The sequence below is a fragment of the Oryx dammah genome, unplaced genomic scaffold, assembly GCF_014754425.2.
Source record: "Oryx dammah isolate SB20612 unplaced genomic scaffold, SCBI_Odam_1.1 HiC_scaffold_8, whole genome shotgun sequence".
In the NCBI taxonomy this organism is placed as follows: domain Eukaryota; kingdom Metazoa; phylum Chordata; class Mammalia; order Artiodactyla; family Bovidae; genus Oryx; species Oryx dammah.
The window spans coordinates 61,231,167-61,296,289 of NW_024070192.1; the positions used below are offsets into that span (position 1 = coordinate 61,231,167).

Sequence of the window (65,123 nt, forward strand, 5' to 3'; positions counted from 1 at the left end):
GTCGGGGAACTTCTTGGGTTGCATAAACGGCGTCAAGCACCCTTTCCAGGCACAAGAGGGAAGATTGGATTTTCTCTGGCAACGCTTCATTGGAAAGTGCCTCATCTCATGAGGAGGGGAGAATCTCCTCGGCTTTCTGGAGTTACGGCAGGAAATGGGGGGTATGTCTCAAGTTGTAATGGGGACCTCAGGCTCGTGTTGCCTCAGAAATGTCAGGGCTCCGTTCGAGTTGCAAAAGGCCACTAGGGATTCCTCTCCAGTCGGCCATGGGCATTCGTCCTCATCTGGAGCAGAAGCAGGAAACTCAGTGTTCCTCTCCAATGCTGACATAGATCTCAGGTTTCCTATGGACTTTCAACAGGGGAGTCAGGCCTCATCTCGTGGGGAGAGTTGGAACTCCACTTTCCTCTCGGGGTGTCAAGGGGGTGTCAGGCTTCCTGTCGAGTTGACATAAGGATCTCAGTCTATTTTGCGAGGTGCACAGGGCTGTCACACCTCCCTTCATGTTCTGAGTCAACACTCGGGGTTCCAGTCGAGTCAGGGCAGGGGAATCAGGCTCATCTGGAGTGGCTGGGGAAATCTGTGTCTTTTTGGATTGAGGCATCGCTCCTGGGGATGTGCTCGAGTTTCAAGGTGAGTATGGCCTCCTCTGGAGGTGCGACGGGAACCTCGGGATTCCTTTTCTGATGAAGCAGGGAAATCGATCCTCGTCTCAATTTGAGGAGTGGGAAAACGGGGCTCTCCTTGAGTTGTGGTGTGAAACTCGGTGTTCCTCTTGCGTGGCGACGGGTATCTCGGGGACATTCGGGAGTTGCAGAAAGGGTGTCCGGTACTCTTTTGCGTTTCAGGAGGGAACGTGGGATTCCTCTGTAGCACTGCTCTGGAAAAGGGCCTCATCTCGCGTTGAGTGGGAGAATCTCTTGGTTTGTGTAGAGTTGCGGCAGGATGCTTGAGGTTCCTCTCGAGTTGCGACGGAGACCTCAAGGACCCGCTCATCTTGCCTCGGAGAATTCGGGTCTCTTCGAGTTGGGAGGGGCACGACGGGTTTCTCTCATCGCTGTCAGCGAATAGGGCCATGGCCAGAGTTCAGTCGGGAAACTCAGTTTTCTTCTCTGCTGGGAACAGGAATCTCAGGCTTCCTCACAAGGTTCAAGTAAGGAGTCAGGCCTCATCTGGTGTTGAGGCACAGAACTCTGCTTTCCTCTCAAGTTGTCAAAAGGGGGTCATGCCTCCTGTCGCATTCAAGCGGGGAATTTGGGCTTTTTCAAGAGAATCAGCAGGGGTGTCAGGCCTCCCATCATGTTGTGAGGGGATACTCGGTGTTCTCCTTGAGCCAGCACAGGGAAATCAGGACTTATCTCGAGATGACGGGGAACTCGATGTCCTTTTTCCTTGCAGCAGTGTCCTCGGGTTTCCACTCGAGATTCAGTAGTTGAGACAAACCTCTTCTTGTGGTGTGGGGGAAGTTGGGATTCGTCTTGAGTTGAAGCAGGGAATGGGCCCTCATCTCCAGATGAAGTGGGAACCATGGGGCTCTCCTTGAGTTGTGGCAAAAATTTCGGGTTTCATCTTGAGGGTCGAGGGGCACCTCTGGGCCCCTTTGTGTTGCTTGAGGGAGTCAAGCCTCCTCGAGTTGAGGATGGGAAAACGGGGCTCTACTTGTGTGGTGGCCGGAAACGCAGTGTTCCTCTCGAGTGGAGATGGGTATGTCTGGGAACTTCTTGAGTCGCATAAAGGGCGTCAGCACCCTTTTGAAGCTTAAGAGGAAGGTGGCACTTCTCTCGTGACCTGGCAGCGGAACGGACCTCATCTTGCAAAGAGGGGAGAATCTCCTGGGTTTTCTCGAGTTGTGGCAGGAAACTTGGGGTTCATCTCGAGTTGCGATGGGGACCTCTGGTGTTCCCTCGTGTTGCCTCAGGAAAGTCCAGGCTCCGTTCGAGTAGCAAGGAGCCTCTCTGGCTCCTCTCCAGTCAGGGCAGGGGCATAGGGCCTCATCTAGAGTTGAGGCTGGAACTTCAGGGTTCCTCTCCAGTGCTGACATGGATCTCGGGTTCCTATGGAATTTCAACAGGGGAGTCAGGCCTTGTTTTGTGTGGAGACTTGGAACTCCAGTTTCCTCTTGGGGTGTCAAAGGGGTGTCAGGCTTCTTGTCGAGTTGACATAGGGAGATGGGGCCATTTCTCAATGTGCCACAGTGCTGTCACCCCTCCCTTCGTGTTTTCAGTTGATACTCAGGGTTCCAGTCGAGTCAGGGCAGGGAAATCAGGCTTATCTGGAGTTGATGGGGAAATCGACGTCTTTACAAATTGAGGCACTACTGCCGGGCACGCGCTCGAGTTTCAAGGTGAGACCAGGTCTACTTGAGGTGCGACGTGAACCTCGGGATTCCTTTCCCAATTAAGCAGAGGAATCAACCCTCTTCTCGAGTTAAGGAGCACTAAAAAGGGGCTCTCCTTGAATTGTGGCTTGAAACTCAGTGTTTCTCTCGTGTGGGGACAGGTATCTCAGGAAAATTCGGGAGTTGCAAAAAGCGTGTCCAGTACACTTTCACGTTTCAAGAAGAAACGTGGGATTCGTCTCCAGACATTCCTCTGGAAAAAGGACCCATCTAGCATTGAGGGGGAGAATCTCATGGTTTTTCTCGAGTTGCAGTGGGACACTTGAGGTTCCTCTCGATTGCTATGTGGACCTCAGGAACCCGCTCGTCTTGCCTCTGAGAAGTCAGGTCTCTTTTCCAGTGTCGAGGGGCACGTCGAAATTCCTTTCGGGTCATTGCCGGCCAGTAGGGCCGTGTCTAGAGTTTGGTCGACCGTTTCGGAAACTCAGTGTTCCTCTGCACCAGCGACAGGGATTTCAGGCTTCCTCTCAAGGTTCAACTAGGGAGTCAGGCCTCGTCTGGTGTTGAGCATGGAACTATACTTTCCTCTCGAGTTTTCTTTTTTTTTTTTTTTTCTTTCTCTCGAATTTTCAAACAGGCATCAGGCCTCCTGTTGCATTCAGGCGGGGAATTGGGGCTTTTTCAAAGGATCAGTGGAACGTCAGGCCTCCCGTCATGTTGTGAGGGGATACTCAGTGTTCCCCTGGAGCTGGTGCAGGGCAATCGGGACTTATCTCAAGCTGATGGGGAACTCGATGTCCTTTTTCATTGCAGCAGGATCCACAGGGTTCTACTCGAGATTCAATTGGTGAGACAGGCCTCTTCTTGTGGTGTGAGAGGAAGTTGGGATTCATCTTGAGTTGAAACAGGGAATGGGCCCTCATCTCCAGATGAGGTGAAAACCACGGGGTTCTCCTTGAGTTGTGGTGGGAAACTTGGGTTTCATCTCGAGGGTTGACGGGGCCCTCTGTGCCCCCTTGAGTTACCTAAAGGGAGTCAAGTCTCCTCAAGATGAGGAGGGGAAAACGGGGATCTTCTTGAGTGGTGGCAGGAAACTCGGTGTTCCTCTCGAGTGGAGATGGGTATGTTGGCGAACTTCTTGAGTTGCATAAAGGGCGTCAACCACCCTTTCGAGGCACAATAGGAAAGGCTCAATTTCTCTGGCGATGCCTCAGCAGAAAGGGCCTCATCTCGCATGGAGGGGAGAATCTCCTTGGCTTTTTGGAGTTGCAGCAGGAAACGCCGGGTACATCTCAAATTGTGACCGGGACCACAGAGGCCCACTCATTTTGCCTCAGGAAAGTCCAGGCTCCGTTCGAGTTTGAGGAGCCACTCGAGATTCCTCTCCAGTTGGGGTAGGGGCATGTGGCCTCATCTGGAGTGGAGGCCAGAACCTCAGGGTTCCTCTTCAGTGCTGACATGGATCTCGGGGTACCTATGGACTTTCAACAGGTGAGTCAGGCCTCATCTCGTGTGGAGACTTGAAACTCTGCTTTCCTCTCCGGGTGTCAAGGGTGTGTCAGGCTTTTTGTCGAGTTGACATAAAGATCTGGGGCTATTTCGAGAGGAACCACAGGGCTGTCACACCTCCCTTCGTGTTTTGAGTCGATATTCAGGGTTCCAGTCGAGTCAGCACAGGGGAATCAGGCTCATCTGGAGTGGCTGGGGAAATCGCGGTCTTTTCAAATTGAGGCACAACTCCTGGGGACGCGGCTCGAGTTTCAAGGTGAGTCTGGCATCCTCTGGATGTGCGACGGGAACCTCGGGATTCCTTTCCTGATGAAGCAGGGGAATTGACCCTCGTCTTGAGTTGAGGAGCAGGAAAACGGGGCTCTCCTTGAGTTGTAGCGGGAAACTCGGTGTTCCTCTTGGGTGGCGACGGGTATCTCGGGGAAAGTCGGGAGTTGCAGAAAGGGTGTCCAGTACTCTTTCACGTTTCAGGAGGTAATGTGGGATTCCTCTGTAGACACTGCTCTGGAAAAGGGCCTCATCTCGCGTTGAGGGGGAGAATCTCTTGGTTTTTGTTGAATTGTGGCAGGACGCTTGAGGTTCTTCTCGAGTTGCGACGGGGACCTCAAGGACCCACTCGTCTTGCCTCGGGGAATTCAGGTCTCTTTTCGAGTTGGAAGGGGCACGACAGGTTTCTCTCGAGTCACTGCCAGCGAATAAGGCTGTGGCCAGTGTTCAGTCAGGAAACTCAGTGTTCCTCTCTGCCAGCAACAGGAATCTCAGGCTTCCTCACAAGGTTCAACTAGGGAGTCAGGCCTCATCTGGTGTTGAGGCACGGAACTCTGCTTTTCTCTCGAGTTGTCAAATGGGGATCAGGCCTCCTGATGCGTTTTGGCAGTGAATTTGGGCTTTTTCAAGAGGATCAGCAGGGGCTTCAGGCTTCCCATCATGTTGTGAGGGGATACTTGGTGTTCCCCTGGAGCCAGGGCAAGGCAATTGGGACTTATCTCTAAATGACGGGGAACTCGATGTCCTTTTTCCTTGCAGCAGGTCCTCGGGGTTCCACTCGAGATTCAGTAGTTGAGACAAGCCTCTTCTTGTGGTGTGAGGGGAAGCTGGGATTCATCTTGAGTTGAAGCAGGGAATGGGCCCTCATCTCCAGATGAAGTGGGAGCCATGGGGCTCTTCTCGAGTTGTGGCATGAAACTTGGGTTTCATCTAGAGTGTTGACATGGAGCTCTGGGCCCCCTTGAGTTGCTTGATGGGAGTCAAGCCTCCTTGAGATGGGGAGGGTAATGGGGCTTTTCTTGAGTGGTAGCAGGAAACTCGGTGTTCCTCTCGAGTGGAGACGGGTATGTCAGGGAACTTCTTGAGTTGCATAAAGGGCTTCAAGTAGCCTTCGAGGTTGTATAGGGAGATATGGATTTCTCTTGTGACGCTGCAGCGGAAAAGAATGTCATCTTCCATGGAGGAGAGAATCTCCTAGGTTTTCTTGAGTTGTGGCAGGAAACATGGCGTACCTCTCGTGTTGCAACAGGGTCCTCAGTGGATGGCTTGTGTTGCGTCAGGAAAGTCCAGGCTCCATTCCAGTAGGGAAGGGCTTCTCGGGAATCCTCTGCAGTCAAGGCAGGGACATAGGTCGTCATCTGGAGCTGAGGCCAGAAAATCAGGTTTCCTCTCCAGTGATGACATGGATCTCAGGGTTCCTATGGAGTCTCAACAGGGAGGTCAGGCCCATCTCGTGTGGAGACATGGAACTCCGCTTTCCTCTCGACGTGTCAAAGGGGTGTCAGGTTTCCTGAAGAGTTGACATAGGGATCTCAAGATGAGGCGGTCTCAACTTGAAACTCGAGATTAACTCCAGGGGTCTTGCCACAATTCAAAAAGACCCCGATGTCCCACTGTGCTCCAGATAAACCTGATTCCCCTGCACTGACTCGACTGTGACCCCAAGTATAAACTCAAAACATGATGTTAGGTGTGAATGCCCTGTGGCCCCTCGAGAGAAAGCCACAGATCCCTATGTCAATTTGACAGGAAGCCTGACACTACATTTACAGCTCAAAGGGAAAGCAGACTTCCATGTCTACACATGAGATGAGGCCTGACTCCTCTGTTGAAACTCCATAGGAACCCCGAGATCCATGTCAGCACTGGAGAGGAACCCTGAGGTTCGGGCCTCAACTCCAAATGAGGTCCTAGGACCCAGCACCGACTGGAGAGGTATCCTGAAAGGCCCCTAGCAACTCGCATGGAGACTTGACTTTCCTGAGGCAACATGATAGGGTCCCTGAGGACCCCGTTGAAACTCGAGAGGAACCCCAAGTTTTCTGACACAACTCGAGAAAAACCAAGAGATTATCCCCTGAGCGTGAGATGAGGCATTTTCCACTGCGGTGGAAGGATTTCTCGAGAGAAATCCCACCTTCCCTCTTGAGCCTCGAAAGGGTCCTTGACACACCTGGTGCAACTCAAGAAGTTCCCCAACATACCCTTCTCCATTTGAGATACACCAAGTGTCCAGCCACAACTCAAGAAGAGCCCAGTTTTTCCCTCCTCATCTTGAGATGAGGGTCCATTTCCCTGCTTCATTGGAAAAGGAATCCCGGCGTTCCCATCACACCTCAAGTGGTGGCAGTCTCAACTTGAAACTCGAGAGATCCCCAGGGGTCGTGTAACAATTCAAAAAGACCCAGATATCCCAATCCACTCCAGATAAAACTAATTTCCCTGCACTGACTCTACTGTAACCCCGAGAATCGACTCAAAACACGATGGCAGGTGTGACAGCCCTGTGGTACCTCAAGAGATAGCCACAGTTCCCTATGTCAACTCGACAGGAAGCCTGACATTACTTTTCCATCTCGAGAGGAAAGCGGATTTGCAAGTCTCCACATGAGACGAGGCCTGCCTCCCCTGTTGAAACTCCATAGGAACCTCGAGATCCATGTCTGCACTGGAGAGGAAACCTGCTTTTCCAGCCTCACTTCTAGATGAGGACCTAGGACCTAGCACCGACTGGAGTGGTATCCTGACAGGCCCCTTGCAACTCACATGGAGAATTGACTTTCCTGAGGCAACAAAAACGTGTCCCTGAAGTCACTGTTGTAACTCGAGAGGAACCCCAAATTTCTTGCCGCAACACGAGAAAAACCAGGAGTTTCTCCCCGCAATGCTAGATGAGGTCCTTTCCTGCTGCAGTGTTTGGAGAGAATCCCACCTTCCCTCTTGAGCCTCGAAAAGGTCCTTGACACATTTGATGCAACTCAAGAATTTCCCCGACATACCCGTCTCCACTGGAGAGAAGCACTTAGTGTCCCACCACAACTCAAGAAGAGCCCCATTTTTCCCTCCTCATCTCGAGATAAGGGTCCATTTCCCTGCTTTGGCGGGAAAGGAATCCTGGCATTCCCATCGCTCCTCAAGAGGAGGCAGTCTCATCTTGAAACTCGAAAGGAACTCCAGGGGTCATGCCACAATTCAAAAAGAACCCAATGTCCAAATCTGCTCCACATAAACCTGATTCCCCTGCACTGACTCGACTGTCACCCAGAATATCGACTCAAAAGGTGATGGCATTTGTGATAGCCGTGTGGCACCTCAAGAAATAGCCATGAACCCTATGTCAACTCGACTGGAAGCCTGACACTACTTTTACAGCTCGAGAGGAAAGTGGACTTGCATGTCTCCACACAAGATGAGGCCTGACTCCTCTGTTGAAACTCCATAGGAACGCTGAGATGCAAGTTAGCACCGGAGATGAACACTGAGGTTCTGGCCTCAACTAGAGATGAGGACCTAGGACCTCGCACAGACTGGAGAGGTATCCCAAGAGGCCCCTCGTAACTTGCATGAGACTTCACTTTCCTGAGGAACACGGGCAGGTCCCTGAGGTCCCCGTAATAACTAGAGAGGAACCCCTAGTTTCCTGCCATAACTCGAGGAAAACCAGGAGATTTTCTCCTCAATGCAAGATGAGGCCCTTTTCCAATGCAGCATCTGGGGAAGAATCCCACCTTTCCTCTTGAGCCTCCAAAGGGTCCTTGACACCCTTGATGCAACGAAAAAAAATTCCCCAACACACCCGTCTCCATTCGAGAGGAAAACAAGGGGCCTGCAACAACTCAATAAGAGCCCCGTTTTTCACTCTTCCTCTCAAGATGAGGGTCCATTTCCCTTCTCCTTCAGTCAAGGAATACTGGCATTCCTGTCACACCTCAAGAGGAGGCGGTCTCAAATGGAAACTCAGAGGAACTCCAGGGGCCATGCCACAATTCCAAAAAACCCTGATGTCCCAATTCACTCCAGACAAACCTGATTCCCCTGCACTGTCTCACTGTCACCCCGAGTATTGACTCAAAATGCGATGGCGGGTGTGACAGCCCTGTGGCACCTCGAGAGAAAGCCACAGACCCCTATGTCAACTCAACAGGAAACCTGACACTACTTTGACAGCTCGAGAGGAAAATGGACTTTCATGTCTCCACATGAGACGAGGCCTGACTCCCCTGTTGAAACTCCAGAGGAACCCTGAGATGCATTTCAGCAATGGAGAGGAAACCTGAGGTTCCAGCCTCAACTCCAGATGAGGACCTAGGACCCGGCACTGACTGAAGAGGTATCCCAAGAGGTATCTCACAACTCGCCTGGAGACTTGACTTTCCTGAGGCAACACGAGCGGATCCCTGAAGTTCCCGTCTTTACCCGAGATGAACCGCAAGTTTCCAACTGCAACTCGAGAAAAACCAGGAGATTCTCCCTTCAACGTCAGATGAGGCCCTTTTCCACTGCGTCATCTCAAGAGAAATTCCTCCTTCCCTCTTGAGACTTGAAAGGGTCCTTGACACCCTTGATGCAACTCAAGAATTTCTCCAACATACCCATCTCCACTCGACAGGAACACCGAGGGTCCCGCTACAACTAAAGATAGGGCCCGCTTTCACTCCTCATCTCGAGATGAGGGTCCATTTCCCTAGTTTGTAGTTAAAGGATTCTGGGCATTCCCATCACACCTCAAGAGGAAGCGGTCTCAACTTTAATCTCAAGAGGATCTCCAGGGGTCGGTTGTGTCACAATTCAAAAAGACACCAAATGTCCCAATCCACTGCAGATAAACCTTATTCCCCTGTACTGACTCGACTGGTACCCCGAGTATCGACTCAAAACATGATGTCAGGTATGACCGCCCTGTGGCATCTCAAGAGAAAGCCACAGATCCCTATGGCAACTCGACAAGAATCCTGACACTACTTTTACAGCTCTAGAGGAAAGCGGACTTCCATGGATCCACAGGAGACTATGCCTGACTCCCCTGTTAAAACTTCATAGGAATCCTGAGACCCATATCAGCACTGGAGAGGAACCCTGAGGTTCTAGCCTCAACTCAAGATGATCACCTAGGCCCCTGCACCGACTGGAGAGGAATCCCTAGTTTCCCCTCACAACCCACATGGAGACTTGACTTTCCTGAGGTAAGACGAGTGGTTCACTGAGGTCCCTGTCTTAACTTGAGAGGAACTCCGAGTTTCCTGCCACAACTCGAGAAAAACCAGGAAATTCTCCCCTCAATGCGAGAAGAGGCCCTTTCCCCCTGCAGCATCTTAAGAGACATCCCACCTTCCTTCTTGAGCCACAAAAGGGTCTTTGAAACCCTTTCTGCAACTCAAGAATTTCCCCAACATACCCGTCTCCACTTGGGAGGAACACCGAGTGTCCCACCACAACTCAAGAAGAGCCCAGTTTTTCCCTCCTTATGTGGAGATGAGAGTCCATTTCCCTGCTTCGTCAGGAAAGGAATCCTGGCATTCCCATCACACCTCAAAAGGAGGCGGTCTCAACATGAAAGTCGACAAGAATTCCAGGGGTCGTGCCACAATTCAAAAAGCCTCCGATGTCCCAATCCACTCCAGATACAGCTGATTCCCCTACACTGACGTGCCTGTCTCCCTAAGTATCGACTCAAAACACGATGGCAGGTGTGTGTGGCACCTCGAGAGAAAGCCACAGATCCCTAGGGCAACTCGACTGCAGTCCGCTTCCTGCCTATTTTTGGATCACGCCCCCCCAATGGACTGAAAGGAAGACTGGAAGGTCACCTTCTCTTATTTAAAAGAGGACCCAACTTCCTGGTCCTCTTTTTCCATTGAGATTCTGGTTCCAGTGCCCCATCTCGGCTTCCGTGGGTGGCTGAGCCTATAATGGCTCCCTGCATTCTTCTCCTTTACTCTCATAAGCTTGGTTAATTTTCCCACTTCTGTGGTGGATGGGCACTGTCATTGCTTTCAACTTCCAGACAGATTTATGAAAAGGTCTGTACAATCTACTCATTTCCTCTCTTTTTTATAGTGTCTCTCTCTAGGCATGTCTTTCTTTTCCTTTCAAAATTCATTCTCTGTCTTCCTTTTTCTCTTTTGCTCTGTCTGTCTGGTGGATGGATGGATGCCTTTGAATGCACATGGATATTGTTAGCTTAGGGTTAGGTTTTAGGGATAGGTTAGAATGAGATAAAGTGTTTAGGTTGGAGTTGGTGTTGGGGGATGGGACAAGGGTGGTATGTTTTCTCTTGGAGACTTGAGTGCTGTTTGTTCTAAGTCTACTTTACATAGGAACCGCTTATCAGATACATGACTTGCATGTCATCTCTTATGTTCAGTTTACTATCTTTTTGATTTGTGAAAGCTTGATTCTATGGTGGCTCAGATGGTAAAGCATCTGCCCACAATGTGGGACCCTGGTTTGATCCCTGGAATGGGAAGATCCCCTGGAGAAGGAAATGGCAACCCACTCCAGTACTCTTGCCTAGAAAATTCCATGGATGGAGGAGCCTGGTGGGCTAGAGTCCATGGAGTCACAAAGAGTCAGACTCGACTGAGTGACTTAACTTTACTTGTGGTTGGCACACAGATTTGTAGTTTCAACACCACTAAAGGTTGTTTGTGGGTGCAGGAGGGCCGAGAGGAGCTACTCCACATTCAAGGTCAGGAGGGGCAGGCCTGAAGAGATCTCCCTCGTGCAAGGTAAGGAGCAGTGGCTGCGCTTTGCTGGAGCAGCCATGAATAGATACCACACGACCAAGAAAAGATAAACCCAGTTAAAGTGGTAGGTGCTGTGAGACGACATCAGAGGGCAGACACACTGAGACCATAATCACAGACAACTAGCCAAACTGATCACATGGACCACAGTCTTGTCTAACTCAATGAAACTAGGCCATGCCGTGAGGGGCCACCCAAGGCGGATGGGTCATGGTGGAGAGGGCTGACAGAATGTGGTCCACTGGAGAAGGGAATGGCAAACCACTTCAGTATTCTTGCCTTGAGAACCCCATGAACAGTATGAAAAGGCAAAATGAGAGGATACTGAAAGAGGAACTCCCAGGTCGGTAAGGGCCCAATATGCTACTGGAGATCAGTGGAGAAAAAACTCCAGAAAGACTGAAGAGATGGAGCCAAAGCAAACACAATACCCAGTTGTGGATGTGATTGGTGAAACAAACAAGGTCCGATGCTGTAAGAGCAATATTGCATAGGAACCTGGAATGTTAGCTTCATGAATCAAGGCAAATTTGATGTGGTCAAACAGGGGATGGCAAGAGTAAACATTGACATTCTAGGAATCAGCTAACTAAAATGGACTGGAATGGGTGAATTTAACTCAGATGACCATTATATCTACTACTGTGGGCAGGAAGCCCTTAGAAAAAATGGACTAGCCATTATGCTCAACAAAAGAATCTGAAATGCAGTACTTGGATGCCCTCTCAAAAACGACAGAATGATCTCTGTTCCTTTCCAAGGCAAACCATTCAATATCGGGTAATCCAAGCCTATGCCCCAACCTGTAATGCTGAAGAAGCTAACGTTGAACAGTTCTATGTAAACTTTCAAGACCTTTTCGAACTAACACCCAATAAAGCTGTACTTTTCATTCTAGGGGACTGGAATGCAAAACTAGGAAGTCAAGAAACACCTGGAGTAATAGGCAAATTTGGCCTTGGAATACGGCATGAAGCAGGGAAAATAATAGAATTTTGCCAAGAGAACGCACTGGTCATAGCAAACACCCTCTTCCAACAACACAAGAGAAGACTCTACACATGGACATCATCAGATGCTCAACACTGAAATCAGACTAAGTATATTCTTTGCAGCCAAAGGTGGAGAAGCTCCACACAGTGTGCAAAAACAAGACGGGGAGCTGACTGGCTCAGATCATGAACTTCTTATTGTTAAATTTAGACTTAAATGGAAGAATTTAGGAAAAACCACTAGACAATTCAGGTATGACCTAAGTTAAATCCCTGATGATTATACAGTGGAAGTGAGAAATAGATTTAACGGATTAGATCTGATAGAGTGCTTGTGGACGCAGGTTCATGACTGTACAGGAACAGGGATCAAGACCACCCTCATGAAAAAGAAATGCAAAAAAGCAAAATGGCTGTCTGAGAAGGCCTTACAAATAGCTGTGAAGAGAAGAGAAGAGAAAAGCAAAGGAGAAAAGGATAGATATAAGCATCTGAATGCATAGTTCCAAAGAATAGCAAGGAGAGATAAAAAAGCCTTCAGGAGCAAACAATGCAAAAAATAGAGGAAAACAACAGAGTGGAAAAGACTAGAGATCTCTTAAAGAACACTAGAGATTCCAAGGGATCATTTCATGCAAAGATGGGTTCGATAAAGACAGAAATGGTATGGACCTAAGAGAAGCAGAAGATATTAACAAGTGGCAAGAATTCACAGAAGAACTGTACCAGAAAGATCTTCACTACCCAGATAATCTCGATGGTGTGATCACTCACCTAGTATCAGACATCCTGGAATGTGAAGTCAAGTGGGCCTTAGCATCACTACGAAGAAACTAGTGGAGGTGATGGATTTCCAGTGGAGCTATTTCAAATCCTGAAGGATGATGCTGTGAAAGTGCTGCACTGATTATGCCAGCAAATTTGGAAAACTCAGCAGTGCCACAGGACTGGAAAAGGTCCATTTTCATTCCAAGGCCAAAGAATGTTCAAACTACTGCACAGTTGCACTCATCCCAGACGCTAGTAAAGTAATGCTCAGAATTCTCCAAGCGAGGCTTCAGCAATACATGAACCATGAACTTCCAGATATTCAAGCTGGTTTTAGAAAACAGAGAGGAACCAGCGATCAAATTGCCAACATCTGCTGAATCATTGAAAAAGCAAGAGAGTTCTAGAAAAACATCTATTTCGGCTTTACTGACTATGCCAAAGCCTTTAACTGTGTGGATCACAATAAAATGTTGGAAAATGTTCAAGATATGGGAATACTAGACCACCTGACCTGCCTCTTGAGAAACCTATATGCAGATCACGAAGCAAAAGGTATAACTTGATATGGGACAACAGACTGGTTCCAAATAGGGAAAGGAGTACGTCAAGGCTGTATATTGTCCCCCTACTTCTTTAACTTATATGAAGAGAACATCATGAGAAAGGCTGAGCTGGAAGAAGCACAAACTGGAATCAAGATTGCTTGGAGAAATATCAATTACCTCAGATATGCAGATGACAACACCCTTATGGTAGAAAGTGAAGAGGAACTAAAGAGACTCTTGATAAAAGTGAAAGAGGAGAGTGAAAACGTTGGCTTCAAACTCAACATTCAGAAAACTAAGATCATGGCAACTGTCCCATCACGTCATGGCAAATAGATGGGGAATTGTGGAAAGAGTGTCAGACATTATTTTGAGGGGGCTCCAAAATCACTGCAGATGGTGATTGCAGCCATGAAATTAAAAGATGCTTACTCCTTGGAAGGAAATTTATGACCATCCTAGATAGCATATTCAAAAGCAGAGACATTAATTACTTTGCCAACAAAGTTCCCTCTAGTCAAGGCTATGGTTTTCCCAGTTGTCATGTATGGATGTGAGAAGTGAACTGTGTAGAAAACTGAGTGCTGAAGAATTGATTCTTTGGAACTGTGGTGTTGGAGAAGACTCTTGAGAGTTCCTTGGACTGCAAGGAGATCCAACCAGCCCATTCTGAAGGAAGGCAGCCCTGGGATTTCCTTGGAAGGAATGATGCTAAAGCTGAAACTCCAGTAGTTTGGCCACCTCATGTGAAGAGTTGACTCATTGGAAAAGACTCTGATGCTAGGAGGGATTGGGGGCAGGAGGAGAAGGGGACGACAGAGGATGAGATGGCAGGATGGAATCATTGACTCGATGGACGTGAGTCTGAGTCAACTCCGGGAGTTGGTGATTGAGAGGGAGGACTGGTGTGCTGCAGTTCATGGGGTCGCAGAGAGTCGGACACGACTGAGTGAAAGAACTGAACTGAACTGAATATGTAAAGGAAGAGAGGAGGCCCATTGGGGTTATTTTGCACCCACTGGGAAAGTAAGTTAGATCGCTGCCTCACAAAACACCACCATAGTAATTAAGACACATACGAAGAACCAACAATTGAAAGGAAAAGTTGACACATTTTATAACAATATTTGATGAGTGAATACCTTACTTTATAATTGAGGTATTATGCATTTTTAAAGATTTGTTACTTTAAGGCATACAGCAACGTGATTGAGAGATTCAGTGTCTCAGGGGCGTCCTTGGCAAAATTCACTCCATTGGAGGGGCCCCTGGAACATGTCCTCTACTCAGAACAGGCAAGAATCCTGAAAACACAGAGCAACATGTGGTGGTGCTAGTGGGTATGTTTTCACTGAATCAATTATTCTACCATGACACACAGAAGAAGCCTAGATGCTAGGAGGGGATCTCCAAACCTATCTTCAAACAGAAGGCCTTGCTCCCTTGAATAGTGTTGCGTGAAACTACGGTTGTGAAGGGAAGAGGGGTGTCATGAAGATTTTGTCTGCAGAGTACAAAGTGCTGTGTAGAGATGTTGTGCAAGCTTGTCCCAGGACACGGAGCACAAGGACAGATGACCTGATTCTCAGAACTGCTTTTGGGGCATCGGACTGTCTCCACCCCTGACATATGGTGAGGCCCTCACAGGTGTCCTGCAGAGTATGGTCACATGACCTGAATCTGTCCCATCTGCGTGTTACATCCTCCCTGGATACCGTGATGGGCTCAGGACTTGGACAGTGACCAATCAGTGCCCAGGGCCAGAACTCAGGCTGCAATCAAGGGGAAGAAGAGCTCTGGTTCTGCTGTAAGGGGCGGGTCTGGTGAGGTCAGTCTACAGCAGTGAGAGGAGCATGAGTTCAGCCTGGGGTGATTGGTGACCTCTCTGCTCCCATCAGTGCAGAGGCACTGGCTTGAGAATGAGGGCACTGCAGAGCCCAGGTTTTTGAGAGCGCTGGTTCCTGCTGTGGTCCTGAAGCTCCATTTGAGACCGGAGGGAAGCCGTCTGTCGGTGAGTCCTTAGCAGGTTATCTGTGAGGTTGTGGAACCATGCTGGGTTTTCTGTACAGCGGGCTAAGTGGAGACCCTGCAAATCCAAGTGCTTATCTGTGAGGTTGTGGAACCATGCTGGGTTTTCTGTACAGTGGGCTAAGTGGAGACCCTGCAAATCCAAGTGTGTGGGTTTTGGCTGGCTTCAGGGAAGAAATGCCAGATTGCACTGGGTGACTCCAGTCTAATCTGGATTCAGGGGATATCTCTTGAAAGTGATGGGACAAGTCCTTTAGTCATGTCCGACTCTTTGCGGCACCATAGACTATAGGATCCATGAAATTGTGCAGGCAAGAATACTGGAGTGGGCAGCCTTTCCTTTCTCCAGGGGATCTTCCAAACCCAGCGGTTGGACCCAGGTCTCTGCATACAGGCAGATTCTTTACCGACTGAGCCACAAAGAGGCCCAAGAATATTGGACTGGGTAGCCTGACCCTTCTGCAGCAGATCAGGATTTCCTGACCCAGGAATCAAACTGGGCTCTCCCGCAATGCAGGAGGATACTTCACCAGCTGAGGTCTCAGGGAAGCCCAATATCTCTTACGACAACCTACCAATTGTAGGATTACCCTAAAGAGCCTTCACAGGTTTAAGGTAGCAACCTGCTAAGGTAGCAATCGATGTCCTTATTCTAGAGGACAAAACTGAGGCTCTAAGAAGGGGGTAACTCAGCTATAGAAAGGAAGTGTGTACCCAGAAAAACCCTGCGGTTCCTGCTATTAGAACTTGGGGGAACACATGATGAAGCTTGTCCGTGTGATAGTGGCTAAGTCACACAGCCCACACTGGGTGCTGCGGGGACCTGACTTGGTAACTGCCCTTTGGCAGCTCAGAGACTCACAAAATCAGTTTGCACTGAAGAAAGGAATGGCATCTCCCTTCATCCACACCACCACACCCTCCGGGCCCTCCCACATCTTGCTCCCTTTCTCTTGCTTTCTGAGGAAATTAGAGTCATGCTCATGTGACCACATTGGCTGTCCAATGTTCACAGGCTAACACTGGAGCTGCTAAAAGAAAGGCCAAGAGCCTTTGGCCCTGGGTATCTCTCTTTCCTTTGCACCATCGAGGCCCTCCTCCACACTTGCACACCACAGACCTTTTCTGAGATGCCCAGGGACCCTCCCTCAGTTTGCAACAAGTTGTATCCACTGCTGTCCTTTCAATGCCTCCCTTGAAACTCAGCTCATGTGCTCCTTTGCCTGCATGGTGGCCCACCTGGCTGCCATGGGAGGGTCAGAGCTGACTGTGAATCCAAAGCTCACATCTGGCAGCTGGGAATCTGTGTATAAAGGACCTGATTATTCCCACTGTAAAGGCTGAAGTAGGCTCCAGGTGTCCAGAACTAGGGCTTGGGCCAAACTGATTCCACAGGCGTTTGGATGCCAGGGGAGGCTTCTGGCTCTAGTGGGGATGGGGTGAGTTTCTTGAGGTTCTGAAGTAACACTGTGTGCAGGTTCATGGTGCATAGAGAGGAGAAGGTGGAGTCTACCCTGGAGGTGGTCACAGCTCATGGCTGAGCCAGCTGCCTTCCTGATGGTGGGATGTGGGGCAGAGGAAGAGACCCAGGTCTCCTCCCTCGTGTGGTACCCGGGGCATGTTGACACCAGACTAAACGCTTACACGGTGATGACCATTGCTGCTGTCTGCAAAGGATTTACACTGGCATGTGTCTTCATCTGAGAGCTTAGACCGTCTCGAAACTATACTGGCCATGGGCATGGCCTGTCCACCCTCAAATGTTTCTTCTGTTCCTTACTGAACATTCATTTCCAAGAGGGATTTTGGGCCATAGGATGTTGAGTTTTCTCTGGCTTTGTCCAATGACGAAAGCTTTTTGGTCATTGGTGTTGTTCATTTTCCAGCTCTCTCTTTTGGCTTCTTCTGTGAATTTGTTTGTGGAAAAGGAAGAGCTCCACATCTCCCTTCTGGCTGAGATGTCACATTTACAACAGCAATGCCTACCTGGAGATTCGGACCACATTTGCCGAATGGGCTCCGTTATGCAGATGACATCCTGAAACTACCTACACTGTCCTTTCCGTTACCCAAAGGCTACTTCGAATGAAATAAAAACAAGAATTCTCAAGTTTAGTCTTACAATATGTGGAGAGTCAGAAAAATCCCCCGGAGAATGGAAAAGTTATCCACTCCAGGATTCTGGCGTAGATAACTCCATGGACTGTAAAAACCATGCGACTGCAGAGAGTCTAACAAGATTAAGTGCCTACAATGTTCTATTTCTGTCAGAAAAAAAAAATCTGTTTTTCTATCATTTCAGTGATTGACATTGATTGCGGACACCCAAAGAATGGGAAGAAATGGAGAAAGAAGAAGACTAAATGTTGTCAGGTGGGGGAGGGAGGAATGGGGAGTGCTGACATGAATCCAGGCTTTGCTGGGAAGTGGGGGGATAGAATGAGAATGTGCAATTATAGACATTGGTGATGGTTACACAGCATTGTGAAGGTCTTAATATTCCCAAATTGCATCAAATAAAGTAACAAAAACTTAACAAAAAAATAGATAAAGCCATTTAAAAAATCACAAGAAAGCTACACACAAACCAGATGCAAATAAGCTCAGGGGAAGGGCACTCAATCTGCCCTGGGTGGGGAGCGAGTTGATGGCATCCATGGGAAGCAGGCAGGGATGGAGGCTGCAGAGCCAACCGTTCCCCTAGACGAGGTGTTTCCAGAAAGGGCTCTGGGTCTCTGTCCAGAGCAGGGGCCCATTCTCCCTGCAGGGGTGGGTCAGTCATCGTGGGCATATGGGTCTTGGGCAGGAGCCAGGCAGGCTCTCCCTGCAGAGGTTTTCCTGCCAAAGCCCGAGTAGGTACAGGTGCACGTGGAGGTGGATGTTCTCACTGATGGGGTGGGACATCGGTTCCTGTGGCTGTGGGCCCTGCAGGCACAGAGGTCCAAAATGTCCAGTGTGCTGGCCAGTACCCAGCTGGCCCGGTGTCTTTGGGAAGGGAAGTCTCAGGTCTCGATCTCCCCTCAGTGGATCCCTGGGTCCTGAACCTGTAGCACCCACTGCTGTAGGGACAGGACTTGGAAGTGGAGTCTTGTAGTAATGAGAGGCCAGTGCTAGAGCTGTGTGAGAAGAGAAGGTTACCCATTGCCAGCATTTTGATGTGTGTATACGGGGACAGAAAGCTTCACAGAGAATTGCAAAGAATACCCAGCATAAGATGCACTCTGACTGCAGTGTGAAAGATGGGTGGTGTGAGGCCAGCCTTTGTTCCAGGCCCAGACCCAGCTCTGGGGGACTCCTCCCTGTGTAGCTCAGCACCCCCTCCCCACACACTCACATGCACAGCCCCAGCCTCCTCACCTCTGCACTCTGCCGTGCTGGGCTCCAGGCCCTCCTGCTGCCTCAGCGAGAGGATTTCTCGGGGCTCAGGGTCAGAGCCAGCTGTGCTGAGCAACATGGCAGCCTGAGACTAGGCCCTGGGGTGTGTCCTGGGTGGTGTGTGTGGAGCAGGCCTTCCCCGCTTCCTCTTCATTCCCAGTTGGGCTGATCCCTCCATGGGCATGCTCATCTGCACCCTGCACTGGGCCTCACGGGCAGGGGGGTGGTGACCCAATGCCTTCCTCGGGGAGGTGAATGGGGTTCCCCCCTCATCGGCCACATCAACTGGGAAGCTCTGAAATGACATTGATCGTCAGCCAGCCCTGCCTGGAGTTTACTGAGCTGGTCCTGACCAGTATGGCTTCTGCTTCTGTCCACTCGAAATTCTGCTGCCACAGAAACATGTGTCTGCTCAGGTACACACCTTGGACGAAGGAGACGCCCCTGAGGGCGTGGGGTCTTCCTGGGCAGCCGGTGCTGCCTGGACTCTCCTGATCCCACCCAGCCTGCTCTCCCCTGGGGTGTGGACACACCCAGCCCACAGTCTTCTGAGCCACATCCATAGGGGCTTGCTTGAGGAAGAGATACCCCAGGAAAACCCCATTCACACACACAGGGAAATGACTCAGTGTTACCCGGGTGGGATGGGAAAGGGGACCTGGCCCGGGATGGAGCTCCCGTGTTACCTTTCTGTTCCTTCTGGCAAAGGGCTAGAGGCCTCTCTGGGGGGTCCTGAGGCAGCACCAACTGCGTTCCTACACACTCTGCTGGTGAGCTCTCCTGAGGCCCCGGCCTCTGGGGAGGGAAAAACAGCAAATCATCCTGGCTGCCTGTGAATTGGCTGGGGGCTCCTCTCCACTTTGAGGCCTGGAGATCCGGTTTCCATGTTCTGTTGGGTTCTATTGCCAGGAAGTGACATCATTTCCTGGGTTCATTGCCTAGGTCCCTTAAAGAAAGCTCCCCAAGTGAACCTCTGGGTTTCTGTCTGTTCACCCATCCCCTTAGGTCATGTGCAGGCACAGTGACACACACACCACTCACCTCACAGCTTTGGCAGGCCTGGGTGCAGCCGGGGCCTGAGCTCTGAGGGCACAGCTCTTTCAGACAGGCTCCTTCTTCTCGTCTGTGATGTGGCCCTTGCCTTCAAAGTGGGGCTGGTATCATATGGAGCTTGTGCCCTGGGACTTCCCAAAGGCAAGAGTAAATTCATTGCTGACCTAGGACAGAAAGGCACAGAAACAAGCCTGGATGGAATCTGGGATCAAGGAAAAGGTCAGGAAAAGTGTCAGAAAGCCTGACACTACTTTTACAGCTCAAGAGGAAAGCAGACTTCCATGTCTCCACAGGAGACGAGGCCTGGTTCCCCTATTGAAACTCCATAGGAACCCTGAGATCCATGTCAGCACTGGAGAGGGAACCTGAGGTTCTGGCCTCAACTCAAGATGAGGACCTAAGCTTCTGCACTGACTGGAGAGGAATCCTGAGAGGCATCTCACAACTCACATGGAGACTGGACTTTCCTGAGGCAACACGAGCGGGTCCCTGAAGTCCCCCTCGTAACTTGAGAGGAACCTCAAGTTTCCTGCCACAATTCGAGAAAAATGAGGAGATTCTCCCCTCAACACAAGATCAGGCCCTTTTCCGCTGTGGCGTCTCAAGAGAAATTCCACCTTCTCTTTTGAGCCTCAAAAGTGTCCTTGACAACCTTGATGCAACTCAAGAATTTCTCCAACATACCTGTCTCCAATTGAGAGGAACAATGAGTGTCCCCCCCACAACTCAAGAAAAGCCCCATTTTTCCTTCCTCATCTCGAGATCAGAGTCCATTTCCCTGTTTTGTTGGGAAAGGAATCCTGGTGCTCCCATCTCACTTCAAGAGGAGTCGGTCTCACCTTGAAACTCGAGAGTAACTCCAGGGGTCGTGCCACAATTACTAAAAACACCTATGTTCCAGTCCGATACAGATACACCCTATTCCCCTGCACTGACTCTACTGTCACCCTGAGTATCAACTCAAAACATGATGGCAGGTGTGACAGCCCTGTGACACCTCGAGAGAAAGCCACAGATCCCTATGTCAACTCGACAGGAAGCCTGAAACTACTTTTACAACTCGAGAGAAAAGCGGACTTGCATGTCTCCACATGGGATGAGGCCTGACTTCCGTGTTGAAACTCCACAGGAACCCTGAGATCCATGTCTGCACTGGAGAGGAACCCTGAGGTTCTGGCCTCAACTTCAGATGAGGTCCTAGGCCCTGGCACCAACTGGAGAGGAATCCCGAGAGGCCCCTCGAAACTCGCATGGAGACTTGAATTTCCTGAGGCAACACGAGCGGGTCCCTGAGGGCCTCATCGTACCTCGAGAGGAACCCCATGTTTCCTGTTGCAACTCCAGGAAAACCAGGAGATCTCCCCTCAATGCAAGATGAGGCCCTTTTCCGCTGTGGCCTCTTGAGTGAAATCCCACCTTCCCTCTTGAGCCTCAAAAGGGTCCTTGACACCCTTGATGCAACTCAAGAAGTTCCCTGACATACCCATCTCCACTCGAGAGGAACAACGAGTGTCCCGCCACAACTCAAGAAGAGACCTGTTTTTCCCTCTTTATCTCAAGATGTGGGTCCATTTCCCTACTTTGTCAGGAATGGAATCCAGGCGTTCCTGTCGCACCTCTAGTGGAGGCGGTCTCAAATTGAATCTCGAGAGCAACTCTAGGGGTCGTGCCACAATTCCAAAAGACCCCAATGTCCCAATCCACTCCAGATACACCTGATTCCCCTGCACTGACTCGATGTCACCCCAAGTATTGAAACAAAACAAGATGGCAGTTGTGAAAGCCCTGAGGCACCTGGTGAGAAAGGCACAGATCCCTATGTCAACATGACAGGAAGCCTGACACTACTTTCACAGCTCGAGAGGAAAGCGAACTTGCATGACTCCACACTAGGTGAGGCCTGACTCCCCTGTTGAAACTCCATAGGAATCCTGAGATCCATGTCAGCACTGGAGAGGAAACCTGAGGTTCTGGCCTCAACTCCAGATGAGGACCTAGGCACCGGAACTGACTGGAGAGGAACCCAGAGAGGCCTCTCGCAACTCACATGGAGATTTGACTTTCCTGAGGCAAAACAAGCGGTTCCTGAGGTTCCCCGTTGTAATTTGAGAGGAACCCCAAGTTTCCTGCTGCAACTCCAGAAAAATCAGGAGATTTTCCCCTCAACGCTGGATGAGACTCTTTTTCCACTGCAGCATCTCGAGAGAAATCCCACCTTCCCTCTTGAGCCTCTAAAGGTCCATGACACCCTTGATGTAACTCAAGATGTTCCCGACATTCCCATCTCCACTCGAGAGGAACAATGAGTGTCCCACCATAACTCAAAAAGAGATCCGTTTTCCCCTCATCATCTCGAGATGAGGGTCCATTTCCCTGCTTTGTCGGGAAAGGAATCCCGGCGTTCCCATTGCACCTCAAGAGGAGGTGGTTTCAATTTGAAACTAGAGAGGAACTCCAGGGGTAGTGCCACAATTCCAAAAGACTCTGATGTCCCAATCTACTCCACATATACCTGATTCCCCTGCACTGACTAGACTGTCACCACGAGTATTGACTCAAAACACGATGGGAGATGTGATGCTGGGAGCCAGCATGGAAAATCCCTCTAATGGCAAAGGTCATAAGGAAGAGGCCTGATGGGGAAAGGCAAGATCAGGCCTCGAGGGACCCCCCTTCTCAAGCATCTACCCCAAAACCAGAATCTGTCTGTTTTATTATTTCATGACTTTCACCAACTCCTCTGACATTAACAGGGTGCTATCCCTGACCACCTTTCTCTGGAGAAAATCAACTTAGGGCTCTAGCTAATAAGTCTCCTTGACATGAGAGGAATATTTCAAATCAATCCCCTCTGTTAGTATTGTAGCTTGCTTGGCACGGGTATCCAGACTCTTGCAGCTACGCATATGATTGTTCACATCCTCCCAACTGTGAGAGGCATGAGAAGCCTAAAAAGAAGCCTTTCAAAGAGTTAAAAGTTATTAGAATAGTGCTGGTGTAGGATTTCATTATTGGGCCAAAGCTTGTTGCTAAGTTCTCATATCTCTTATCCACTGTGAACCTGGGAGTGCATTCGTTAACATAGTTAGAATGTAAGAAAAATAAGTGTAACCTTGAAATTAACCACATCAGAACTTTGAGCTAATTGGTTATTTCTTTGTTGTAACTCACTGCACCTTTGTTCCATGAGAAATGTAACTCTGTTTAGCATTTTCTGAGGCTGACATAGATTAGAAATATAAAGAAAAATCATTTCAAGGGAAAATAAGTTTTTCTGGTTGAGCAGCCTTTATCAAAAGAGGCTCATAAAATGTTCGCAGGCCTCCAAGGGCAGAAGATAATGTACACAACATTGTTTATGGGAAAGGTATACAGAAAAAATTCTGGTTTTGATAAAGACAAAACAGATGTAATGTTTGTGCTGACTCTGTATGACTTTGCATCTTTCATTTCCCTCTATGTACAAGTCAAGGTATAAAAGCTTCCCTGAAATATAAAGTGATGGACCAGGATCACTTCCACGAAAGCCTGGCTCCCTCATGTTTTTCTTTTTTTTCTTTCTCTCCTCTATTTTCTTATCTGCAATATTCTTTCCTTGCCTCTCTCTAAATCTCTTTGCTGAAGCCATTTCTCCTTCGGGTTTCCCTGGGTGCTGTGGGGGCTGGACCCCGGCAAGTGTCGCCATGAACAGGGACCCAAAAGGTAATCTTCCCCATTGTGCAGTTACTTGGAATGACTAGGACCCCACTCAGGGTGCCGCGGACCCCCTTGCATAAGATAGGAAGGGTAAAGAGGGGTGGGAAGTTTTGGATTGAAAGAAACCCAGTTGATAGGTTGAAAGAAACCTAAAGTTTTGATTCTTGCAATATAAGACAAGAATTCAGTACTGAAACCTTGAATCTTTCTCCACAGAAATCTCTGACATGGGTAACAATGAGTCAAAAGAATGACAACTCTTTATAGAAGTAATTTTGCAACTGTTAAAGAAAAGAGGAATCAAAGTTAAAAGGCTAGTGTTCAATCCCTTTTTTATATTTGTATAAGAACAATGAACTGGTTTCCAGAAGAGGACACTGTTAATTTAAATACTTGGGAGAAGGTCGGAAAACAGCTAAAAACTTATCATGCTTTACATGGGCCAAATAAGTTTCCTGTAGATGCTTTTGCTCTGTGGAATATGATTAGAAATGTCCTGGACCCGCATCATGAGGCTGTTAGGTAGCCTATGGCGGAGGCTATAGCGGTGGATGGTGATGGATCTCCACCTTCTGTGCAGATCATATTTTCTGCCGTTGACAGAGAAAAGGAGGGACACTGTGCTCTACCTTCCAAAGAAAGAGAAGGCTTGCAGGATGCTGCAGCTGGGCGCCCTGGCGAGCCCCCTCCCCCTCTACACAAACCTTTAAAAACTTATCCACCACTTTCTGATTTAAGGCGAGATCACTGTCGCCTCTGTTTGTGCCTCCCAGGGACCAGGAGTTCCCCAATTTGTCCCCAAATCCTCTTAAAGCATTGCCTAAGGCTAAAAAAGATAAAAAGTTTTTTGAACAGAGGAACTTTAAAAGCAGACACGTGCACAATATGCAGAGCGTGCTCCTCAGAGAAAATCCCTTCGGGGGGCCTCACCCAGGCTAGGAGAGAAGCAGAGGGAAAAGGAGACTTGGCAACAATATCACCCCTTGATGTGCCGGTTACTCCAATTCCAATGGGAGTGGCTGGCCCCCTACCTGAAGGCATTGTGAGACTTGTGCGGGGGCTTAGCTCGCTTTGTTTTCAATGAATTTTGGTGGTCACTGGTGTAGTAGATTCTGATTATATTGGAGAAATTAAAGTTTTGATCTCATCACCTAGCAAAACTGTGCAAATTAATAAAGGTCAAAGAGTAAGATAGCTTTTGCTTTCATCTTATTATCAGACAAGAAAAAACTTGACTTCTCAAGCTAGGGGCCCCAAAACATTTAGATCTAGTGATCTAGCCTTTTGGGTGCAGAAAATTACAGCACCACGGCCTTTAAGATATCTTTTAATTAAAAAAAAATGTCAAGGCTGTTAGATACTGAAGCAGATGTCTCTTACATTGCTGGAAAAGATTGACTCTATTCCTACCAAGCCAGTGCTGGTCAATAAGATAGCTAAATTAAACCAGGGAAAATTTAAGTATTCCTCTCCACATCATGTTTTATACCATGCTTTGTTTGTAATTAATCATTTAAACATAGACACACAGAGACAGACTGCAATGACGAGGCACTGGACTCCTGAAGGGGCTACGACTTGGCCCTGGTCAGGTAAAAAGACCTCCTTGCTGGAGAGTAAAAAGGGCCAGATGTGTTGCTAACTTGTGGGAGAGGGTATGCTTGTCTCTTTCTACAGGATTCCGCTTCTCCTGTTCGGATCCCAGACAGACTGATTAGCCATGTCACAGTCCCCCAGACATCCAGTTCCCCCATGGCTTCGACAACAAAAGAAGAAAGACACTCCTCTACCCCTGCCTCTGCCGCCCACCTGAAAAGTCCAATGGACTATAAGACGACTGACAACAGAGATCTCGGAAGAAATTTAATGTACAAATAAATTATTCAGGTGGACCTAACGTAGTATCTTGTAAACAATGTATGTTCTCATCTTGTTTGACCCCTCAATATAATGTTTGCTCCTTTGCGGTGTTACAACGTCCACGCTATCTTACGGTGCCTGTGACTGTAACCACTTATTGGCATGATAACTATGGTCTTGCTGTGCCACAACAACTACAAGATTTAATGTGATCACGATGGTTTGTAGGCTTACTTATCTTAGAAATGTCTGCTTTAATAACAGTAATTACTTCTGTTACCTCAATTACTACTGTTACTGTTGCTGTGGCAGCGATATTGTTGGCTCACAAGTGCATACTGCTCAATATGTTGATACTATGTCTAAAAATGTTTCTTTAATATTGGCAGCACAGGAAATTATATATAAAAAGCTAGAAATGAGGGTAGATGCCCTGGAAGAAGTGGTGATGCATGTTGGACTGAATTGTCGGCTTTGAAAGTGGAGTTGGCCTTGTCCTGTCGTGCCGACTGCCAGGTGATTTGTGTGACACCCCTGAGGGTATACAAGACAGATTATAACTGGAAGAGGATTAAAAACAACATTTCAGGGGTATGGAATAGTTCCAGCATTAGTTTAGATTTAGGAAAACGTCACAATCAGATAAAGATCATGGAACACTCCAGATTAATTTTACTGCCACAGGAGCAGCAAATGACTTTTTCCATACACTTTCTAATTTTATTTCAAGAAAAAACATTCTGTCTACTATTTTTAGTTATGTTGCTGTGGCCGCTCTAAATATGCTTCTAATAGTTACTCTTCCTTGTATTGTCAAAATTCTTCGACAGAGCACTCAGGAGCTCGTGACTGAATTACATCTGGCTGTCTTAAAAAATAAAGAAAGGGGGAGATGCCGGGAGCCCGCGTGGAGAATCCCACTCATGGCAAAGGTCATAAGGAAGAGGCCTGATGGGGAAAGGTGAGATCAGGCCTCGAGGGACCCCCCTTCTCGAGCATCTACCCCAAAACCAGAATCTGTCTGTTTTATCATTTCATGACTTTCACCAACTCTTCTGACATTAACAGGGGGTTATCCCCGACCACCTTTCTCAGGAGAAAATCAACTTAGGGCTCTAGCTAATAAGTCTCCTTGACATGAGAGGAATATTTCAAATCAACCCCCTCTGTTAGTATTGTAGCTTGCTTGGCACGTGTATCCAGACTCTTGCAGCTACGCATATGATTTTTCACAGCCTCCCAACTGTGAGAGGCATGAGAAGCCTAAAACATAGAGCCTTTCAAAGAGTTAAAAGTTATTAGAATAGTGCTGGTGTAGGATTTCATTAATGGACCAATGCTTGTTGCTAAGTTCCCATGACTCTTATCCACTGTGAACCTGGGAGTGCATTCTTTAACGTCATTGAAATGTAAGATAAACAAGTGTAGCCTTGAAATTAACCACATCAGACCTTTGAGGTAACTGGCTCTTTATTTGTTGTAACTGCACCTTTGCTCCGTGAGAGATGTAACTCTGTTTAGCATTTTCTGAGGCTGAAATAGATTAGAAATATATATATATATATATATACAATATGGGAAAATAAGTTTTCTGGTTGAGCAGACTTTATCAAAAGAGGGTCATAATATGTTCACAGGCCTCCAAGGCCAGAAGATAGTGTACACAACATTGTTTATGGGAAAGGTATGCAGAACAAATCCTGGTTTCGATAAAGACAAAACAGATATAATGTTTGGGCTGAATCTGTATGATTTTGCATCTATGTACAAGTCAAGGTATAAAAGCTTCCCTGCAAAATAAAGTGACGGACCAGGATCAGTTCCATGAAAGCCTGGTTCCACCGTGGTTTTTCTTTTTTTTTCGTTCTCTCCTCTATTTTTTATCTGCAACATTCTTTCCTTATCTCTTTCTATATCTCTTGACTGATACAATTTCTTCTTCAGGTTCCCCTGGATCCTGCAGGGGCTGGACCCTGGCAGTGTGACAGCCCTGTGGCACCTCGAGAGCAAGCCACAGATCCTTATGTCAACTCAACAGGAAGCCTGACACTACTCTTACAGCTCGAGAAGAAAGCGAACTTCCATGTGTCCACACGAGACGAGACCAACCTCCCCTGTTGAAACTCCATAGGAACCCCGAGATCCATGTCAGCACTGGAGAGGAAACCTGAGGTTCGGGCCTCAACTCCAGATGAGGACCTAGGCTCCTGTGTCGACATGAGAGGAATCCCGAGAGGCCGCTCACAACTCTCATGAAGACTTGGCTTTCCTGAGGTAACACAAGCAGGTCCCTGAGGTCCCCCTCAGGGGGGTCTTGAGGTAACTCGAGAGGAACCCCAAGGTTCCTGCCGTAACTCGAGAAAAACCAGGAGATTCTCCCCTCAAGGCAAGATGAAGCCCTTTTGCGTTGCAGCGTCTTGAGAGAAATCCCACCTTCCCTATTGAGCCTAGAAAGGGTACTTGACACCCTTGAGGCAACTCAAGAAGTCCCTGGACATACCCGTCTCCACTCGAGAGGAACACCGAGGGTCCCGCCACAGCTCAAAAGAGCCCCATTTGTCCCTCCTCATCTCGAGATGAGGGTCCATTTCCCTGCTTAGTCAGGAAAGGTATCCGGCATTCCCTTCGCATCTAAAGAGGAGGTGGTCTCAAATTGAAACTCGACAGAAACTCCATGGGTTGTGCCACAATTCCAAAAGACCCCAATGTCCCAATCCACTCAAGATAAATCTGATTCCTCTGCGCTGACTCGACTCTCACCCCGAGTATCGACTTGAAACATGATGGTAGGTGTGACAGCCCTGTGGCATCTCGAGAGAAAGGCACAAATCCCTTTGTCAACTCGACAGTAAGACTGACACTAGTTTTACAGCTCGATAGGAAAGCAGACCTCCATGTGTCCACACGAGATGAGACCTGACTCCCCTTTTGAAACTCCATAGGAGCCAGCATGGGAGATCCCACCCATGACAAGGTCATGTGGAAGAGACCTGACGAGCAAGGTGGATCAGGACTTGAGGGAACCCATGGACCTGCTCGGGCATCTTCCTCAAAACCAGAATCTCTCTGTCTTACTATTTTGTGACATTCACCAACTCTCCTTTCTCTGGAGAAAATCAACTTAGGGCTCTAGCTAATAAGTCTTCTGGACATGAAAGGAATATTTCAATTCAAACCTCTGTTGGCATTCTAGCCTGCCTGACGGTTTATCCAGACTCTTGCAGCTATGCATGTGATTATTCACAGCCTCCCAACTGTGAGAGGCATGGAAGGCCTAAAATATTCTAAAAATATAGAGCCTTTGGAAGAGTTAAAAGCTATTAGAGTAGTGCTGGTGTAGGATTTCACTGTTGAGCCAAAATTTGCTGCTAAGTTCCCATATCTCCTTTCCACTGTGCACCTGGGAGTGCAATAGTTAATGTAGTTGGAATTTAAGAAAAACAAACTTAGCCTTGGAATTAACCATATCAGACGTTTGAGCTAATTGGTTCTTTCTTTATTGTAACTCACTGCACCTTTGTTCCATGAGAAATGTAACACTGTTTATTATCTTCTGAGGCTGACATAGATCAAAAGTACAAAGAAAAAAACATTTCAAGACAAAATAAATTTTCTGCTTGAGCAGCCTTTATCAAAAGAGGGTCATAAAATGTTCACAGGCCTCCAAAGCCAGAAGATAATGTACACAACATTGTTTATGGGAAAGGTATGCAGAAAAAATCCTGGTTTCAATAAAGACAAAACAGATGTGGTGTTTGGGCTGACTCTGTATGACTTTGCATCCCCCATTCCCTCTATGTACAAGTCAAGGTATAAAAGCTTCCCTGAAAAATAAAGTTACGGGCCTCGCTCATTAAAGCTTGGTCACCTCGTATCTTTCTTCCTTTCTTTCTTTGTTTCTCTCTCTTACTCTCTTTTTCAGGCTGATCCCTTGGAGCACAGAGGCTCTCTGCCTTCAGTTTCTGCCCTGGGCTTCTAAGACCTGAACAGGAAGGCACTCTGTGTCTTCATTCCATCAGGAGACAGGGAGGGCGTCTGTGGCCTATGTGAACAGAGCAAGTCCCTTGTCTTGGGGCTTTATTGGCTTTCTGTGTAAACCAAGGAATATCAGCCTCTTTCTCTCCTCTATTTTCTTATCTGCAACATTATTTCTTTATCTCTTTCAAAATATCTTAGCTGATGCCTGTTGGGGGCCAGCGTGAGGAACTCCACCCATGGCAAAGGTCATGAGGAAGGAGGCTTGGCATACGCAATGGCGTGATCAAGCCTCAGGAAACCGCCTGTTCCTGAGCATCTACCCCCAAACCAGAGTCTGTTTTATGCTCTCGCCTACACCTCTGACTTTACGGGGGGCTCTACCCCATAACCATTTCTCTCGGAGAAGGAGTAATCGTGCACCTCCAAGGCAATAAAAATTCCTGGGCGTGACAAGAGTGTTTCAGCTTATGAACTCCTCTGAAGGTTATCTAACCCACCTGTATAGGTTTGTCCAGCCACATGTGATTGTTTACAGCTTCCCAATCTGAGAGGCACGAGATATTTTAGACTTACTAAAGGCAAATTCTTTTGGGGAGTTAGAAATTATTAGTATAGTGGGTTGGTTAGGAATTATATTGGTGAAGGGTTTTTCATTTGTTGTGTCAATAATTGCTGCTAATTCCCTACTCTGGGTGGGACAAGGATGTCTCAGGTCAAACCTCTCTGCTGACAGACTAGCTTGTGTGACAGGATTATCCATACTCCTGCCACATGATTGTTTACTACCTCTCAACCATAAACAGCACAGAGAGTTTTGGAGTATTTTGAGAGTCTTAATTAGCATAGGGCTTTTCTCATTGTTGAGTCAATGATTGCCACCAGCTCTCCATATCCTTAGGCAACTGGGAATATATTAATCAATGTATTTGGAATACAGAAAAGGAAATATAGTAGTTTTTGATGTTAGCAATACTAGACTTTTTGATTTAATGGATTTTCTCTTTTGTAATAGATCACTGTGCTTTGTTATAAATCACTGTGTCCTTGTTATGTAAAAATGTAACTTTATCACTATCTTAAGACTAAATAGATCTTAAGGGGAACATTGGTAAAAGGATTTCCATTTGTTGGGCTGATGTTTGCTGCTAAATCTCCATATTCCCTGCCCGTATAATGAATATAACTAACATATAGGAGAAATAAGTATTAACTTTAAGCATATAGGAGAAATGAAATAAGTATTAACCTTTAAGATTAATCCTGTTAACCTTGGGTTAAATAAATTCCTTTCTTGATTGTAACTCACTACACCCTCACCCTATAGGAATGCAACTTTATCTGGAGGGTGGTGCCTGGTTTAAGAAAAAACACCCTTGGAAGAAATAAGGTTTTTGGTTATCAGAAAGAAAGGATCATAGAATGTCAGCAGGTCTCACTCATGGCCAGAAGATGATGTAATATCCCTAAGACCTTTTTTTTGTTATACATTTATGTGAAGCACCTGATTTTGATAAAGGTCAGGACTGCTGACCCCCGCGTGACTCTGTATTCATCCCTATGTGTAACAAAAGGTATATAAGCAAACCCAAAAATAAAGAAATAGGATCAGTTTCTGGAAAGACTGATTCCACCATGTTGCTTCTTTCTTTCTCCTGTTTCTCTGGCTGAATTCCCATCTGGATTCAGCCTCCTTTTCTCCACTACACTATCTGCTACTACACTATCCGTTTCTAATCTCTCTATATATCTGTAATTAAATATGTATTTTTCCAAAGACGCCGATGCCGTCCCCACCTTCGAATTCCCTGGATCCACTGGGGCTGGACCCCGGCAGACACCATCTATCCTGAGGGTACCCCTGGATCCTGCGGATTCCCCTGAAACCTGCAGGGGTGGGACTCCGGCAATTGGCTCCTGAACAGGGACCCAAAAGGATACCACTTCTCCTGTTTGGATCCCAGACAGACTGATTCACCATCTCACAGTCCCCCAGACATCCAGTTCCCCCATTGGTTCGACCAAAAAGGAGAAAGACACTCCTCTGTCCCTGTCTCCGCTGCCAACCTGAAAAATCCAACAGACTCTAAAATGACTGACAGCAGATATCTTGGAAAAAAACTTAATGTACAAATAAATTATTTAGGTGGACATAATGTAATATCTTGTAAACAATGTAGGCTTTCATCTTGTTTGACCCCTCAATATAATGTTTGCTCCTTTGCAGTGTTACAACGTCCACCCTATATTATGGTGCCTGTGACTGTAACCACTTATTGGTATGATAATTATGGTCTTGCTGTGCTACAACAACTACAAGATTTAATGCAATCACGATGGTTTGTGGACTTATCTTAGAAATGTCTGCTTTAATAACAGCAATTATTTCTGTTACTTCAATTACTACTGTTACTGTCACTGTTGCTGTGGCAGCGATGTCTTTGGCTCAACAAGTACATATCACCCAGTATGTTGATAATATGTCCAGGAATGTTTCTTTGGCATTGGCAACACAGGAGGTTGTAGATGGGAAGTGAGAGGTGGGGGTGGATTCCCTGGAGGAGGTGGTGATGCATGTTGGGACTGAATTGTAGGCTTTGAAAATGGAGTTGGCATTGTCCTGTTGTGCCGACTGCAGTGGATTTGTGTGGCACCCCTGAGAGTAAATGAGACGTATTGTGTCTAGGAGGGAAATGGGAATCGCGTTTCAGGGATACGGAATGGCTCCAGCATTGGTTTGCATTTTGGAAAACTTCACGGTCAGGTAGAGATCATGGAACACTCCCAATTAGATTTTACTGCTGTAGGAGTAACAAGTGACTATTTCCACACATTTTCTAAATTTATTTCAAGAAAAAACATTCTGTCTACTATTTTTAGCTATGCTGCTCTGTCTGCTCTAATTCTGCTTCTCATAATTATTCTTCCTTGTATTGCTAAAACTCTTCGACAGACTACTCAGAAGTTCGTGACTAAATTATATCTGGCTGTCTCAAAAAATAAAAAGAGGGGAAAATGCCGGGAGCCAGCACGGGAGATCTCAGCCATGACAAGGTCATGTGGAAGAGACCTGACGAGCAAGGTGGATCAGGACTCGAGGGAACCCCTGGACCTGCTAGAGCATCTACCCTAAAACCAGAATCTGTCTGTCTTACTATTTTGTGCCTTTCACCAACTCTTCTGACATTAACAGGGGGCTATCCCCAACCACTTTTCTCTAGAGAAAATCAACTTAGGGCTCTAGCTAATAAGCCTCTTGGACATGTAGGGAATATTTCAATTCAAACCCACTCTGTTGGCATTTTAGCTGGCCTGACATGTTTACCCAGACTCTTGCAGCTATGCATGTGATTATTCACAGCCTTCCAACTGTGAGAGTCGTGGGAAGCCTAAAACATTCTAAAAATATAGATCCTTTGGAAGAGTTAAAAGATATTAGAGTAGTGCTGGTGTAGGATTTCATTGTTGAGCCAATGCTTGAGGCTAAGTTCCCATATCTCTTATCCACTGTTCACCTGGGAGTGCAATAGTTAATGTAGTTGGAATTTAAGAAAAAGAAGCATAGCCTTGGAATTAACCATATCAGACATTTTAGCTAATTGGTTCTTTCTTTGTTGTAACTCACTGCACCTTTGTTTCATGAGAAATGTAACACTGTTTAATACCTTCTGAGGCTGACATAGATTAAAAATATAAAGAAAAAAACATTTCAAGGCAAAATAAGTTTTCTGCTTGAGCAGGCTTTATCGAAAGAGGGTCATAAAATGTTCACAGGCTTCCAAGGCCAGAAGAAAATATACACAACATTGTTTATGGGAAAGCTATGCAGAAAAAATCCTGGTTTCGATAAAGACAAAAAGATGTAATGTTTGGGCTGACTCTGTATGACTTTGCATCTTTCATTTCCCTCTATGTACAAGTCAAGGTATAAAAGCTTCCCTGAAAAATAAAGTTATGGGCCTCAATCACTGAATCTTGGTCACCCCGAGTCTTTCTTTCTTTGTTTCTCTCTCTTACTCTCTTTTTCAGGCTGATCCCTTGGAGCACAGAGGCTCTCTGCCTTCAGTTTCTGCCCTGGGCTTCTAAGATCTGAATGGGAAGGCGCTCTGTGTCTTCACTCCCCCAGAAGACAGGGAGGGCACCAGCGACCTACATGAACAGAGCAAGCCCCTTGTCTTGGGGTTTATTGGGTTTCTATGTAAACCAAGGAATATCAGCCTCTATCTCTCCTCTATTTACTTATCTGCAACATTTTTATTTATCTTTCTCTAACTCTCTTATCTGACACTGGCTCTCCTGAGGGTTCTCCTGGATATGGCAGGGGCTGGACCCCGGCAGATAGGAACCCCAATATCCATGTCAGCACTGGAGAGTAACCTTGAGGTTCCGGCCTCAACTCGAGTTGATGACTTAGGCCACTGCACCGACTGGAGAGGAATTCTGAGAGGCCTCTCAGAACTCACATGGAGACTTGACTTTTATGAGGCAACACAAGCGAGTGCAGGAGGTCCCCATTGTAATTTGAGAGGAACAACAAGTTTTCTGCCACAACCTGAGAAAAGCCAGGATATTCTCCTCTCCATATGAGATAAGGCCTGTTTCCACTGCAGCATCTCAAGAAAAATTCCACTTTTCCTCTCGAGTCTTGAGAGGCTCCTTGACACTCTTCATGCAACTCAAGAAGTTCCCCGACATACCTGACTCCACTCGAGAGGAACACTGAGTGTCCCGCCATAACTCAGGAAGAGACCATTTTTCCCTCCTCATCTCAAGATGAGGGTCCATTTCACTGCTTCATTCGGAAAGAAATCCCGGCGTTCCCATCGCACCTCAAGAGGAGGTGGTCTCAACTTGAAAGACAAGAGGAATTGCAGGGGTCATGCCACAATTCAAAAAGACCCCGATGTCCCAATCTACTCAACATAAACCTGATTCCCTTGCACTGACTCCACTGTCGCCCTGAGTATCGACTCAAAACACGATGGCATGTGTGACAGCCCTGTGGCACCTCGAGAGAAAGCCATAGATCCCTATGTCAACTGGACAGGAATCCTGACACTACTTTTACAGCTTGAGAGGAAAGCGGACTTGCATGTCTCCACACGAGACGAGTCCTGACTTCCTTGTTGAAACTATTTAGGAACCCTGAGATCCATGTCAGAACTGGAGAGGAACACTGAGGTTCCAGCCTCAACTCGAGATGAGGACCTAGGACCCTGCACCGACTGAAAAGAAATACCGAAAGTCCCCTCGCAACTCGCATGTGGACTGGACTTTCCTGAGGCAACATGAGTGGGTCCCTGAGGTCCCCATCATAACTCAAGAGGAACGCCAAGGTTCTTGCTACAACTCAAGAACAACCAGGAGATTCTCCTGTCCATGCGAGATGAGGTCCTTTTCTGCTGCAGCATCTCGAGAGAAATGCCACCTTTCCTCTTGAGCCTCGAAAGGGTCCTTGACACCCTTGATCCAATTCATGAAGTTCCCCGAGATACGCGTCTCCACTCGATAGGAACACCGAATGTGCCACCACAACTCAAGAAGACCCCATTTCTCCCTCCTTATCTCGAGATGAGGGTCCATTTCCTTGATCATCGGGCAAGATATCCTGGCGATCCTGTCGCCACTCAAGAGGAGGTGGTCTCAACTTGAAACTCGAGAGGAACTCCAGGGGACATGCCAATATTAAAAAAGATTCTGATGTCCCAATCGACTCCAGATAAACCTGATTCTCTACACTGCCTAGACTGTCACCCCGATTGTCAATGTAAAACACGACTGGCAGTGTGACTGTCCTGGGGCACCTCGAGAGAAAGCATCACATCCTTATGTCAACTCGACAGGAATTCTCACACTACACTTACAGCTCAAGAGAATAGCGATTGTCTCCAACGAGACGACCTGACTCCCATATTGAAAATACATAGGAACACCGATATCCAAGTCAGGACTGGAGAGGAACACTGAGATTCCGGCCTCAACTCGAGATGAGGATCTAGGACCCTGCACCAACTGGAGAGGAAACCTGAGAGGCCTCTTGCAACTCTCATGGAGACTTGACTTTCCTGAGGCAACACGAGCGAGTCCCTTGAGGTCCACATCATTACTCGAGAGGAACCTCAAGTTTCTGGCCCAAACTCAAGAAAAAACATGAGATTCTCCCCTCAATACGAGATGAGGTCCTTTTCATCTGCAGCGTCTCGAGAGAAATCCAACCTTCACTTGTGAGCTTTGAAAGAGTCCTTTACACCCTTGATGAAACTCAAGAAGTTCCCCGACATACCTGTCTCCACTCAAAAGGAACATCGAGGGTCCCACCACAACTCAAGAAGAGCCCCGTTTTTCCCTCCTCATCTCGAGATGAGGCTCCATTTCCCTGCTTCTTCAGGAAAGGAATCCTGGCATTCCCATCACACCTCAAGAGGAGGCAGTCTCAACTTGAAATTCGAGAGGAATTCCAGGGGTTGTGCCACAATTCAGAAGGACCCCAATGTCCCAATCCACTCCAGATAAACCTGACTCCCCTGCACTTACTTGATTGTCACCCCAAGAATCGACTCAAAACACAAGGTGTGACAGCCCTGTGGCACCTCGAGAGAAAGCCAGAGATCCCTTTGTTAATTTGACAGGAAGCCTGACACTACTGTTACAGCTCGAGACCAAAGCAGATTTCCATGTCTCACATGAGACGAGGCCTGACTCCACTGTTGAAACTCCATAGGAACCCCGAGATCCACGGCAGCACTGGAGAGGAACCCTGAGGTTCCAGCCTCAACTCGAGATGAGGACCTAGGCCCCTGCACCAACTGGAGAAGAATCCCAAGAGGCCCCTTGCAACTCTCATGGAGAACTAATTTTCCTGAGGCAACACGAGCAGGTTCCTGAGGTCCCTGTTGTAACTGGAGAGGAACCCCTTGTTTCCTACTGCAACTTGAGAAAAACCAGGAGATTCTCCCTTCAACGTGAGATGAGGCCCTTTTCCACTGTGGCGTCTTGAGAGAAATCCCACTTTCCCTCTTGAGCCTTGAAAGGGTACTTGACACCCTTGATGCAACTCAAGAAGTTAGCCTACATACCCATCTCCAATCGAGAGAATCACAGAGTGACCCGTCACAACTCAAGAAGCAAACCATTTTTGCCTCCTCATCTTGAGATGAGGGTCCATTTCCCTGCTTCGTTGGCCAAGGAATCCCGCCGTTCCATCCCACCTCAAGAGGAGTTGGTCTCAATGTGAAACTCGAGAAAAACTCCAGGGGCCTTGCCACAATTCAAAAAGACCCCGAAGTCCCAATCAACCCCAGATAAACCTAGTTCCCCTGCACTGACTTGTCTGTCACCCCGAGTATTGACGCAAAACACGATGGGATGTGTGACAGCCCTGTAGCACCTCGAGCAAAAGCTACAAACCCCTATGCCAACTCAACAGGAAGCCTGACACTACAGATCGAGAGGAAAGTGGACTTCCATGTCTCCACACGAGAAGAGGTTGACTCTTATGTTGAAACTCCTTAAGAACCCCAAGATCCAAGTCAGCACTGGAGAGGAAACCTGAGGTTTCAACTCCAGATGAGGACCTAGGCCCCTGCACTGACTAGAGAGGAATCCTGCGAGGCCCCTCACAACTTGCATGGAGACTTGATTTTCCTGAGCCAACACGAGCGGGTCCCTGAGGTCCTTGTCGTAACTGGAGTGGAACCCCTAGTTTCCTGCAGCAACTAGAGAAAAACCAGGAGATCTCCCCGCAACGCGAGATGAGGCCCTTTTTACCTGCATCATCTTGAGAGAAATACCACTTTCCCTCTTGAGCCTCAAAAGGGTCCTTGACACCCTTGATGCAACTCAAGAAGTACACTGACATATCCATCTCCATTGAAAGGCCGAGTGTCCCACCACAACTCAAGAAGAGCCCCGTTTTTCCCTCTTCATCTCGAGATGAGGATCCATTTCCCTGCTTTGTTAGGAAAGGAATCCTGGCCTTCCATCACACCTCAAGAGGAGGTGGTCTCAACTTGAAACTCGAGAAGAACTCCAGGGGTCTTGCCACTATTCAAAAAGACCCTGATGTCTCAATCTGCTCCAGATAAACCTGATTCCCCTGCACTGACTTGTCTGTCACCCTGAGTATCTATGAAAAACATGATGGGAGATGTGACATCCCTGTGGCACCTGGAGAGAAAGCCTCAGATCCCTATGTCAACTTGATAGGAATCCTGACACTACTTTTGCAGCTCAATAGCAAAGTGGGCTTCCATGTCTCCACATGAGATGATGCCTGACTCACCTGTTGAAACTCCATAGGAACCCTGAAATCCAAGTCATCACTGGAGAAGAACCCTGAGGTTCTGCCCTCAACTCGAGATGAGGATCTAGGACCCTGCAGCGACTGGAGTGGAATTCTGAGTGGCCCCTCACAACTCACATGGAGACTTGACTTGCCTGAGACAGCCCTAGCTGCCGGGAGCCAGCATGGGAGATCCTACCCATGACAAAGGTCATGAAGAAGAGGCCTGACAGGCAAAGGCAAGTCAGGACTCAACAGACCCCATGGGCCTTCTCGAGCATCTACACCAAAACCAGAATTTGCCTGTCCTGCTATTTTTCACCAACTCCTCTGTTACCAAAGGGGGGAATTCTGTGATCACCTTTTTCTGAAGAAAATTAACTTATAGCTCTAGTTATTATGTCTCCTGGCCATAATTGGAGTGTTTCAATTCAAACCCCTCTGGTAGCTTTCTAACTTGCCTGACAGGTTTATCCGGACTTTTACAACTATGCCTGTGATTGTTTATAGCCTCCCAACTGCGAGAGACACATTTTAGGAATGTAGAGCCTTTCGAGGAGTTAAAAAATATTAGAGTAGTATTGATGAAGGATTTCATTGTTGATCCAATACTTGTTGCCAAGTTTTCATATCCTTTATTTGTTGTGTACCAGGGATTGTATTAATTAATATAGTTCATGTATAGAAAAAAAAATAATTAGCAGCATTAAGTCTTTGAGTTAAGAACTTTCTCTATTGTAACCAACTGCACCTTTGTTCTATAAGGATGTAACTTTATTTAGTACTTTGAGGGTGATGCAGATTAAAGAAGAAACATTTCAAGGGAAAATGAGTTTTTTTGGTTGATTAACATTTATCAAGGAAAAGAGCCATAAAATGTTAACAGGCCTCCTGGACAGAAGATAATGTAAATCACCTGAGACCTTTTGTATATAGAAAGGTATGCAGAAAGAAAGCCTGGTATCAATAAGGGTCAGGACTGCTGCCCCTGCATGACTCTGCATCTTCCATTATGTAAAACAGGGTATATAAGCTCCTTTTGAAAATAAAGTTACGGGTCTTGCACAAGTTTGGCCTCCCCATGTCGTACTATCTTTCACTCTTTATCTCTTTTTCAGGCTAATTCCCTGGAGCACAAGGGCCCTCTGGGTTCACTTTCCTGCCTGGGCTTCTAAAACCCACTCGAGAAGGTGACCAAGGTGGAGATACCTTTGGCTATTTGAGAGGGTGCCTGCGGCCTCTGTGAACAGTGCAAGTCCCTTGTCTGGTGCTTTATTGGCTTTCTGGGTAAACCAAGGAATATCAGCTCTTTTCTATCCTCTATTCTCTTAACTGAAAATTCTTCCCTTCTCTCTATATATATCTATATATCTCTCTCGCCATGCCATCCACGCTCAGATAACCTGGATCCAACCAGGGCTGGTCCCATTAAGTGGCGCTTGGACCAGGCTATTTGAAGGTAGGTCTCCCCCATTGCTCAGTTTTCGGGATGGCTAGGACACCACTCAGGGTGTCGCGGACACCCCTGCATAAGATAGGTAGGGTGAGTAGGAGTAGGAAGTGTTGAAATGGGTTGAAACGAAACCTTCTTTCTAAGGGTTGAAAATAAACCCCCTTTACAAAGGTTGAAAAGAAACCTTCTCTATCAGGGTTGAAAAGAAACTCCCCTTTACAAAGGTTGAAACAAAACCTTCTTTACAAGACTTAAATCTCCGACATGGGTAACAGTAAGTCAAAAGAATGACAACTTTTTATAGGAGTAATCTTGCAATTGTTAAATAAAAGAGGAATTAAAGTTAAGAAAGCCAATATTCATTTTTTTTTACATTTGTACAAGAGCAATGTCCTTGGTTTCCAGAAGAGAGCACTGTTAACTTAGATACTTGGGAAAAAGTAGAAAAACAGCTAAAAAATTATTATACTCAGCATGGTCCAGAAAAGGTGCCTACTGATGTATTTTCCTTATGGAATATGATTGGAGATGTTTTAGACCCTGCTTCTGAATCTGAAAAGGTACATTTTAAAGAGGAAAGTGAAGAAAAAAAAAGGTACATGTAAAAGAGGAAGATGAGGAAAAGAGGCAATACCTACTTATCGGCAGCTAATGTTGATGCTTTATCATCTGAGCCACCAGGGAAGTCTATGACTGCCCAGGAGCATGCAGAAGATAGGGATGAGAAGAAAAATCAGCTTTCCCCTCAGGATGAGGAAGATTTAGAGGGAACAGCAGCTCAATACCATTCTGAGCAGGACTGCTCCCTTTTAGATAAAGATGCTCCCAGGAGTTTAAGAGAAACGTCCCCAATCAGGCCATCTGCTCCCAGGAACTTAAGAGAAACATCCCCAATTAGACCATCCATAAGATTTAAACATCAAACAGTTAAAAGATCTCCAGAGTACAAAAAAAAGACATGGGGTGCTACGGTCCCCCCTTCCCCGACTCCCTATAGGGGTGAGGGGCCTCCAATAGAAGTTCCCCAGAGAAGGGTTCTCTCTAGCCCTGAGGATGAATTTGATCCCCAACTTGAGGCTGGTTTTCCTGTAATATTTGATGGAAGCAGTGGGAGAAGAGCACCCCACTGGGAACCCATTCCAATGAAAACGATTAAAGAACTCAAACAGTCTTGTGCTTTGTATGGGTCTACAGCCCTGTACACTGTATCATTGGTAGAGGCCTTAGTGGCCAGATGGATGTCACCCCATGACTGGAAGACAGTCGCTAAAGCTTGCCTGTCTGGAGGGCAATATGTAATTTGGAGAGCTGAATATGATTACCTTGCCCAGAAACAGGCCAATACCAACCAGAAATATGGTCTGAGATATATTGTAAAAACTATGTTGGTAAGGACTAATGAATTTGGTGTGCTGAGCACCTGAGGCCAGGGCTGCAACTGGGAGGAGTGGTTGCCCAAGTAGTGGGCAAGGAGTGGTTGCTGTGTGGGCGCAGGAGGGCCTAGAGGAGCCATCCCACATTGAAGGTCAGGAAGGGCGGCAGGAAGAGATACCCCTCATCCAAGGTAAGGAGCAGTGGCTGTGCTTTGCTGGAGCAGCCGTGAAGAGATACCCCACCACCAAGGTAAGAGAAACCCAAGTACGATGGTAGGTGTTGCAAGAGGGCATCAGAGGGCAGACAAACTGAAACCATATTCAAAGAAAACTAGTCATTCTAATCACACTAGGACCACAGTCTTGTCTAATTCAATGAAATTAAACCATGCCCGTGGGGCAACCCAAGATGGGCGGATCATGGTGGAGAGAGTTGACAGAATGTGGTCCACTGGAGAAGAGAATGGCAAACCACTTCAGTATTCTTGCCTTGAGAACCACATGAACACTATGAAAAGGCAAAATGGTAGGATACTGAAAGAGGTACTCTCCAGGTCAGTAAGTGCCCAATATGCTACTGGAGGTCAGTGGAGAAATAACTCCAGAAAGAATGAAGGGATGGAGCCAAAGCAAACACAATACCCAGTTGTGGATGTGACTGGTGATAGAAGCAAGGTCCGATGCTGTAAAGAAGAATACTGCATAGGAACATGGAATGTCAGGTCCATGAATTAAGACAAATTGGAAGTAGTCAAACAGGAGATGGCAAGAGTGAACATCGACATTCTAGGAATCAGCGGACTAAAATGGACTCTAATGGGTGAATTTAACTCAGATGACCATTATATCTACTACTGTGGGCAGGAATCCCTCAGAAGAAATGGAATAGTCATCATGGTCAACAAAAGAGTCTGAAATGCAGTACTTGGATGCAATCTCAAAAAAGACAGAATGATCTCTATTCGTTTCCAAGACAAACCATTCAATATCACAGTAATCCAAGTCTATGCCCCAACCAGTAATGTTGAAGAAGCTGAAGTTGAACAGTTCTATGAAGACCTACAAGACCTTTTAGAATTAACACCCAAAAAAGATGTCCTTTTCATTATAGGGGACTGGAATGTAAAACGAGGAAATTAAGAAACACCTGGAGTAACAGGCAAATTTGACCTTGTAATGCGGAATGAAGTAGGGCAAAGACTAATAGAGTTTTGCCAAGAAAATGCACTGGTCATAGCAAACACCCTCTTCCAACAACACAAGAGAAGACTCTACACATGGACATCACCAGATGGTCAACACTGAAATCAGATTGATTATCTTCTTTGCAGCCAAAGATGGAGACGCTCTATACAGTCAACAAAAACAAGACCAGGATCTGACTGTGGCTCAGATGATCAACTCCTTATTACCAAATTCAGACTTAAATTGAAGAAACCAAGGAAAACAGCTAGACCATTCAGGTATGACCTAAATCAAATCCCTTATGATTATACAGTGGAAGTGAGAAATAGATTTAAGGGCCTAGATCTGATAGATAGATTACCTGATGAACTATGGAATGAGGTACCTCACATTGTACAGGAGACAGGGATCAAGACTATCCCCATGGAAAAGAAATGAAAAAAGCAAAATGGCTGTCTGGGGAGGCCTTATAAATAGCTGTGAAAAGAAGAGAGGTGAAAAGCAAAGGAGAAAAGGAAAGATATAAGCATCTAAATGCAGAGTTCCAAAGAATAGCAAGAAGAGATAAGAAAGCCTTCTTCAGCAATCAATGGAAAGAAATAGAGGAAAACAACAGAATGGGAAAGACTAGAGATCTCTTCAAGAAAATTAGATATACCAAGGGAATATTTCATGCAATGATGGCCTCGATAAAGGACAGAAATATTATGGACCTAACTCTACCTGCCATATTTCCCTAGTCCTCCAACTTTTCAAGTAGTCATGTGGAGTAGTGACCCTATAGGGGCTAATAAAGACCAACCTCGCCTTCTGGGAGGATCTTATACTTCCCTTGTAAAAGACCAATATCCTATTAATTTAAATTATACCTTTAGGGGACTAACAGATGATCTTCCTGTTTACTTTAATTTTCCTTTTGGTCATACAGGAAACTTTATTACTCCCACCAAAAAAGGATGTGTTGGAGCCTCTAAAAAAGCAGTTCTGACAGACTCCCCAACCTCAAAATTTGCACTTAAAGGGGACCAGTCAGTTTGGGTATTACAAGCTCATATGCCCGGTGTCTTTGACCCCTATAAATCCTTGTTTCTCAAAGCTCCACCAGAATATCCAAATTGTGACAATGTTGCTCCCTCAGAAGTCATATGGAAAACTATAGATGATCGTTTAGGGTATCTGATTTGGAAATGTTGCACTTATAATTCAAGAATTGATTACAAAATACCAGGAGGAGGAAATTATACAATTCAGGACTGGAGCAACCCAAGTCCAAGTCTGGACCCACTGTCCAATGGTGATTTTATCGATAGATTGGGCAACTGGAAAAAAAAAAATTCAGTTCCTTGGCCATTAGCTACCACTAGATGGTATCATAATGAATTTGTTCCCCCTATGCTGTCCTACATGGCTAAGGGTAAAACCTTTTGGCAGCCAGAAATTTGGAGAGCCCTTGATGCTACTGCCCCTATTACTTTTACCCGGCCAGAAGATAATTCGATGTACTCTATTTTAGCTTGTCTACCTCTCCTTATGTTTTCTTTCCACTAATGACTCTGGAAGACTTAATATACAAATGATTTATTCAGGTGGACCTAATGTAGTGTCTTGTGAACAATATATGCTCTCATCTTGTTTGACCCCTCAATATAATTTTGTTCTTTTGTGGTGTTACAACGTCCACCCTATCTTATAGTGCCTGTGACTGTAACAACTTATTGGTATAATTATGGTCTTGAAGTGCTGCAACAACTACAAGATTTAATGTGATCACGAAGATTTGTGGGCTTACTTATTTTGGGAATATCAGCTTTAATAACTGAAATTACTTCTGTTACTTTGGCAGCAATATTATTGACTCAAGAAGTGCATACTGCCCAATGTGTTGATACTATGTCTAACAATGTTTCTTTAACGTTGGCAACACAGTAAGTTATAGACAGGAAACTAGAAATGAGAGTAGACACCCTACAAGAAGCAATAATACATATTGGGACTGAATTACAGGCTTCAAAAGTAAAATTGGCACTGTCTTGTCATGCCGCTACCGGTGGATATGTGTAACACCCCTGAAAGTAAACGAGAATGATTATGACTTGGAGAAGATTAAAAATCTTATTTCAGGTATTTGGAATAGCTCAGATACTAGTTTAGATTTAGAGAAACTTCATAATCAGATACAGACCATGGAACACTCCCGATTAGATTTTACTGCCGCAGGAATAGCGAGCGACTTTTTCCATTCTTTCTCTAACTTTATTTCTGGAAAGAACATTCTGTCTACTATTTTTAGCTATGCTGCTGTGGCCGCTCTAATTCTGCTTCTCATAATTATTCTTCCTTGCATTGTCAGGATTCTTCGACAGAGCATTCAGAAGAAGCTCGAGACTGAACTACATCTGGCTGTCTTAAGAAATAAAAAGGGGGAGATGCCGGGAGCCAGCATGGGAGATCCCACCTATGACAAAGGTCATGAGGAAGAGGGCTGACAGGCAAAGGCGAGTCAGGACTCGAGAAAACCTCTGGATCTGCTCGAGAATCTAACCCCAAACCAGAATTTGCCTGTCCCACTATTTTTCACCAACTCCTCTGTTACCAATGGAGGGCTGTCCCTGACCACCTTTCTCTGAAGAAAATTAACTTAGAGCTCTAGTTATTAAGTCTCCTGGCCATAATTGGAGGATTTCAATTCAAACCCCTCTGATAGCTTTCTAACTTGCCTGACTGGTTTATCCGGACTTTTACAACTATGCATGTGATTGTTTACAGCCTCCCAACTGCAAGAGACACATTCTAGGAATGTAGAGCCTTTCAAGGAGTTAAAATTATTAGAATAGTATTGGTGAAGGATTTCATGGTTGATCCAATACTTGCTGCCAAGTTTTCATATCCTTTATTTGTTGTGTACCCGAGATTGCCTTAATTAATATAGTTGGTGTATAGAAAAAATAATTAGCAACATTAGATCCTTGAGTTAAGTAATTTCTCTGTTGTAACCCACTGCACCTTTGTTCTATAAGAATGCAAATTTATTTAGCACTTTGAGGGTGATGCACATTAAAGAAAAACCACTTCAAGTGAAAATGAGTTTTTTGGTTGATTAACATTTTTTAAGGAAAAGTGCCATAAAATGTTAACAGGCCCCCTGGCCAGAAGATAATGTAAATCACCTGAGACCTTTTGTATATGGAAAGGTATTAAGAAAGAAATTCTGGTTTTGGGAAGGGTCAGAGCTGCTGTCCCTGCATGACTCTGCATCTTCCATTATGCAAAACTTAGGGTATATAAGCGCCTTTTGAAAATAAAGTTATGGGTCTTGCACAAGCTTGGTCTACACATGTCGTGATTTCTTTATCTCCTTATTTCTTTTTCAGGCTCATTCCCTGGAGCACAGGGGCCCTCTGAGTTCACTTTCCTGCCTGGGCTTCTAAGACCCACTTGAGAAGGTGCCCAAGGTGGGGGCACCTTCTGCTATTAGAAAGGGTGCCTGCGGCCTCCATGAACAGTGCAAGTCCCTTGTCCCAGGCTTTTTTGGCTTTCTGTATAAACCAAGGAATATCAGGCTTTTTCCTCTCCCTTATTCTTGTAACTGAAAATTCTTACCTTATCTCTCTATACATATCTCTATCGCCACACCCTTCACACTTCGGATACCCTGGATCCAACCGGGGCTGGTCCCTGGTAAAAAGCGAGTCCGGGAGGTCCTCTTTGTAACTCAAGAGGAACACCAATTTTCCTGCCACAACTCGAGAAAAACCAGGAGACTCAGCCCTCAATGCGAGATGAGGCCCTCTTACAATGCAGCATCTCAAAGAAATCCCACCTTCCCTCTAGAGCCTCGAAAGGGTCCTTGACACACTTGATGCAAATCAAGAAGTTCCTCGACATACAGGTCTCCACTCGAGAGGAATAACTAGTGTCCTGCCACAAGTCAAGAAGAGCCCCGTTTTTCCTTCCTCATCTTGAGATGAGGGTCTATTTCCATGCTTCGTTGGGAAAGCTATCCCAGCATTCCTGTTGCACCTCAAGAGGAGGCAATCTCAAATTGAAAGTCGAGAGGAAATTCAGGGGTCGTGCCACCAATGCAAAAGACCCCGGTGTCCCAATCCACTCCATATATACCTGATTCCCCTGCAATGACTCGACTGTAATCCCGAGTATCAATATTAAGCATGATGGCAGGTGTGACAGCCCTGTGCCACCTGGACAGAAAGCTAAGATCCCGAAGTTAACTCAACAGGAAGCCTGACACTACTTTTCCAGCTCGAGAGGAATACGGACTTGCATGTTTCCACATTAGACGAGGTCTAACTCCCCTGTTGAAACTACAAGGGAACCCCAAGGGAACCCCAAGATCCATGTCAGCACTGGAGAGGAACACAGAGGTTCTGACCTCAACTCCAGATGAGGTCCTAGGACCCGGAACTGACTGGAGATGAATCTTGAGAGGCTACTCGCAACTCGTATGGAGACTGGACGTTCCTGAGCGAACAAGAGCAGGTCACTAAGGTCCCCGGCATAACTCGAGAGGAACCCCAAGTTCCTGCTGCAACTCGAGAAACACAAGGAGATTATCCCCTCAATGCAAGATTAGGCCCTTTTCAGCTGCGGCATGTAGAGAAAAATCCCACCTTCCAATTTGAGCCTTGGAAAGGTCCTTGACACCCTTGATGCAACTCAAGAAGTTCCCCGACATACCCGTCTCCACTCGAGAGGAACACCGAGTGTCCCGCCACAAGACAAGAAGAGACCCGTTTTCCCCTCCTCATCTCAAGATGAGGATAAATTTCCCTGCTTCATTGGGAAAGGAATCCCAGTGTTCAAGTTGCACTTCAAGAAGAGGTGGTCTCAACTTGAAAGTCGACAAGAACTCCAGGGGTCATGCCACCATTTCAAAAGACCTTGATCTCACAATCCACTCCAGATACACTTATTTCCCCTGCACTGATTCGACTGTCACCCCGAGTATTGACTCAAAACACGATGGCAGGTGTGACAACCCTGTGGCCCTTGAGAGAAAGCCACAGATCCCTCTGTCAACTCGACAGGAAGCCTTCCACTGCATTTCAAGCTCGAGGGGAACAAGAATAGCACTTCTCCACATGAGACGAGGCCTGATTCCCCTGTGGAAACTCCAAGGGAACCCCGAGATCCATGTCGGCACAGGAGAGGAACACTGGGGTTCCAGCCTCGGCTCCATTGAGGACTTAGGATCCGGAACTGACTGGAGAGGAATTCCGAGAGGATGCTCACAACTCGCATGGATACTGGACTTTCCTGAGGCAACACGAGTGGGTCCCTGAGGTCCCCATCCTAACTCAAGAGGAACCCCAAATTTCCTCCCGCAACTCGAGAAAAACCAGGAGATTCTCCCCTCAATGCAAGATGAGGCCCTTTTCTGCTGCGGCGTCTTGAGAGAAATCCCATCTTTCCTCTTGAGCCTCGAAAGGGTCCTTGACACACTTGATACAACTCAGGAAGTTCCCCGACATATCCATCTCCACTTAAGAGGAACACCGAGTGTCCCACCTCAAGTCATGTTCACTTCAGCTGCTCAGTCATGTCCGACTCTTTGCGACCCCATGAATCGCAGCATGCCAGGCTTCCTTGTCCAACACCAACTTGCAGAGTTTACTCAGACTCACGTCCGTTGAGTCAGTGATGCCATCCAGCAATCTCATCCTCGGTCGTCCCCTTCTCCTTCTGTCCCCCATTCCCTTCCAGCATCAGAGTCTTTTCCAATGAGTCAACTCTTCACATGGGGTGGCCAAAGTGCTGGAGTTTCAGCTTTTGCATCATTCCTTACAAAGAAATCCCAGGGCTGCCTTCCTTCAGAATGGACTGGTTGGATCTCCTTGCAGTCCAAGGGACTCTCAAGAGTCTTCTCCAAAACCACAGTTCAAAAGCATCAATTCTTTGGCGCTCAGCCTTCTTCACAGTCCAACTCTCACATCCGTACATGATCACTGTAAAAACCATAGCCCTGACTAGGTGGACCTTAGTTGGCAAAGTAATATCTCTGCTTTTGCATATGCTATCTAGGTTGATCATAACTTTTCTTCTAAGGAGTAAGCGTCTTTTAATTTCATGGCTGCAATCACCATCTGCAGTGATTTTGGAGCCCCCCAAAATAAAGTCTGACACTGTTTCCACTGTTTCCCCATCTATTTCCCATGAAGTGATGGGACTGGAACCATGATCTTCATGTTCTGAATGTTGAGCTTTATGCCAACTTTTTTCACTCTCCACCTTCACTTTCATCAAGAGGCTGTTTAGCTCCTCTTCTCTTTCTGCCATAAGGGTGGTGTCATCTGCATATTTGAGGTTATTGATATTTCTCCCAGCAATCTTGAATGACAAAATGTGGTCCACTGGAGAAGGGAATGGCAAACCACTTAAGTATTCTTGCCTTGAGAACCCCATGAATAGTATGAAAAGGCTAAATAATAGAATACTGAAAAAGGAATTCCCCGGGCCAGTAGGTGCCCAATATGCTACTGGAGATTAGTGGAGAAATAACTCCAGAAAGAATGTAGGAATGAAGCCAAAGGAAACACAGTACCCAGTTGTGTATGTGACTGATGACAGAAGCAAGGTCCAATGCTGTAAAGAGCAATATTGCATAGGACCTGGAATATCAGGTCCATGAATCAAAGAAAATTGGAAATGGTCAAACAAATGATGGCAAGAGGGAACATAAACATTCTAGGAATCAGCGAACTAAAATGGACTAGAATGGGTGAATTTAACTCAGATGACCATTATGTCTACTACTGCAGGCAGGAATTCCTCAGAAGAAATGGAGTAGCCATGATGGTCAACAAAAGAGTCCAAAATGCAGTACTTGGATGCAATCTCAAAAATGACAGAATGATCTCTGTTGGTTTCCAAGGCAAACCATTCATTATCAAAGTTATCCAAGTCTATGCTCCAACGAGTAATGCTGAAGAAGCTGAAGTTGAATGGTTTTATGAAGACCTGCAAGACTTTTAGAACTAACACCCCAAAAAGATGTCCTTTTCGTTATAGGGGACTGGAATGCAAAAGTAGGAAGTCAAGAAACACCTGGAGTAACAGGCAAATTTGGCCTTGGAATGTGGAATGAAGCAGGGCAAAGACTAATAGAGTTTTGCATAGAAAATGCACTGGTTATAGCAAACACCCTCTTCCAACAACACAAGAGAAGACCCTACACATGGAAATCACCAGATGGTCAACACCGAAATCAGATTCATTATATTCATTGTAGCCAAAGATGGAGAAGCTCTATACAGTCAACAAAAACAACACCAGGAGCTGACTGTGGCTCAGATCATGAACTCCTTATTACGAAATTCAGACTCAAATAGAAGACAGTAGCGAAAATCGCTAGACCATTCATGTATGACCTAAATTAAATCCCTTATGATTATACAGTGGAAGTGAGAAATAGACTTAAGGGCCTAGATCTGATAAATACAGTGCCTGATAACTATGGAATGAGGTTCATGACACTGTACAGGAAAGAGGGATCATGATCATCCTCATGGAAAAGAAATACAAAAAAGCAAAATGACTGTCTGAGTAGCCGTTAAAAATAGCTGTGAAAAGAAAAGTGAAAAACCAAGGAGAAAAGAAAAGATATAAAAATTTGAATTCAGAGTTCCAAAGAATAGCAAGAAGAGATAAGAAAGCCTTCTTCAGTGATCAATGCAAAGAAATAGAGGAAAACAGCAGAATGGGAAAGACTAGAGATTTCTTCAAGAAAATTAGAGATGCCAAGGGAACATTTCATGCAAAGATGGGCTCGATAAAGGGCAGAAATGATCTGGATCTAAAGAAGGAGAAGATATTAAGAAGAGGTGGAAAGAATACACAGAAGAACTGTACAAAAAAGATCTTCATGACCCATATAATCATGATGGTGTGATCACTCATCTAGAGCCAGACATCCTGGAATGTGAAGTCAAGTGTACCTTGGAAAGAATCTCTATGAACAAAGCTAGTGGAGGTGATAGAACTCCAGTTGAGCTGCTTCAAATCTTGAAAGATGATGCTGTGAAAGTGCTGCACTCAATATGCCAGCAAATTTGGAAAACTCAGCAGTGGCCACAGGACTTGAAAAGGTCAGTTTTCATTCCAATTCCAAATAAAAACAATGCCAAAGAATGCTCAAACTACCGCTCAATTGCACTCATCTCACATGCTAGTAAAGTAATGCTCAAAATTCTCCAAACCAGGACTCAGCAATACTTGAACCATGAAATTTCTGATGTTCAAGCTGGTTTTAGAAAAGGTAGAGGAACCAGAGAACAAATTGCCACATTCCGCTGGATCATGGAAAAAGCAAGAGAGTTCCAGAAAACATCTATTTCTGCTTTATCGACTATGCCAAAGCCTTTGACTGTGTGGATCACAATAAACTGTGGAAAATTCTGAGAGAGATGGGCATACCAGACCACCTGACCTGCCTCTTGAGAAATCTGTATGCAGTTAAGGAAGCATCAGTTAGAACTGGACATGGAACAACACAGTGGCTCCAAATAGGAAAAGGAGTACTTCAAGCGAAGAAAAGCCCTGTTTTTCCCTCCTCATCTCGAGATGAGTGACCCTTACCCTGCTTCATCAGGAAAGGAAACCCGGCTTTCCCGTTGCACCTCAAGAGGAGGCGGTCTCCACTTGAAAGTCGACAGGAACTCCAGCGGTCGTGCCACCATTATAAAATACCCCAATGTCACATTCCACTCCAGAGACACCTGATTCTCCTGCACTGCCCCTACTGTCACCCCGAGTATCGAATCAGAAAACGATAGCAGGTGTGATGGCCCTGTGACACCTCGAGAGAAAGCCACTGATCCCTATGTCAATTTGACAGGAAGCCTGGGACTACTTTTCCAGCTTGAGAGGAACATAGACTTGCATGACTCCACACAAGATGAGGCCTGACTCCCCTGTGTAAACTCCAAGGGAACCTCGAGATCCATGTTAGCACTGGAGAGGATCCCTGAGGTTCCGGCCTCAGCTCCAGATTAAGACCTAGGAACGGGCACTGACCTGAGAAAATCCAGAGAGGCCGCTTGCAACACGGATGGAGACTGGACTTACCTCAGGCAACAGGAGCAGGTCCCTGAGGTCCCCATATTAATTCGAGAGGAAATCCAAGTTTCATGCCACAACTCAAGAAAAATCAGGGGATTCTCCCCACAACGCGAGATGAGGCCCTTTTCTGCTGCAGCATCTCGAGAGAAATCCCACCTTTCCTCTTGAGCCTTGAAAGGGTCCTTGACACCCTTGATGCAACTCAAGAAGTTCCCTGACATACCCGTCTCCACTCGAGAGGAACATCAGGGTCCCGCCACAAGTCAAGAAGAGCCCCATTTTTCCCTCTTCATCTGGAGATGAGGGTCCATTTCCCTGCTTTGTCGGGAAAGAAATCCTGGCGTTGCCAACGCACCTCAAGAGGAGGCAGTCTCAGCTTGAAAGTCGAGAGGAACTCCAGGGGTCCTGCCATCATTCCAAAAGACCCCGATGTCCCAATCCACTCCAGATACACCTGATTCCCCTGCACTGCCTCTACTGTCACCCCACGTATCGACTCAAAACGCGATGGGAGGTGTGATAGCCCTGAGGCACCTTGAGAGAAAGCCACAGATCCCTATGTCAACTCGACAGGAAGCCTGACACTACTTTTCCAGCTCGAGAGGAACATGGACTTGAATGTCTCTAAAAGAGACGAGGCCTGACTCCCCTGTTGAAACCCCAAGGGAACCCCAAAATCCATGTCAGCACTGGATAGGAACCCTGAGCTTCCGGCTTCAGCTCCACATGAAGACCTAGGACTTGGTGCCAGGAGCCAGCATGCAAGATCCCACCCGTGACAAAGTCATGTGGAGAGACCTGATGGGGCAAGTCAAGTCAGGTCTCAAGGTGTGCTCTGCCAGAGCATCTGCCCCGAAACCAAAATCTTTCCGTTTACTGTCTGCTATACTATATTCTTCTGACATTACAGGGGGCTATCCCCGACCACCTTTCTTTGGAAAAAGTTAACTTAGAGCTCCAACTGGTCTGCTGTATATGAAAGGAGTGTCTCAGCTCAAATCCCTCTGATGGCTCTCTAACTTGCCTGACAATTAGAGACTTTTACAATTTGTGATTGTTTACAGCATCCCAACCACGAGAGGCACGAAGCTTAAAACATCTTAAAGATATAGAGCTTTTTCTAAAGAGCTAAGAATTATATTGGTGATGGGTTTCACTGTTGAGTCAATGACTGCTGCCAGGCCTCCATATCCTTTATCTTTTAGGCACCTGGGAGGATATTAATCAATGTAATCAGGATGCAGAAATAGGAATATAGTAGACTTGCTGTTAGCAATACTAGACTTTTGAGTTAATAAATTTTCTCTTTGTTATAAATCACTGTACTCCTCTTTCCTTGTTATAAATTGTTGTGTCCTTGCTATGTAAGAATGTAACTTTATTTAGTGCTTTCTGAGAGTGGCACCAGATATTGGAAAACAACACTATTAAGGCAAATAAGTTTTCTGGTTGACAGACCCTTATCAGAAAAGGGTTGTAAAATGCTAATAGGCCTTCTGGCCAGAAGATGATGTAAATCACCTAAAAGTTGTGTATACAGCTAGGTATGCAGAGAGAAAGCCTGGTGTCAATAAGAGTCAGGGCTGCTTACACTGCATAATTTTGTATTATCCATTAATCTCTATGTAAAACCAAAAATATAAAAAGCTTTTCTGGACAATAAAGGATGAACCAGTCACTAGAAAGACTGGTTTCCCCCATGTGATCTTTTATCTCTTCTTTTCTGGCTGAATTCCCATCTGGACCATGGAGGCTCGCCATGTCTATTTACTTTCCCTGGCTTCTAAGACCCACACGAGAGGGAGCTCAATGGTGGGGGGCACTCTCTGCTATTCAAGTGGGTGCCAGTGGCTGAACATAGGTGGTGCAAGTTTCTTGTCTTGAGACTTTATTATCTTTCCACGTAAACCAAGTTATTCAGCATCTTTTCTCTACTAAATTTTCCTACTATACTATTCTTTCCTAATCTTATATTTTTAATTAACTAGTCCTTTCCCAGACGCCAACTCCGTCCCCACTTCAAATTACCCTGGATCCACCAGGGCTGGACCCTGACAAGTGGTGCCCGGAACAGGCTATTCGAAGGTAGGTCTCAGAAGTGCTCAGTAATTTGGGACGGATAGGACACCACCCGTGTTCCTAGGACGCCCCTGACTAAGATAGGTAGTGTTAGAAGGAATAGGAAGTATTTTAAGGGTTGACAGAAACCAACAGGTTGAAAGAAACCGCCCCCTCCCCCCCTTAGTGAAGGGTAGACGGGTTGAAAGAAACCCCCGTTGGCAAGGGTAGGAACCTTGACAAGGCAGACTTTCTACGGGTTGAAAGAAATCCCCCTTTCCAAAGCTAAAAACCTCGACAAGGCAGACTTTTCTATTAGACTTAATTTTCTGACATGGGTAACAGTGAGTCAAAAGAATGACAACTCTTTATAGAAGCAATCTTTTAATTAATCAAGAGCAAATAATTAAGAGGAATTAAAGTTAAGAAAGCCAATATTCAATCACTTTTTACATTTGTATAAGAACAGTGCCCTTGGTTTTCAAAAGAGGGCACTGTTAATTTAGATACTTGGGTGAAGGTGCAAAAACAGATAAAAACTTACTATACTTTGCATGAACCAAAAAAAGTTCCTAAGATGCTTTTGCTTTGTGGAATATGATTAGAAATGTTCTGGACACCTGTCATGAGGCTGTTAGATAGCCTATGGGAGAGGCTATAGCGGTGGATGATAGTGGGTCTCCACCTTCTACGCAGATCATATTTTCTGCCATTGACAAACAAAAAGAGGGAAACTGTGCTCTATCTCCAGAGGAAGGTGAGGGTTTACAGGATGCTGTAGCCAGGCTCCCTTGTGAGCCCCCTCACCAGGAAAGTGGACTTGTATGCCTCCACACAAGAAGAGGCCTGACTCCCCTGTTGAAACTCCATGGGAACTCCAATACCCATGTCAGCCCTGGAGAGGAACCCTGAGGTTCCAGCCTCAACTCCAGATGAGGACCTAGGCCCTGGCACCAACTAGAGAGGAATCCCAAGAAGCCCCTCGCAACTCGCATGGAGACTTGACTTTCCTGAGGCAACATGACCGGTTCCCTGAGGTCCCCATCGTATCTCCAAAGGAACACCTAGTTTCCTGCCACAACTCGAGAAAAACCAGGAGGTTCTCACCTCAAAGCGTGATGAGGCCCTTTTCAGCTGCGGCCTCTCGAGAGAAACCCCACCTTCACTCTTGAGCCTCACAAGGGTTTTTGACACCCTTGATGCACCTCAAGAAGTTCCCCAACATACCCGTCTTCACTCAAGAGGAACATCAAGTGTCCCACCACAACTCAAGAAGAGCCCCGTTCTTCCCTCCTCATTTCAAGATGAGGGTCCATTTCCCTCTTGGTTGGGAAAGGAATCCCGGCATTCCCATGGCACCTCAAGAGGAGGTGGTCACAACCTGAAAATCGAGAGGAATTCCAGGGATCCTGCCACAATTCCAACAGACCTGATGTCCCAATCCACTCCAGATAAACCTTATTCCTTTGCACTGTCTCGACTGTCACCCCGAGTATTGACTCCAAACACGATGGCGGTTCTGACAGGCCTGAGGCACCTCAAGAGAAAGCCAGAGATCCCTATGTCAGCTCGGCAGGAAGCCTGAGACTACTGTTGAACAGCTCGAGAGGAGAGTGGACTTGCATGTCTCCACATGAAACAAGGCCTACCTCCTCTGTTGAAACTCCATGGGAACCCCAAGATTCATTTCAGCCCTGGAGAGGAAACCTGAGGTTCCGGCCTCAACTCCAGATGAGGACCTAGGCCCCGGCACCGACTGTAGAGGAATCCTGAGAAACCCCTCGCAACTCGCATGGAGTCTTGACTTTCCTGAGGCAACATGACCGGGTCCCTGAGGTCCCCGTCGTAACTCAAAATGAACCCCTAGTTACCTGTCACAACTCGAGTAAAAACAGGAGATTCTCCCCTTAATGGGAGACGCAACCCTTTTCCACTGCGGCCTCTCGAGAGAAATACCAGCTTCCCTCGTGAGCCTCGAAAGGTGCTTGACTTCCTCAACATACCCGTCTCCACTTGAGAGGAACACCAAGGGTCCCACCACAACTCAAAAAGAGCCCCATTTTTCCCTCCTCATCTCGAGATGAGGGTCCATTTCCCTGCTTCGTCGGGAAAGTTATCCTGGCATTCACTTCGCATTTCCAGAGGAGGCGGTCTCAACTTGAAAGTTGAGAGGAACTCCAGGGGTCATGCCACCATTCCAAAAGACCCCGATGTCCCAGTGCACTCCAGATACACCTGATTCCTCTGCACTGACTTGACTGTCATCCTGAGTATCGACTGAAAGCATGCTGGCAGGTGTGACAGCCCTGTGGCACCTCGAGAGAAAGGCACAGATCCCTATGTCAACTCGACAGGAAGCCTGACACTGCTTTTCCAGCTTGATAGGAAAGCAGACGTGCATGTCACCACATGAGACGAGGTCTGACTCCACTGTTGGAAATCCATAGGAACCCCGAGATCTATGTCAGCACTGGAAATGAATCCCGAGGTTCCAGCCTCAACTCTAGATGAAGTCCTGGGCCCCGGCACTGACTTTAGAGGAATCCTGAGATGCCCCCTCACAACTCGCATGGAGACTTGACTTTCCTGAGGCAACATGAGCTGGTCCCTGAGGTCCCCATCGTAACTCAAGAGGAACCGCAATTTTCCTGCCACAACTCAAGAAAAAAGAGAGATTCTCTCCTCAACGCGAGGTGAGGCCATTTTCCACTGCGGAGTCTCGAGAGAAATCCCTCCTTCCCTCTTGAGGCTCGCAAGGATCCTTGACACCCTTGATGCAACTCAAGAAGTTCCCCGACATATCCATCTCCACTAGAGAGGAACACCCAGGGTCCTGCCACAAGTATCTCGAGATGAGGCTCCCTTTCCTTGCTTCTTCGGGAAAGGAATCCCTGCATTCCCATCACACCTCAAGAGGAGGCATTCTCCACTTGAAACTCGAGAGGAATTCCTGGGTCCCAAGGTCAAGCCCTGGTGGATCCAGGGTAATTTGAAGCAGGGATGGTGTGGCGAGACAGTTATATAGATTTAGAGATATAAAGAGAGATTAGGAAAAAATAGTGTAGTGTGAAATTTAGAGGAGGAAAGAGGCTGTATTCCTTGGTTTACATAGAAAGCCACTAAAGCCCCTACACAAGGGACTTGTACCGTTTACGTAGGGCTTAGTTGCCCCCTTGAATAGCAGAGGGTGCCATGCCTTGGGCTCCCTTTCACGTGGGTTTTAGAAGCCCGGGCAAATAAGTAGAGACAGCTACCCTCTATGCCTCAGACGGGAATCAGCCAGAAATTGAGTAAGAAAGAAGAAGACACGGGGGAACCAATCTTTCCAGGAACTGGCCCATCATTTATTGTCTGGAAAAACTTTTATACTTCTGGTTGCACATAGAGATAAATGTAAAAAGCAAAGTTATGCAGCGTCTGCAGCTCTGACCCAGGCTTTCCTTTTGCATACCCATCTGTATACACAGGTCCTCAGTGATTTACATCATCTTCTGGCCAGGAGGCCTATTAGCATTTATGGCCCTTTTCTGTAAGGGTCCGTCAACAAGAAAACTTATTTGCCCTAAAAGTGTTGTTCTTAGTAAAGCCTGGTGCTACTCTCAGAAAGCACTAATTAAGGTTACATTTTTACATAGCAAGGACACAACAATTTATAACAAGGAAAGATGAGTACAGTGATTTATAACAAAGAGAATGTTCATTAACTCAAAAGTCTAATGTTGCTAACATCAAAACTACTATATTATTTTTTCTATATTCCAATTACATTGATTAATATCCTCCAGGTGCCTAAAAGATAAAGAATATGGAGGCCTGGCAGCAGTCATTAACTCAACAATGAAAACCCGTCACCAACATAATTCTTAGCTCTTTAGTAAAGGCTCTGTATCTTTAAGATGTTTTAAGCTGCATGCCTCTCATGGTTGAGGGGCTGTAAACAATCACATGTTGTAAAAGTATCTAACTGTCAGGCAAATTAGAAAGCTTTCAGAGGGGTTTGAGCTGAGACACTCCTTTTATATATAGGAGAATGTTAACTGGAGCTCTAAGTTAACTCTTTCCAGAGAAAGGTGGTCGGGGATAGCCCCCTGTTATGTCAGAAGAGTGGAAAGCACAGTACAAAAAAGCAGGCAGACTCTGGTTTTGGGAGTAGATGCTCAGAAAAATCCAGGGGTACCCCTGATGGCTGATCTCAGCCTTTGCTTTTTGCCAGGCCCCCCTTCCTCAAGACCTTTGCCACGGGCAGGATTCCCCTTGCTGGCTCCCAACATCTCCCCCTTTTTTATTTATTTTAACAGCTAGATGTAGTTCAGTTGCAAGCTTCTGAATGTTCTGTTCAAGAAGCCTAACAATATAAAGAGAAATAATTATAAGGAGAAATATTAGAGCACCCACAGCTGTACAGCTAAGAATAGTAGACAGAATATTTTCCCAGAAATGAAATTAGAGAATGTATGGAAAAAGTCATTTGCTACTCCTGCAGCAGTAAAATCTAATCGAGAGTGTTCCTTGGTCTGTATCTGATTATGAAGTTTCCCTAAATTTAAAGCCAATGTTGGAACTGTTCCATACACAGTATTAAAATATTGAGCAGTATGCACTTGTTGAGTCAATGTTATCACGGCCACAGTAACAGTAACACTAACAGTAACAGTAGTAGTTTCTGTTATTAAACCTGAATTCCCTAAGATTAGTAAGCTGACAATCCATCCTGATTGCATTAAATCTTGTAGTTGTTTTAACACATCTAGACCATAATTATAATACCAATAAGTAGTTACAGTTACAGACACCATAAGATAGGGTGGACGTTTTAACACCACAAAAGTACAAACATTATATTGAGGAGTTAAACAAGATGAAAGCATATATTATTCACAAGACATTACATTAGGTCCACCTGAATGATTCATATGTATATTAAGTCTTCCAGAGTCATTAGTGAAAAGAAAAACATAAGGAGAGGGCAGACAAGCCAAAATAGAATAACTAGAATTATTTTCTGGTCGGAGTTCATGCTGCAGCTGCCTCATCAGTCTCACCGGGATCTCGATGTTTATCTTGCCTCTCCTACCAGCAGACACCCGGGTGCCACCCTCGCCCCCTCGCTAAACCGGCCTCAGGCCCAGTGGCAGCCAAGCGAGCGCAGATGGACGCTGGTGGGGCCAACGGCTGTGAGCACAGTGCACTGAGTCCCAGCGGCCAGGCTGCCCCCTCCCCCGTGGCTTCCGGCGCGTGGCTGCTCCATGCAGCAGCAGCAGCACAGGCAGAGGAGTGCCCTTTCTCTTTCTTGTGGTCGCGGCAGTGGAGGAACCAGGTGCCTGGGGACTGCGACATGGCAAATCAGTCTGTCTGGGATCCAAATTGGTGAATCTGCATCTGTAGAAAAATACAAGCATATCCTCGACCGCCAGTTAATAATGGGTCAGGACCTTTCCATTGTCCAGAGAGGAGGTCCTTCCACTTTACCAATGGCTTTACATTTTGTTGCTCTGGACACCAGTGACAAAGCATTGCAGTTGTTCCAGATGAATCAGCATTTAAATTTTTTATTACAAACAGAGCATGTTGCAAGATTTGATGCGGAGAACTATACTTAAATTCCCATTCTTTTAATTTTTTGAATTTGTATTTAATGTTTGGTGAGCTCTTTATACTATAGCTTGTCCCTGGGGATTATAGGGGATGTCTGTTTTATGTTTTATTTGAAACTTTATACAAAATTTTTGGCACCTGGAATAGGGAACTGTTTGCATCTAACAGGGAAAATAACTGGGTGTCTTGATATAAAATTAAACAAAACATTGGAGGGTAAATGATGCAAAATTTGACCAAATAGTTTTTTATAGCAATCTGCCAATTTTCATCAAACATTAAAAGAGCATCAAGCTGGTCCTTGTTATGTGGAATTACAATTTCTGAGAGCCCTTTACCAAATAATTCAATGCTCCACTTTATTCTCCTTAATATCAAAGTACCTATCAACCCTAGATAAGAAGCCACTACTTTTTTAGCTTAAAGGGGAAGATGGACCCACTCTAGGGGGCCATTTTGCCATAAAACTAATTTTTTGTCTGGCTACCCCAATTATACCTATGGGGGTGTTATGGCAAAGGAATTGTCAAGCAGTTGTCAAGTTAATTTAAAAAAAAATTTAAATTTATGTTTTAACAACATAAATTTAGGGATATGTAAATTTAAGTCTAATGTTTAGGTCTCTGTATAAATTTAAATAATAAATGTATAACCTCCTTATCTCATTTAGGTATATGCAAAATTTATTTATATATGTATTTATATATGACAACAAGTATAAACTTATTGACAAATAATACATATATAAATCAATACCCTTGAATTAATCTTTATAATTAATATATTAATTAATATATATTACAGCAATACAACATGTACACAATACCAACCAACACAAACCAATGTACTGTAATAATATATGTCACACATATATAATATAATTATACAGTATATATAACATATCATCACAGCACACCAATCTTTACCAATTAATATCAGCCACATACACATTATATTACTGCAATATATATATTATGTATATAATATAATTATATAGTATATATAATATGCATATATAGTATATATATTAATTTATATATAAATTAATTAAGTATAGATTTATAAATATAATTAGGTATACCTTTATTATATTTTATTTATACCCATACCTAATTGGGCAAACTGTAATTAGGCAAATATATTTATATTGTATTTATAACAGTCTATAAAATATTGTTAATTGTACCACCTATTGATAACTAAGAAATTGAGAAAACCCTTCTCCGAGCAACTCCTAATTGAGACAACACGTCTTGCCTCCATAGGGTAAAGGGGAGCATAGGAACTACATAGGGTTGGAAAGATTCACAGGTATCTTCAAACCGCCAATCTAATATTTTTAAATTTTTAATTACTGTATTGGCTTGAGGGCAAATGAAACAAAATTTGACACCTGAAATCTATCAGGGCAACTTGCCAATCATCACTATTTTGTAAAAGACTTGCAGTTGATCCTCATTGAATGGAATTAATATATTTGTTACTTTAAAAAAAAAAAAAAGTTCCACACTTCTTTTTCTTCCTTTTAAAATTAATTGTGCCACCAAGCTGGGATAAGATATATTTTCTTGGGGTCACTGGTAGATGGAACCAATGGGCCTTTTTGTCACAAGCATCCTATAGGTGTATGTTTTGTGGCAAGAATAATTTAATCTCATCTTTTGGTAATATTAATCCTAATTAACTGATCATTTAAAGCCTCATCCACTTTAACAAAAGCCAACTCTGTCTTATTAGTCAACTTTCTCTTAGAACTGGGATTAGGATTGTTTTTTAAGCAATCAAAGAAAAGACTTTAAATCTGCAGTAGTCAGTTTTAAATGTGGGCATATCCAATTAATATCTCCTAATAATTTCTGGAAATCATTTAAAGTTAGTAAACAGTCTCTCCGCAGCTTCAAAAGGGCATTATCAGTTTTCAAAACTTTTGACAGATCTAAATATGAAAAGCAAGTAAAGAGGTGTTGCACAACATCTTTATAAGCTTCTCCAGTTATCTTTCCATAACCTAAATCTGGTCTATAGCTCTTTAGATGATAAGCAACCATCTGATCTTTGATTGAATACCTCCAGCAATGGAGAACTCACTACTCTTCAAGGTTCTAAACTCTCCCTCACCTTTTTCTCTGCAGCATCCCGACTCTGCATACCACTTTCTCTAATCCCACCAACCCATTTTCAGTAGTATGTGTTGGCCAGGAGCTGGGCCAGTCTTTCCCAGCAATGCAAGAGACATCTGTTCTAGTGTCTAACAGCCATGACATTTTATATCCTTGAATTAAAAGTTCTTTTAAAGGACTAGAAGCGGTAATTTCCTGCACCCAAAAAGCTAGATCACTAGATTCAAACCCTCTGGGGCCCCTAGCTTGAGAAGTCAAGGTTTTTCTTGTCTGATAATAAGGTAAAAGCAAAAGCTGTGTTATTTTTTGACCTTTATTAATTTCCAAAGTTTTAATAGTCAGCGAGATTAAAACTTTAATTTCCTCAGTATAATCAGAATCTACTACACCAGGCACCACCAAAATTCCTTGAAAAGAAAGCGAGCTACGCCCTAGCTCAAGTGCAGAATGTCCTCAGGCAGAGGGTCAGCCACTCCCTTTGGAATCGGAGTAACTGGCATGTCAGGGGTTAATATTGTTGCAGTGGTGGAGCTGAGGTCCAGTCCTAAGCTACCTGGGGTTGATTGGCATGGATTGTTGTCTCTGTTTAGCAGGACATTGCCAGCGAAAATGCCCCATTTGGCCACAAGGGAAACATTTTTTTTATTTGTAGAACCTTTTTATTACGATTATTTTTCTTTCTTTCTTTTTTTTTTTTTTTTGTTTTGCTCAGGTGAGGCCCCCTGAGGGGATTTTCTCCAAGGAGCAGGCTCTGCATATTCTGCATGTGTCTGCTTTCAAAGTTACTTTGTTCAAAAACCTTTTATCTTTTTCAGTTTAGACAATGTTCTAGGAGGTTTTGGAGGCAAAGTGGGGAATTCCTAAGCCCTGGGGAGGCGCAAGTGTGGGTGGCGGAGGGGTGGTCGCCTTAAATCAGAAAGTGTTGGATAAATTTTTAAAGGTTTGTGTAAAGGGGGAGGGAGCTCGCCAGGGCATTCAGCTGCAGGGTTCTGTAAGCCCTCTCCTTCCTCAGGAGGTAAAGCACAGTCTCCCTCCTTTTATTTGTCAATGGCAGAAAATATTATCTGCGTAGAATGTGGAGACCCACCACCATCCACCGCTATAGCCTCTCCCATAGGCTATCTAACAGCATCATGATGGGGGTCCAGAACATTTCTAATCATATTCCACAGAGCAAAAGCATAATAAGTTTTTAGCTATTTCCCTACCTTTACAAAAGTATCTAAAAAAGGAATTGAACACTAACCTTTTTAACTTTAATTTGTCTTTTGTTTAACAGTCATAAAATTACTTCTATAAAAAGTTGTCATTGTTTTGACTCATTGTTACCCGTGTCAGAGATTTGTATAGAGAAAGATTTTAGTCTTGTAAAGAAGGTTTTGTTTCAACATTTGTAAAGGAGGTTTCTTTTCAACTCTTGGAAAGCAGGTTTGTTTCAACCCTTAGAAAGCAGGTTTGTTTCAACCCTTAGAAAGCAGGTTTGTTTCAGCCCTTAAACTGGGTTTCTTTCAACCCTTCAGCTGGGTTTCTTTCAACCCAAAACTTCCTACCCGTCTTTCCCTACCTGTCTTATGCAGGGGGGTCCGTGACACCCTGAGTGGTATCCTAGACGTCCCAAAAACTGTGCACTGGGGAAGACCTACCTTCGAATAGCCTGTTCTGGGGGACACTTACTGGGGTCCAGCCCCAGTGGATCCAGGGTAATTTGAAGCAGGGAAGGCGTGGTGAAAGATATATATATATTTAGAGATATAAAGAGAGATTAGGAAAGAATAGTGTAGTGCGAAATTTAGAGGAAGAAAGAGGCTGTATTCCTTGGTTTACATAGAAAGCCACTAAAGCCCCAAAACAAGGGACTTGAACCGTCTATGTAGGGCTTAGTCGCCCCCTTGAATAGTGGAGGGTGCCACGCCTTGGGCTCCTTCTCACGTGGGTCTTAGAAGCCTGGGCAAATAAGTAGAGACAGCTAGCCTCTATGCCCCAGATGAGAATCAGCCAGAAAATAGAATAAGAAAGAAAAGAAGACATGGGGGATCCAATCTTTCCAGGAACTGGCCCATCCTTTATTGTCTGGAAAAACTTTAATAATTTTAGTTGCACATAGAGATAAATGTAAAAAGCAAAGTCATGCAGCTCTGACCCAGGCTTTCCTTTTGCATACTCATATGTATACACAGGTCCTCAGTGATTTACATCATCTTCTGGCCAGGAGGCCTATTAGCATTTATGGCTCTTTTCTGTAAGGGTCTGTCAACCAGAAAATTTATTTGCCCCAAAAGTATTGTTCTTACTAAAGTCTGGTGCTACCCTCAGAAAGCACTAATTAAGGTTACGTTCTTACATAGCAAGGACAGAATAATTTATATTAAGGAAAGAGGAGTACAGTGATTTATAACAAAGAGAAAGTTCATTAACTCAAAAGTCTAGTGTTGCTAACATCAAAACTACTATATTATATTTTCTATATCCCAATTACATTGATTAATATCCTCCAGGTGCCTAAAAGATAAAGAATATGGAAGCCTGACAGCAGTCATTGACTCAACAATGAAAACCCATCAGCAATATAATTCTTAGCTCTTTAGTAAAGGCTCTATATCTTTAAGATGTTTTAAGCTGCGTGCCTCTTGCCTTTGAGAGGCTGTAAAAAGTCACAAGGTGTTAAAGTCTCTAACTATCAGGCAAGTTAGAAAGCCATTAGAGGGCTTTGAGCCGAGACATTCCTTTTATATGCAGGAGACTGTTAACTGGAGCTCTAAGTTAACTCTTTCCAGAGAAAGGTGGTCATAGATAGCTCCCTGTTATGTCAGAAGAGTGGAAAGCGCAGTACAATAAATCAGGCAGACTCTGGTTTTGGGAGTAGATGCTCAGGAAAATACAGGAGTACCCCTGAGGGCTGATATCAGCCTTTTTTTTTTTCCAGGACCCCTTCCTCATGACCTTTGCCGTGGGTGGGATTCCCCATGCTGGCTCCCAACACCAGGGGTCGTGCCATAATTCCAAAAGACCCTGATGTCCCAAACCACTCCAGATAAACCTGATTCCCCTGCACTGACTTGACTTGAGTATCGACTTAAAACACGATGACAGGTTGACAACCCTGTGGCACCTTGAGAGAAGGCCACAGATTCCTATGTCAACTCGACAGGAAGCCTGAAACATTTACAGCTCAAGAGGAAAGTGGACGTGATTGTCTCCACGCAAGTTGAGGCCTGACCCCCCTGTTGAAACTCCATAGGAATCCTGAGATCCATGTCAGCACTAGAGAGGAAACCTGAAGTTCCGGCCTCAACTAGAGGAGAACCACGGTCTTGGCACCAACTGGAGAGGAATACCGAGAGGCCCCTCCAAATCGCGTGGAGACTTGACTTTCATGAGGCAACATGAGCAAGTCCCTGAAGTCCCCATCGTAACTCAAGAGGAACCCCAAGTTTCCTGCTGCAACTTGAGAAAAACCAGGAGATTCTCCCTTCAGTGCGAGTTGAGGCCGTTTTCTGCTGCGGCATATCGAGAGAAATCCCACCTTCCCTCTGGAACATTGAAAGGTCCTTGACAACCTTGTTGCAACTCAAGAAGTTCCCCGACATACCCATCTCCACTCGAGTAAAACACCAAAGGTCTCACCACAATTCAAGAAGAGCCCCATTTTTCGCTCCTCATCTTGAGATGAGGGTCCATTTCCTTGCTTCTTTGTGAAAGAAATCCCAGCATTCCCGTTGCACCTCAAGAGGAAGTGGTCTCAACTTTAAATTCGAGAGTAACTCCAGGGGTCGTGCCACAATTCCAAAACAACCCGATGTCCCAACCCACTCCAGACACACCTGATTCCCCTGCACTGACTCAATTGCCACCTGAGTATCAACTCCCAACACGATGGCAAGTGTGACATTGTTGTAGCATCTCGAGAAAAAGTCACAGATCCCTATGTCAAGTCGACAGGAAGCCTGACACTACTTTTTCAGCTTGAGAGGAAAGGGGACGCCCATGTCTCCACACGAGATTAGGCCTGACCCCCCCCCCAATGAAACTCCGTAGGAACCCCTAGATCCATGTCAGCACCGGAGAGGAAACCTGAGGTTCTGGCCTCACCTCCAGATGAGGACCTTGGCCCCGGGACCGAATGAAGAGGAATCCCGAGAGGACCCTCGCAACTCACACGGAGACTGGACATTCCTGAGGCCACACAAGCGGGTCTCTGAGGTCCCCGTCATAAATCAAGAGGAACCCCAAGTTTGCTGCCGCAACTCGAGAAAAACCAGGAGATTCTCCACTCACGGCGAAATGAGGCCCTTTTCCACTGAGGCGTCTTGAGAGAAATCCCACCTTTCTTCGTGAGCCTTGAAAGTGTCCTTGACACCCTTGATGCAACTCAAGAAGTTTTCAGACATACCCGTCTCACTCAAGAGGAACACCGAGGGTCCCACCACAACTCAAGAAGAGCCCCATTTTTCCCTCGTCATCTTGAGATGAAGGTCCATTTTCCTGCTTTATCGGGAAAGGTATACTGGCTTTCCCGTGACACCTGAGGAGGAGGCGGACTCAATGTGAAACTCGAGAGAAACTCCAGGGTTCATGCCACAATCCAGAAGACCCAGATGTCCCAATCCACTCCAGATACATCTGATTCCCCTGCACTGACTCGACTGTCACCCCGAGTATCACCTCAAAACACGATGGCAGTTGTGACAGCCCCGTGACATCTCAAGAGAAAGCCACCTATTCCTATGTCAAGTCGACAAGAAGCCTGACACAACTTTTTCAGCTCGAGAGGAAAGCGGACATGCATGTCTCCACACGAGACAAAGACTGACTCCCCTGTGGAAACTCC

General features: G+C 45.8%; 1 pseudogene; it reads left to right on the forward strand.

Moving 5' to 3' along the window:
* The first annotated feature begins 42,164 nt into the window (after positions 1–42,164).
* LOC120866699 lies at positions 42,165–43,896 on the forward strand (annotated as a pseudogene).
* The last annotated feature ends 21,227 nt before the right edge of the window (positions 43,897–65,123 follow it).